At 39.8% G+C, this 72,089-nt stretch overlaps 1 protein-coding gene and 3 long non-coding RNA genes across 7 annotated transcripts; all 4 read right to left on the bottom strand.

Annotated features, from left to right (window-relative positions):
* Positions 1-964: 964 nt before the first annotated feature.
* On the bottom strand, positions 965-2,311 carry LOC120562779. Its single transcript, XR_005639838.1, has 3 exons — positions 1,761-2,311; positions 1,398-1,508; positions 965-1,066 (listed from the first exon to the last, which is right to left on the bottom strand). It is a non-coding gene; the product is annotated as an uncharacterized LOC120562779 (long non-coding RNA).
* Positions 2,312-26,303: 23,992 nt separating this feature from the next.
* LOC120562773 lies at positions 26,304-32,969 on the bottom strand. Its single transcript, XR_005639832.1, has 4 exons — positions 32,847-32,969; positions 32,493-32,542; positions 32,107-32,141; positions 26,304-27,051 (listed from the first exon to the last, which is right to left on the bottom strand). It is a non-coding gene; the product is annotated as an uncharacterized LOC120562773 (long non-coding RNA).
* A 10,502-nt stretch (positions 32,970-43,471) lies between these two features.
* On the bottom strand, positions 43,472-46,831 carry LOC120562781. The gene is made up of 3 exons (XR_005639840.1): positions 46,747-46,831; positions 46,225-46,274; positions 43,472-43,488 (listed from the first exon to the last, which is right to left on the bottom strand). It is a non-coding gene; the product is annotated as an uncharacterized LOC120562781 (long non-coding RNA).
* A 10,915-nt stretch (positions 46,832-57,746) lies between these two features.
* LOC120562763 lies at positions 57,747-63,808 on the bottom strand. 4 transcript variants are annotated; one of them, XM_039806652.1, is made up of 9 exons: positions 63,678-63,808; positions 63,524-63,535; positions 63,367-63,431; positions 62,588-62,870; positions 61,133-61,296; positions 60,671-60,953; positions 59,215-59,378; positions 58,750-59,032; positions 57,747-58,363 (listed from the first exon to the last, which is right to left on the bottom strand). In XM_039806652.1, the coding sequence occupies exons 3-9, from the start codon at positions 63,428-63,430 to the stop codon at positions 58,219-58,221; spliced, it is 1,386 nt and encodes a 461-aa protein (XP_039662586.1). In that variant the 5' UTR covers position 63,431; positions 63,524-63,535; positions 63,678-63,808; the 3' UTR covers positions 57,747-58,218. The 4 variants fall into 4 exon arrangements, with proteins under 4 accessions (XP_039662586.1, XP_039662589.1, XP_039662588.1 ...); XM_039806655.1 differs by having other exon boundaries at positions 59,233-59,378; XM_039806654.1 differs by having other exon boundaries at positions 61,151-61,296.
* Positions 63,809-72,089: the final 8,281 nt, after the last annotated feature.

The raw sequence follows: 72,089 nt of genomic DNA, 5'->3' as shown, positions 1-72,089 counted from the left end.
CTCTTATTGTGAAGATAGTTACACTGCCACAGCCTGCTTCTAACACAGCCAGTCCATTACTGTAGTCTGAGGTGAACTGATGAATTTGAGGCAGTGAGACTACAAACGTGGATCTCTCAATGATTAAATTGGCCATATTATGCTCATTTTCAGGTTCATAATTGTATATATATTTTGAGGTTGTATCACAATGGGTTTACATGGTTTAATTTTCATATGAGAAGTACATACTTAATCAATGCTTGGGAACAGACAGTGACATGAGAGTCTAGACTAACTTGACAGCCTGGTCTCACAGAAATATGTGAAATGATCACAAACTGTTATCAGCACATTACTTGGTGATGTCACAGAACGTGTAAAAATTCTGTGTCCACCACAGAAAACAATGCCAATGTAAAGTCAATGAGAAGATGACCTAGCATTAGGGTAGCGAGTAGTACATAAAGCAGAAACTCCACATAAGCAGGTTGGTTGGGGGGGTGGATGGGTCAAACAGGACTTTCCCAGAATTCTTCCATGGGCCCATCATGGAATTTTTTGCTTTTCTGTGAAACTGCCACAGATTTTGATTTAAGTGGCCGTGTTCATTTCACGAAGTTCTGTGAGATCAGGTTGAACGTGACTAGATAGAACTGTGTGTTAAAGTTACGACATGGCGGCAGTAATTCAACCACCCACGCTGGAACCAGAATCAGATCCTGCAGAAGGAGGGGAGTGTCCTGTAGAACCTGAGACTGAGAATTCAGCAGGACGCTTATTTGTTTGGGCCGATGACGTAGAAAGCCGGGCAGATTTTGACCAGCTCACCCGAAGACGGAAGGAAGGAATCCTTCAGAAACCGTATCTCACTCAAAACAGCATTGATGGATTTTTCAAAGTCCGTATGCGTGTGGAAGCACCAGAGACACAGAACACCCCAAATCAGCGACAGTGTTTTTCATAATATGAGTACTTTATTCAACTATGATGGGCTCAAAGTCATTTTCTCTTTCAGAAAGTTATTGAGTGCTGGCATCTCCACAAACCCCAGAATAGTTAGTTTGGAATCTGAGGTAAGACTATTCTGTAGAAAAATCAAAAAGATGATATTAGGGTAACATCATACATATTCTTACTGAATATACTGGTTAAAAGGTACAATATGTAACATTTCTGTATTTAAACCACGGATGTCATTAGGCCTATTTTAGGGGGGCTGACGCTACTCCAAAATGTTCCTAACACCCCCCTGCCAAATAAGGAAAATATCTGTATTTCTACAATGAACTCTATCACTCACTACTTTGAATCAATCTTCCTTCACCATTCATCTGTTGGTGTCATCGTGCAGAGCAGTTGGTTGTATTTGTACTAGTACACAGCCCATTCAAAATGTGCATGTGCGTGCTTGCTACCTGTCTTCCTGCTGCAGCAGATTGACACCATCACACCTGCAGTACAGTACAGACACAAGACCAGCAGGGGGCGCAAGACTCTGAAAACAGAAAGAGGGGGAAGGGGAGGATCTGTGGACAAAAAGACTGAGTTCATCATGTGTTTATATTTCAGGACTTCCAGAATTTGTGATGTCTGACAGGCAATTTCCACCGGCTCCGGAAAGGCTGCGTTCCGACCCCGTCCCAGCCCTCAAAAATATAATCCAGTGTGCTCACGGCGGATCATATCTCCCTGCACTACACCTTGAAAACACAGCACAGAGCTGTTCCCCCTCTACTCCTCTGGATGGAAACACTGGTGGTGGGTTTGTGGTTCTATACCTGAATTTGCGAGATCTCGTTGGGTCCTCGTGACTTCAGCGGTCAGTCATGGCCACAGCCGCAACAAATCTGGTCCTGGTGGGTGTTGACTGACGGCGGAGCATGGAGCTGTTCCGCAACCGGTCGGCAACCGGTGGAAATTAGCAGTGAGGCTACATTTACATTGCTACGTTTTGGTTTAAAAAAGGAATATCCTTTACTATGCATGCAGGCAGAGAGGCAGGCAGATACATTTCATGGATCCATCTTGGTTAGTTTGTAATGTCAAAGACAGGTTCAGAGTCTGACCCAAAAGCAGAACAGGTGAGGACAAGGCAGCAGTTGGTATGAAGGAGTTCAATAAAGAACACAAAGAGAACTAACATACATGTAAGCTGATGACCGTCCAATCACAGGGAAGATGCCAGGACCACAGGGACAGCTGGCACAGGGACAGACTTCATGACAAAAGTATGACGACAAACCAACACCAGAAGCAGAAAGCAGAGACTAAATCCATGAGGTAACGAGGGGAGAAACGAGGGACAGGTGACATGAGGGCTGATGAACAGGTGAGACACATCAGGGCAGAGCAGCCAATCACAGAGGAGGGAAAACACACAAGGCAGGAAGTAGAACAAGACATGACACAAGAACAACAGACACTACAAAGTAAAACAGGAAACTGAAGCATGAAACATACACAAGGATAGAACTAAAACTAGACAGAGAACACAGAGAACTGGTAACACACAACCATGAACAAGGAGGAGACATTAAAAACATCATAACATCAAACATTTAGAGATCAGAGCTGAAGATGAACAGATTATTTTAGTTAGTGCTCCACTTGTGTTCAGTGTGTTCTTGTTTCTAACTGTGGAAGAGAGTCAGGGCGCCATCTGGTGGCTCAATCCTCAACTCATCCTCAAACACACATTTATCACTCTTCATTGGTCCCTTTTTCAACAAGAAGAACTCTGGACATTTGTTAGGAAATGTTCAGTCACATAAAGTCTCATAAAATCCCATAACAATGAGAGTGGAAAGTGTCTCTCATGTTGAGATAAACACAACACTTTAATTTGGTGAAGTAATCCTCAGCAGGAGGAAATGTTTCAGCTGTGTGTGTGTGTGTGTGTGTGTGTGTGTGTGTGTGTGTGTGTATGTTTCTGTGTATGTGTGTGTGTGTGTGTGTGTGTGTGTGTGTGTCTGTGTCTGTGTGTATGAATATGACCCAAATCAAGAAAAACAATTATGTTGGGGAAACTGCAGCTATTTTATTAGAATAACTAACTAAACGTTACTAAACATAAGGTGAATAAACTTGAATGGGTAAACTCGTCCTTGAACAGATTCTAATCAGCGTCGGTGTTTAACAATAAAAACCACAACTCCCATAATTCCACGCTACTTCCCAACATCATCAGAAGTCTGAGTTACCATCCAGTGTTTACGTTGAGAGACCTCTAGTGGCAGAAAGTTACATATTGTATATTTAATGTCAGCAGTTTTCAGGCTTCTTGTCTTCAGAGAATCAGATGGTTTCTTACAGTTAAAAGTAAAACAGTTGTTGTTATTGTTATTATATTGATCTGTAGTTAGATCTTCTTTATGAATGAGTGAACATGACAACATTAAAAACAGACCCAGAGTTAAACTGTCACATGTGTTTTATTCAACAGGAGACAGAAGTTGCTCTGATTCATCAGGTAGTAACAGATTACTGACTTCCATGAAAGTGAACAGGTTCATTGTTTTCACATCTGACTATAATTCTTTTGGTAGAAGGTACACCATTACCATACCGACAGTTGTAGGGAACGGCAGGTGGATTCTGATTCACCAGGTTACAGTCAACAATTGGGAAACGAGCATTGCTGATTGTCATACCGTTGTTGCCATATGGCCTTCCTCCTCCAGCACAGACGGCTGGGACGGCGTTCACATTCCCTGTGATGAAGGTATTGAAACCCTTGCAGCTGATTCTTGGGTTCACTTGTGTGGGTGGGGTCACGATTCTTTTTTTTGCTATCACCTGGGTACATTCGCCAACAGCCATCCCCTGGTGGATATGCTGTCTGTTAAACTTTTCAGCTGGAGTTTCTCGTCTGTACTGACAGAGCACGGCAGCAGAGAGCAGCAGAACACAGGCAAAGATAGAGATCTTCATGTTGATCTGGAGAACACAGAGTTATAAAAGCTGTTAGAGACTTTACTCTGACATATCTAACATCTCTTTATATTATCATATAAAAGCTGTTAAAGACTTTGATTTGCAAAGAAACAGGAGAAACAGGATATAAATGCCTGAAGATGTTCTACAACTAAAACTATTACATTCATTATTTTTGTAAGTTAGACAATGTGCAGGAGTTACTTTGCAACCTTTGTCCTGCATGTTCCCCTTCAACGCAGCTGTCTCAACTTCTTAGGGGGGTGGTGCTTTATCCTTATTTTTTCAAATGTTTTTGTTGCTTATTTCAGGTTTTTTTTTTACAATTTATTTCCATGTTTCTGTCATTTTTTTTTTTAAGTTGTTGCTTTTTCCGAAATTTCTTCACCTGTTGTTACCCTAACCACAAGGTTTTTTTTTGTTTTCCCAAACACAACAACAAAAAAATTGAAAAAAGTGCCTGAAATGTTGAAAGAAAGAAAAGCATTGTCGAAAAATGACTTTACATTTTATTTTTGAATGTTTGTAACATTCAAAAATAAACATAGACATAAATTTTCAACAAAAAAGTGCCCAAAAAATGTATTTAAAAAAGTGACAAAAATCTTGGAGAAAACGTAAAACAATTGTCTAAAACCCGACAACAAACAGATAAAACATTTAACATACCACAATGTTAAATAAGTGTAAAAAATGTTGGAAAAAAAAATAGTTGATAAAATAATAAGTTTGTCTTACCGAAAAAAAACGACAAAAAACTAGAAAAAAGTGCCCAAAAGGTTAAAAAAGTGACTAAATGTTTTGATAAAAAGAACAAAATGTCTAAAAAAAACGTTGAAGAAGGTGATAAAATACTAAAAGTTGGAGAAGAGTCAGAGTTTGTCTTACCGAAGAGTTGGCGGTGAAAGTTTCAGGTACGAAGGTCCAAAAATGTAGAAATGTAAAATCTAAACAGCACAAAGTCTGAAGATGAAGAAGAAGAGCAGAACTCTGACACGATGCGAATCTGAAGAATGTTCAGACACAGAAACGAAATAATTTTCTGTCTTATATCCTCCGAAAGAGAGGGGGTTGTCTCTGAAACAAACAGCTCAATATCATCTCCATATACGGTAAACATTTGGCTACAGGTTCAGGCCTTACACCCCCACAGATCAAATACCAACATTAGAATAAACAGTTCACTGGTTACAGGTCAAAGTTTCAGACGAGTACACATTTAATCAGACGAGAAGTTAGGATCATATCAGACTCATGCTGTGTTGTTGTGAGTAAGGATCTACACTGAGTTTACATGTACTTTATATTCCACTATTACTCTGAATGTGATACATGTTAACAGCATATTCTGGTTGGATATTCAGAATAAAACCTTTCTCTTAAAGTAACACTAGAGAACTTTTCCCACTTCGGTCCCCCTACAGGTTGGAAGTGGAACTTTCCCATTATGTCTCATTGGAACTACAGATCTGCTACCCGATCTGGCAAACTTGCATCACTATGCAAGTTTGTAGCTGGTAGAGAGCCGCAAAGCGAATGCAGAAGTGCTGTTATGAGTTGATGAACCACTGAAATATTAATTTCAGTTACAAAAAGTTCTTTAGTGTTGTTTTAACCTACTTGAAGGTGTGGTGGCAAATTTTATTTTAACCATTTGTTTATTGTTTTAAACCTCCACAAAATCCTGTTTCTTCCTGTAGACTTAAAGGCACCAGTGAGAGAGCTGGCCTTGTAGACTGTGAGCAATAGCAGAAGTTATTTTCGCTAAAGAAATTGCAGCTCCTCATTTGTTTATTTCTCGCAGATAAAGTGAAGAAGGCTATAACACTGTCTGAACCGTATCTCTTTCTGTCTCCTGAGATAAGCAGGTGTTTAGTCTAATGTAGGAGACACAGGAGCAGAATGGAAGGTTGTAAAATTATCTGACTGTCTATGGTATTTTTTAGAAAAGTGGCAGCATGCTAAAAATATTTGGAGAGGGGTGGCTTAACGGAGTTTCTTCACTATAAGATGTTTTGATTTTTAGGTTCCTAGTTAGGAAAAACATTTTTAGTTGTGCTGCGTGTACCTTTGAAACTGTGTTTTCTGCATTTGCAAATGTAAATAAATACTCAAAGACCAAACTTTGGTTTAATTCTCAAACAGTCGTTATTCGTTTTGATTTTATCATGAATATCACTAACTCTGCTGCTTCATGGAAAACTTCCACGACATTTTGGCGTTGTCCGGCAGGACGGATGAGTTATCAGAGAAAAGAGCTCCGTTGGGTCGCTGATGACTGGCTATCCAGGGATCAAAAATCACCTGCCTCATACCTCTAAACCTTTAAAAAGGTTTTTCAGAGAGGAGAGTTAGGACCGGGCCTCTTGACTGTTTTCCACTCCGTCAAAAACGAACAGGGAGAGATTTCAAGCAGCACGGTAAGATAAAATTGATTAATTACAATTGGATTGTGATTTCAAGGTTTTGAACAAACCTTCTAAACAAGCAACTGTTGCTAAACGAATTAAGTAATGAATAATTGCCGAAATCATTTTCTTAACTAAAGAGAATAAATTAAACTAATTCTGACTTTTGGGAAGTGAGTATTGGGTATTGTTTTTTGGGTCATTTTGGGTAACAAAGATATAACTGAGGTTATGAATGACATCTTTTGGCAGACACGGACATATTTATGATTGAATTCTCATATGGTGATAAGACAATTGATTGACGGACAAGACCAGTAAGAGAACTGGCAGAGTAGACAAGGCCTAAAAATGAATCTATCATTAAAACCACATCGCATCATTAAAAATAAATAACATGCACTAAAATTGTTAAAAATAGCAATGCAGAAAAGTCCTCAGTTTTGGGCCCAGTGACCTCATCTCCCACACCCAAAACAAAAATCCTGGTCTGAGCTGCTCACTTCTACCCCTCCCTTTTCTTCTGGCTCTAAACTTTCCCCTGATCATGTCTACAGGGATAGAGAAAAAGCATTCTGATATTAAACACAGATAAATACTTTTTTCAAGTTGTAAATCACTGTAGTGAACTCAATTGTTCCTCTTGTGGCAGTTCATCTTTACAAATTTTAATCACTTGTACATTTCTGATTTTTACTTTCATAATTTTCATCAGTTTTTGGCATTTTGGGAAGACATGTTTTCCTCCATTAATAGGAAAACTATCAATTGAGTATCGCTCAGATAAAGGCAAGAAGTAGATCAATGGTCAATGTGACTTCTGAGTGAAAGTAACTGTTGTTAAATTTAAGTCTATACTGCACTTCAGATTGGGAGGATTTAACATTTCTCTTACTGTCACCAGAGGAAGCTGGCCTGGAAGGAAACCTCTTTTGTTTTCTAAACTTTTTGCTCCGAGGCATTTGAATCAATTCAAGTTTTTATGTTTGTGTGCTGAACAGCTCAAGTCTGCGGCAGACTCCTCCCCGCTGGAAACGCCTCTTTGTAACCTGATCCAGTCACGCTCTGACTGCCACTCCTCTCTTAGCTGTCTGCTCTGTCTTTCCCTTTTACAACAATCATTTACCCCCTTTAATGGACCAAGTATATTATATTATTATCTTTTCTAGATCTACCACATAGCGTTTTGCCCCACTAAGTATGTAGATTATTATATTATCTTTATATAATTTATAAGCTTTCTCTTTAGTTATATTATCAACGTGTCTCCTAGGAGTAGCGAGCTCCTTCTATCTTAATTCCTTAATCTGTGCAATGGCCACAATCTAGAATTCAGCACTAGTACAAAAACAAAGACAAACCAAACTCCTTAATCCTCCCAAAAAAACAAAACACTATCACGCATGAAACAACATAAAGCCAAACACAAACCAACACTGCCAACACATAAATCTTTTTCCACCTGGGTTTCGAGACAGGATTGCTATGGGCAGAGCCCCGTGTGTGATTAGTTTTATGTAGTACAATCAGATCTCCAAAAGATGTCCCCCTTACACCATGTTTCGAATCCCAGTTTTTCAGTGTAAGCACAAGCATTCAGCAGTACAGTCATGTCACAGTCCATTATAATATACAATTTCCCTACTAATTAAAAATTTTCGGTATCGGTCGAATCAGACTTATAATGTACACAAAAGTAGGGCTGGGCGATATGGACCAAAAGTCATATCCCGATATATTTTGGCTGAATATCGATATACGATATATATCGCGATATTTTTTCCGCGAAATGAGAGCAAATGTTCAGTCAAAGCCCAAATCAAATATGACATGTCACAAGTAGTTTCATAGAAACAGTTGCAAAATCAAATAAATAATAAACCGGTTTCTTCACCTGGTTCATGATTAAATGCTCAGCTGTTCAAATAACAATAAAATGTAAACCTAAATACTGTATAACAGGAGTAACTTTTTGAAATCAAAGCTCCATAGGCTATTTGTGATTCGTTCCAAAGGTCAATTAAGCTTTTGATATTAATATAATCTACTTTGTTCAAAATGTAATGCCTCATGCCTGTAAGCCTAGGTTATAGTCCCATTCTTCCACATTGATACTGCTTCCACTTAAGTAAACTAAAAGATGAACTATCGACTACAAAACAAAGAAATTTATTATGATCGGTTCACAGATCTGAGTCAAACGGAAACTTCACCCTTCTGAACTAAGAGTTTCTGCTTCAAGGTGAAGTTTAATACAGACGGAAATGTCCAGGCTCATTCCTCCACTATTTATTTCTGTATGTATTTATGCGTTACATGTAATTTTAACGGGCACTGAGCTCCAGATCCTGCAGCCGAGACGGTCGCTGCTGCCCGCTGTAGCCTCTCTCCGTCCGCCTGCCGCCGACGCCGGCGCTAGTGGAACTTTTTCTCGCCGATATCGACATACAGTTCGTTCCTGGACTACGTGTAAGATCCTACCGGTCACCACTCTGTCTTTGGCTGGTCCGATCTGGATCAGCGGGGACCGGCGCAGCAAGCGGCGAAGCTGTGTTTTTGCGGGGGAAAAGGGGCCGTGCCGTCCAGGGCTCTCCGCCTCCCGCGCCGGGCTCAGATTGCTGTTGGCGGCGGCATATATAATCATAAAACACATTGTCACCTGTTAAATGTTATCCATGCTGTTTGTTCTTTTCATTTCCTCTATCGAACATAATTAAGCAGTACAAAGTAGTCCGCATCTTTAGCGTTGATCTGAATGCTTCGGACCCCTGTTCCAAGATGGCGGCGGGTTTTGACGTATGTTTAGAACCTCACGGCGACATATCTATGGGAGCAAGGATCACATTTGAACTATATCGATATATGCGATATGGTCTAATTCCATATCTCATTTAAAAATATATCGATATATTTGTGTATATCAATATATCGCCCAGCCCTAGTTTTTAGTAGATTCTTTTTAAAGTGTCCAGACAGGGAGCATTTCAGATCTCTGGGGGGATGGAGTACGCTGCACGTTTACTACCAGACAAAAACTTACTGCTAATATTAGAAGTAACCTTCATCACGGTTGAGATGTCGACAATTTCCTTGGAGGTCTTCTTGATCAAATTCTACCTCACTGTGACCACTATCATCTAGTTCAAGACACAAATTAACAAAAAATTAATTCTGCTACAGAAAGAAATAAAAAAAGTGCAATTTTCAGTGATTGCGCTCAGCTGGTGCAGTGCATGAAAGGAAGGCAGTTGTGATAGAAGAGACGTAGGTATGTACAATTATGCATGCATCCTTTCCCATCCTCTTCTACCAGGAAGTACGTTGGAGGAAGCAGGGAAAGGAGGCAATTCTAAACCTTCATCCTTCAAGATACCAAGCAATTCATCAATTTGGCTTCTTCCACATTTACTTCGTGTAGCCCAGGAAGCAAGCTTTTCTTGCAAGGTTACCTCGTCTTCTTTTGCAGATTCTATGACTTCTTCAGAATCAGTTGACACATATTCTCTGTATCCAAAATCTGAATCTGCATCACCAATTTCATCTGCTTCATTTAAACAACTACTTCCCTCTTCTGCTAGATCTTCACCTTCATCTTCTACATTACACTGATTAGGATTTAAATTTCCACGGCAACCATCTTCACTGCTGCTACATTCCAGTGCGATTGCTGCAGCTTCTGAGTGGATTTTTCTCCAGCAACTCAGATATGACATACCATGTTCTAAAAATAACAACAACCCAGCAGTTAAGTCTACATCAAGGAAATAAAAAATACAATGTTTTACCACAAGAAAAATCAGAGGGTTAGACATGCATACTAACATAGGCTAAGCCTCATCACTACAATGTTGCCAACAATTATTTAAAAGAAGTTTATCACTTAAGCCAGTGTTTCCCCTATCATATGCAGTGCCCACCAGCTACAGCTGTACATTGTGTAAAGAGTACTCTATACTTTCCATAAAATCTTCACCTATGGAAAGTTATAACTGATTAATGGTTAACAAGATTTTCAGCAATATCAAAAGTATAATAAGTAAATATCACACATAGATTGTAAGGACAAAATACAAGGTTATTGTCTACAATGTGGCATTCAGTTTAATTTACATTTCGAGTCAAGTAGATGGAATTGAGTAAAGTGTTAAACGTATTACAATGATCTTGATTTTACAGTATCGACGACGTATAGTAGGGCTGCACGATTATGGCCAAAATGATAATCACGATTATTTTGATCAATATTGAGATCACGATTAATTATCACGATTATTTGTTGATTTTAGCCAAAACAAATTTTATTATATAATTATAACTGCTTTTACATCCATATTGTGTACATTGCTGCTATAATTCCATATACTAATAACAATTCATATTGTGCTACATTCCCCTTTTTTAAACGAGTATGCCATTTCAGCTTTTTGTGCGGCCCGGTTTCCACACATGCATGTTTGCCGTGAAGATACAGGCAACGCAATTTTCTGTTCACGTTACGGCGCATGTGGTGCCCGGTATCTACCGGATGAAATAGCTACGCAGATTTCTGTGGCTCATTACACTGCCACTTACATGTCTGCGTTGCGCTCTGATGCTCCGAAACCCACGTTAGAGGCAACATAAACATCGCTGAATGTCACGCTAGTAAACACTAATAACACGTTACACAGCAGGTAGCGTTAGCCTACCGTTAGCCACAGTAGTAACTGGATTAAGCACGGCTAAAATGCTGACTGCTAAACAGTGTAGTGTGTCTGTATTTCACTGTAGGATTCCAACAGTGGGACATCCAACAGTCTGCTGCTAAAGCTATGAGCTAAAAGACACAAACTAGCACTGGTCACTGCTGTTGTCTGAAAAACAACACAGACGGGACAAAACGTTGCGTTTACTGGTAAACTGGTAAACATCGTGAGCGGCTTATGATGACCGACTGCTACCTGTTGTGGAATTATCCTCCCGTTACTCTGTCCTCTGTGACTGTCTACATCTAGAAACTAAGCGCGTTGGGTGCGCGGGGGCCGGCGGGGAACAGCTCTGATTGGCTCATGGAGACATGTGATCAGACAGTGGTTTATGGAGCGCTAGATTGGCTTTGCAAAAACTGTTCTATGAAGGGAATGACGCATTTTAAATATCGCTCGATCACACAAATTTGATCGTGGGAAGCCAAAATCGTGATCATGATTAAAATTCGATCAATTGTGCAGCCCTAACGTATATTAGTAGACGCAGCTTCCTTACAAAAAGTTACAGCGGGTCTGGATCCAGCTTTCAAAACGTAATTTAACACGAATGACCAAGTAGTCAACTCCGTGGTCAGTTATAACATCATTAGACTATCGCAAAATAACTGTTTGCTTTACGAGGGAAAATATATATAACTAGCTAGTCGTCTTGTTTAGACATTCGATGCAATGAATAATACGAAGTTCATAACACGTAACATTAGCCTACAGGAGAAGCCTTTATTTTGACAGATAAGTGCTAGCTTGCAGTGCAAAAAAACTCGTTCATAAAACAACAATACTAAAACGTTCGATTAAACAATCCACATGTTATATTTTTCATTTACTTTGGTTAAGTCGAAGGTCCGCTTCACCGCTGAATGCACACGCGCTCACGCAACCGGGGGAACACTTTCTGTCAGGGGAAATTCAAGTACACCGGGCTTTGGCTGTCTGCTTCAGAGTCGAAAAACTCAGTGCCCGGTGTTATGTGCCTTCTGGTTTTTCCACCTACTGGTTTCCGAGCCTGTCCAGATGCCGTGTAAACCTATCAACCTACCCACGTCAACAGATTCGCTACATATTCATAAACATTTTACTGGCCTTTGCATGTCGCAACTCAAATCAAAACTATACTGAACTGAACTGAACTGAAAATATGAGTCCTACATTACTATAACATTGTACAGCGTGAAAAATGTGTTTTAAAAGTATTTAGGATGATCCGTGTCGCGCTGGATTCGTACCTCCCTCAGCAAAAATAAAAACTTAAGAGTCCACTTCACCATCCACTACACTATCACATTTATCACACCAGCTACCAGGACATGACTTTGTTTTTTCTTTTCCGTCAGTAGGCCATGAATCACTGTTTATCTGAGTACTCCGAAACAACAGGTTACCTTGATTTAGGCTTAAAAACATAACTATATCATGCACTCCAACCTTCTGCTACACCTCTGCGCTGCCCATGTGCAAGGATTCATCATAAATTATAGCAGGCAGCACACGGATTCTGAAACAATGGGTCTAAAACAACTGTTACCCTGGGCTGGAAACGTGATCTCGAAGCTCTCAAACAGCTACAATAACATGTTCCTTGGATTTATGAAAAGAAGTGATATTTCTATTGACATGGCTCACATGCCTACAGCTACGTTTCCAATAGCATACAACGTTATGTTTACGACCCTAGCCTACAATAACATTGTACAGCGGGAAAATGTTTAAAAGTAATTAGGATGATCCATATCGCGCTGGATTCGAAACTTTCTCAGCTAAATTAACAGCATACCAAACCATTGCACTGTCCACTACCTACCACATCAATCACAAAAAGTTTTAGAACATGACTTTGTTTTCTCTCAGTAGGCCATGAATCACTGTTTATCTGAATAATCCGAAATAACTGGTTACCTTGATTTAGGCTTAACAACGTAACGATACCGTGCACTCTAACCATCTGCGCTATCTGTGTGCAAGGATTTGTTATAAATTCTACCAGGCGACACACGGATTGTGAAACAATGGGTCTAAAACAACTGGTTACCCTGGGCTGGAAACGCATGATCTCGAGGTTCTCACAGCTACAATAGGCTACCTTGGATATGAAAAGAAGCAATATTTCTATTGACCTTGTTCTACGTTTCCAATAGCCTACAACGTTATGTTTACGACGGAAGATAACGTATTTGAAACCCCTACAATACAAAGTTCTGTTTAAGAAATTTGAAATATAGTTTGCGCCCAACCTTTGAATTGTTTTCGTTGTAGCCTATAGGCTCTATGTCACCACCCGGATATCAGAAGATCAGTTTTGAAATTGGTGTAAGATGAAAGGTGAACCTTGTTTTCAACACTCGTCTTAAGAGTGCATCGTTGCAAGTTGTTTCGAACCAATTCAGAACAAGCTCCGTGTGTTACGTGATTGCAAGATAAATGAGGTTGGAATACGGTGTGTGGGAATATAGGCGAACATGGTAAGGTTTAAGGTCATAAAATGAAAAGCAGCAAATCCTTTATTGGGTTAAATATTTTGTCTTCTGTCATATGGCGCTGTATAACTTTGGAAACGTAGCTGTAGGCATGTGAGCCATGTCAATAGAAATATCGCTTCTTTTCATAAATCCAAGGAACATGTTATTGTAGCTGTTTGAGAGCTTCGAGATCACGTTTCCAGCCCAGGGTAACAGTTGTTTTAGACCCATTGTTTCAGAATCCGTGTGCTGCCTGCTATAATTTATGATGAATCCTTGCACATGGGCAGCGCAGAGGTGTAGCAGAAGGTTGGAGTGCATGATATAGTTATGTTTTTAAGCCTAAATCAAGGTAACCTGTTGTTTCGGAGTACTCAGATAAACAGTGATTCATGGCCTACTGACGGAAAAGAAAAAACAAAGTCATGTCCTGGTAGCTGGTGTGATAAATGTGATAGTGTAGTGGATGGTGAAGTGGACTCTTAAGTTTTTATTTTTGCTGAGGGAGGTACGAATCCAGCGCGACACGGATCATCCTAAATACTTTTAAAACACATTTTCCCCGCTGTACAATGTTATAGTAATGTAGGACTCATATTTTCAGTTCAGTATAGTTTTGATTTGAGTTGCGACATGCAAAGGCCAGTAAAATGTTTATGAATATGTAGCGAATCTGTTGACGTGGGTAGGTTGATAGGTTTACACGGCATCTGGACAGGCTCGGAAACCAGTAGGTGGAAAAACCAGAAGGCACATAACACCGGCGGCGATTTTATTCATGTCACTATTTTTACTAGCTATATTCCACTGATTTTAATCTCTGTAAACTAACTCTTACATCATTGTTATATTAGTATTGCAATGCAGTCAAACTTAAAGTAACGTAATTTTAAGCTAGGTGGGAAAAGGCGCCAGTTCACAAAATCAATTCTGACAAGATACTTGACAATACAAACTCTGTGTGACTGAAAAAAATAAAACTTATAAAGCTTATTAACTAACCAACTTAACGTTCTTATGGCCAAAATTGATATATATTTTCCGTACCTGTACTCGCAGTGACCGTCCAACAAACAATTGTAACCGTCGACGTTCAGATGAAAGGTGTCCGACAGGCAATTTACTCCGGTATCTTTCCGCTGCAAGACCATAGAGCGTAGGTAGGACTGCGTAGGAGTCGGATTGGCTTCTTCTTCTTCTTCTTCTTCTTCTTCTTCTTCTTCTTCTTCTTCTTCTTCTTCTTGCTTTCCGGCGGAAGCCTTGCGGCACATTCACAGTGATTGGCTAGAAATGTGTTTAAATTGTTTTTGAAGATATACCTGGAACTATGTATTTAAAACACGCGAGCAAGTCAAGTTATTTCAAAAATCTACAACTTTATGAAAATGTATATAATTTGTGCAAGTAGATTTTCTGTTATTATTGTTATTAAATTAATTAATATTATTATTATTATTATTATTATTATTATTATTATTATTATTATGTTAGAGATAGACAGATTAAAAGAAAATTATTGGTGATTAAGGGATGGGATGTTCTGGATGCATACGTATGATAAACATGGGCTAATGCCACTCAACCCCTTATGGCCAGGAACACTGAATGCACAATAGATATTTTAATTGACCTTTATTATATTGTTTCTTAGCAAATTAAAGAGGGGTCCCTTCAAGGATTACAGTGCTACTATCCCCAAATGAACTCATTGAAATTAAACATAATAAGTGTAATATCCCAACCATTGATAGATTTCAACATAGATAAAATCTATTTGAGGTTTCAATGTGATTCACCAGTTATAAAAGTTTATCATCAGTGCTTGATTACCAAGCCACAAAAACAGCTTATCATAGGAGGTCCCTCTCAACAACCAAGCCATCAGTGGCCCAGAATAGGTAGGTAGGTCATTGCCTGTCATGTATAGATCAAGTTTGACCCCAAAACACCAAAAGACAAAACACATATTTATAACTGCTTTACTTTAACCAAGCAGTCTAGGAAATCAAAACAGGACTTGCCTTGGTGGCTACCTCAACCACTGCAAGCCAAGGCATATCCCTCTTGGAGGTAGCTGGCTGATCACCGACAACCAACATCTGCCAAAAATATAGCTGATATTTACTGTTCAAGTCTAGATGACATCCTGGCAAAGCAACTCTGTATCCGTCTCATATGCAACAGCCCCAGGTTCACCATCAGGTAAGTTGGTGGCGTGTGCCCCAGTACCAACTATGACTGTACTCTCTCAAGGGCTGCACTGCCAATGATGGCTGCCAGATAGGCTGACACCTCTTGTTGTGTGTTTTAGCATTTGTCTGACAGCTATACTGTCATGGCGCAAAGTCCATCATCCATCGTCCATCCATCGTTAACCGCTTATCCTGCGTACGGGGTCCCGGGGGGCTGGAGCCAATCCCAGCTTACATTGGGTGGAAGGGTACACCCTGGACAGGTCGCCAGTCCATCGCAGGGTCACACATAGACAAACAACCACTCACACTCACATTCACACCTAAGGACAATTTAGAGACACCAATTAACCTAGCCTGCATGTCTTTGGACGGTGGGAGGAAGCCGCAGCACCCGGAGAGAACCCATGCAGACACGGGGAGAAAATGCAAACTCCACATAGAAAGGCCACCGCGCCACGGTGATACAGTGGTTGGATTATACATTTTTGCTATAACAAACATGTCAGGGCTATTAGGTGGCCTAGTAGCTCAATTGGTACAACAGATTGTAGCCCTGAAACCACTTCAAATTTGGTCATGGAGCTCTTGAGCGTTTGCGTGTTAGATGTTGAATTACTGACAACCTGCATTTATCTAAGATCAACGTTGTAGTAGCATTGTGACATTTGAGAGATTTTTACAACCGTTGATACGATCTTGAGGTTAATAATGAACCCTAAACCAATGTGTATTGTTGTGCTGTCTTCAAAAGTTTTGGGTTGCTGCTTATAATCACATTGCTTCCAGGTCTATATCCACTTTATTAATTTTGGATCACCACACTCCTGGTGAAGCACTTGTACAACAACTGTTGTTACTTAACCCTAACACCAAAACCTAAAACCAACAAAATATCAATTAACGTTGTTTAGACATTACCATTATGACATTTAGCAGACGTTAAGTTTTGGTTTCCTTACCTCATGACTAAAGGTTGGTATTCTACTTCAATAGGACGTTGATACGAGACACTTGGAAGACGTTGGATTTTAGTAACTTAACACCATGACTTAAAACCAACAAAATGTCAACATCTAATGATGTAACTTAACGTTGTGTGGACGTTACCATTATGATGTTAAGTAGATGTTGGGTTTTGGTTCCCATACCTCATGACCAAATGTTGGTATTCTACATCAATGTGACGTTTGCATGAGACGTTTGGAAGACGTTGGATTGTGGTTACTTAACACCATGACTTAAAACCAACAAAATATCAACATCTAATGACGTTGTAACGTAACGTTGTGTAGACGTTATCATTATGACGTTTAGCAGACGTTGGGTTTTGGTCCCTGTATCTCATAACTAAATGTTGGTATTCCACGTCAATATGACGTTGGCATGAGACATTTGAAAGACGTTAAATTGTGGTTGCTTAACACCACGACTTAAAACCAACAAGATATCAACATCTGATGACGTAACGTAACGATGTGTAGACGTTTCCAATATGACGTTTAGCAAACGTTGGGTTTTGGTTCCCATATCATGACTAAATGTTGGTATTCTACGTCAATATGACATTGGCACAAGACGTTTGGAAGATGTTGGATTGTGGTTACTTAACACCACGACCTAAAACCAACAAAATATCAACATCTAATGACGTTGTAATTTAACGTTGTGTAGATGTTATCATTATGACGTTTAGCAGACGTTGGGTTTTGGTTCCCGTATCATGACTAAATGTTGGTATTCTACGTCAATATGACTTTGGCACAAGACGTTTGGAAGACGTTGGATTGTGGTTACTTAACACCACGACCTAAAACCAACAAAAAATCTATGTCAGTTGACGTCAATACTCTACATCAAGTTGACGTTGGCATTAGACGTTGAATTGATGATGGAATTTGGTTATCCGACGTCACAACCTATATCCAACCAAAGATCAATGTCTATTGACGTCGGTGGCCAGCTGGGTATGATGACGTGGAACGCAGCGGCCGCAGCAGACCTGCAGTAAACGAGACTGGCTACGGCTAGTAACTTAACGGCATGAATCCCTCTGCACGGAAATTAAGTATGACTATAAGGGTTATACATCTGACCATGCAAAGAAGAAACGACAACACTTTGCAAGGTCTGCAGTACAAAAGATTCTGACACAACCACCACCACGTTGAATTTCATCAGACACTTTAAATCAGAGAGATTTGGGTTCCAGTCCCCATATTCAGGTGAACTGTGTAGATGCTCTTGGTACTTTAAGCTCCCAAATTTGTCCTTTTACCAGGAATCTGGGTGTGATTTTTGACAGTGCTTTTAAATTTGACAAACAGATTAGTTCTGTTGTTAAAACCAGCTTCTTCCAGCTGAGACTCTTGGCTAAGGTCAAGCCTTACCTGCTACGCAAAGACTTTGAAAGAGTCATACATGCATTAATTACGTCACGTTTAGACTACTGTAACTCACTGTACAGTGGTACACTGGTTGTGAATATATCAGCACACAGCAGCTTTTAGACATGTTTCTGTAGCTAGTAACTAGTGTATTGAGTGAGGAAACCTTCACTCAATACAAGTCAACAGAGAGTTGTTTTAGCCTCTGGTGGACTTAAATGCCCTCTGTCTCTATACAACAGGTTCTCTCTCCCATCTCCTAAAATACAGAGGCTTGGTCAGGTGCCTTTGTCGTTGTTATTGATGCTAAAAGTCTCCTTTAGCGTCATTGAACGCATTTTAACTAAACGTGTTGTGTCGGGACTATTGGCGACCCTTTTGATGCTGCTGGAAAAGGTCCTGGGTGGGTTTACGTTTCCGTGACACGCGGGAAGAACGGGACGGTTAAAGAAGAAAGCAAATCCAAGAAAGGTGACAAGCGGGTCCAGATCCCAGGTCTCCTGGGTGAAAGCCCTGTGTGTCCCCCCCCCCAACCAACCTCCCTACGAGGTATTTCCCCCTTCCATACTACTCTCTAAACCCCGTGGAGCTGCTGCTCTCCCCACTACGTTCTACAAACACGCTGAAGGACGCCTTTTGCATCGCTTCAGACGCTGACAGCCACTGTCCAAACGTCCGTATTTTACCGGGGAGTGGTCCAGGAACTTGACAACATTAAATTATATTATTAGCTCAAATATATAGCTAAAATTCAAACGTATGAATACAAACAAGTCATCCGAGTCATCAGGCCTCAAGTAGAGTCAAGTCTCAAGTCTCAAAGTCCCCAAAAAATGTAGGAGAGCTCAGGGGAAGAGAGGTTTCAACAGATTTGGGTAAACAGAGACGATCCTGTTTGGAACTAAGAAGAAACTGTCGAGAACAAAATTGAAACATGGAAAGTCTGTTAAGTGTTTTTCAGGAAAGTGCATTAATAAATATTGAGTAACTGTTACTTTCAGTTCCTGTTTCTCAGAACAAGATGTTTGACTTTTGTGTTTTTCTGTCGTGTCAGCACCACTGATAGCGTTTAATTTAGACTCTGCATGTTCAGCTCGGAGACTTTAATCTATCAGCTTTATCTTTACGTTAGACTTTTAGATTTCATTTCACTTTACTTTGAGTCAGTTTTCAGTGTTTGTTAGTTTAGTTTCAGTTTCCTTCAGCGTGCGACTTACTGAAGCACGCATGCAACATATGTGTGTGTGTGTGTGTGTGTCTGTGTGTGTGTGTGTGTGTGTCTGTGTGTGTGTGTGTGTGGGTGTGTGTGTCTGTGTGTGTGTGTGTGTCTGTGTGTGTGTGTCTGTGTGTGTGTGTGTGTGTCTGTGTGTGTGTGTGTGTGTGTGTGTGTGTCTGTGTGTGTGTGTGTGTCTGGGTGTGTGTGTGTGTGTGTGTGTGTGTGTGTCTGGGTGTGTGTGTGTCTGTGTGTGTGTGTGTGTGTGTGTGTCTGTGTGTGTATGTGTGTGTGTGTGTGTCTGGGTGTGTGTGTGTGTCTGTGTGTGTGTGTGTGTGTCTGGTGTGTGTCTGGGTGTGTGTGTCTGTGTGTGTGTGTGTGTGTGTGTGTGTGTGTCTGTGTGTGTGTGTGTGTGTCTGGGTGTGTGTGTGTCTGTGTGTGTGTGTGTGTGTGTGTGTGTCTGTGTGTGTGTGTGTGTGTGTGTGTGTCTGGGTGTGTGTGTGTCTGGGTGTGTGTGTGTCTGTGTGTGTGTGTGTGTGTGTGTCTGTGTGTGTGTGTGTGTGTGTGTGTGTGTGTGTGTGTGTCTGTGTGTGTGTGTGTCTGTGTGTGTGTGTCTGTGTGTGTGTGTGTGTGTGTCTGTGTGTGTGTGTGTGTGTGTGTGTCTGGGTGTCTGTGTGTGTGTGTCTGTGTGTGTTTGTGTGTGTGTGTGTCTGGTGTGTGTGTGTCTTGTGTGTGTGTCTGTGTGTGTGTGTGTGTGTGTGTGTGTCTGTGTGTTTGTTGTGTGTGTGTGTGTGTGTGTTTGTGTGTGTGTGTGTGTGTGTGTGTGTGTCTGTTGTGTGTGTGTCTGTGTGTTTGTGTGTGTGTCTCGTGTGTTTGTGTGTGTGTGTCTGTGTGTGTGTGTTTGTGTGTTTGTGTGTGTGTGTGTGTGTGTGTGTGTGTCTGTGTGTGTGTGTGTGTGTGTTTGTGTGTGTGTGTGTTTGTGTGTCTGTGTGTCTGTGTGTGTGTGTGTGTGTGTGTGTGTGTGTGTGTGTGTGTGTGTGTGTGTGTGTGTGTCTGTGTGTGTGTTTTCAGCCAATTTTCATTTCGAGATGGATGAATCACGTCAAACTGAGACCATTCGGTAAAATAAATCTAAATATTGCCTCTCCTTGATGATTTGAAGAAATCACAAAGCCATTCTTACAATTAATATCCTACACAAACAGCTGTTTAATCGATCAACATTAGACAAGATACTATCGTAAATTCTAATGAAGATATATCTGAAAAAAATGTTGTGTAATCATGGAATAACATCATGGAATATCTCAGAGACATTTCATCACACAATGGTGACATCATAGAACCCTATGAACCCTATGATGTCACTGTTGATTGAACCAAGGTCTTGGTTGCAAAGGATTTGTGACATCATCAGTGACATCACAGACCATTGTCTTGAGAGTTTATGAATAGGACCCGTTACTCCCATCAGGTTGTTTTTTAACAATGCCACGCAGACGCGCAGCTCGCCCCGTTCAGACGTAGGAGGACTCGCAGGTCCTCCCATGTCCACAGACAGAGGAGAGTTGTCCCACGCAGACGCTAGGCAGCGCTAATAAACATGTATTCTTAGGGCCCTATCAAGCGTAATGGTCTCATTCTTTTTAAAGGTGTTTGAGACTAAAACCACTCTGTGTACAATTATATAACACTTACTAATCATCATCATTATGAGTCATCATAAGAAGTGGTGACATGGATAGTGTGTAATGGTGTGTGTGTGTGTCTGTGTGTGTGTGTCTGTGTGTGTGTGTGTGTGTGTTTTCAGGGTGCCATCTGGTGGCAGAATCCTCAACTGATTCTCAAAGAAACACATTTCTGACTCATTGTGAGAGAAAACACAAGACTTTCACCCAGGAAACAGGTGTTCATGTCCTGGAAGAAGTTAAGGAGAAAACACAAGACTTTCACCCAGGAAACAGGTGTTCAGGTCCTGGAAGAAGTTAAGGAGAAAACACAAGACTTTCACCCAGGAAACAGGTGTTCAGGTCCTGGAAGAAGTTAAGGAGAAAACACAAGACTTTCACCCAGGAAACAGATGTTCATGTCCTGAAGAAGTTAAGGAGAAAACAAGACTTTCACCCAGGAAACAGGTGTTCATGTCCTGGAAGAAGTTAAGGAGAAAACACAAGACTTGCACCCAGGAAACAGGTGTTCATGTCCTGGAAGAAGTTAAGGAGAAAACACAAGACTTTCACCCAGGAAACAAGTGTTCATGTCCTGGAAGAAGTTAAGGAGAAAACACGAGAATTTCACCCAGGAAACAGGTGTTCATGTCCTGGAAGAAGTTAAGGAGAAAACACAAGACTTTCACCCAGGAAACAGGTGTTCATGTCCTGGAAGAAGTTAAGGAGAAAACACAAGACTTGCACCCAGGAAACAGGTGTTCATGTCCTGGAAGAAGTTAAGGAGAAAACACAAGACTTTCACCCAGGAAACAAGTGTTCATGTCCTGAAGAAGTTAAGGAGAAAACACAAGACTTTCACCCAGGAAACAGGTGTTCATGTCCTGGAAGAAGTTAAGGAGAAAACACAAGACTTTCACCCAGGAAACAGGTGTTCATGTCCTGGAAGAAGTTAAGGAGAAAACACAAGACTTGCACCCAGGAAACAGGTGTTCATGTCCTGGAAGAAGTTAAGGAGAAAACACAAGACTTGCACCCAGGAAACAAGTGTTCATGTCCTGGAAGAAGTTAAGGAGAAAACACAAGACTTTCACCCAGGAAACAGGTGTTCATGTCCTGGAAGAAGTTAAGGAGAAAACACAAGACTTTCACCCAGGAAACAGGTGTTCATGTCCTGGAGAAGTTAAGGAGAAAACACAAGACTTTCACCCAGGAAACAGGTGTTCATGTCCTCCGAATAAGGTAAGGAGAAAACACAAGACTTTCACCCAGGAAACAGGTGTTCATGTCCTGGAAGAAGTTAAGGAGAAAACACAAGACTTTCACCCAGGAAACAGCTGTTCATGTCCTGGAAGAAGTTAAGGAGAAAACACAAGACTTTCACCCAGGAAACAGCTGTTCATGTCCTGGAAGAAGTTAAGGAGAAAACACAAGACTTTCACCCAGGAAACAAGTGTTCATGTCCTGAAGAAGTTAAGGAGAAAACACAAGACTTTCACCCAGGAAACAGGTGTTCATGTCCTGGAAGAAGTTAAGGAGAAAACACGAGAATTTCACCCAGGAAACAGGTGTTCATGTCCTGGAAGAAGTTAAGGAGAAAACACAAGACTTTCACCCAGGAAACAGGTGTTCATGTCCTGGAAGAAGTTAAGGAGAAAACACAAGACTTTCACCCAGGAAACAGGTGTTCATGTCCTGAAGAAGTTAAGGAGAAAACACAAGACTTTCACCCAGGAAACAGGTGTTCATGTCCTGGAAGAAGTTAAGGAGAAAACACAAGACTTTCACCCAGGAAACAGGTGTTCATGTCCTGGAATAAGGTAAGGAGAAAACACAAGACTTTCACCCAGGAAACAGGTGTTCATGTCCTGGAAGAAGTTAAGGAGAAAACACAAGACTTTCACCCAGGAAACAGGTGTTCATGTCCTGAAGAAGTTAAGGAGAAAACACAAGACTTTCACCCAGGAAACAGCTGTTCATGTCCTGGAAGAAGTTAAGGAGAAAACACAAGACTTTCACCCAGGAAACAAGTGTTCATGTCCTGAAGAAGTTTAAGGAGAAAACACACGACTTTCACCCAGGAAACAGGTGTTCATGTCCTGGAAGAAGTTAAGGAGAAAACACAAGACTTTCACCCAGGAAACAGGTGTTCATGTCCTGGAAGAAGTTAAGGAGAAAACACAAGACTTTCACCCAGGAAACAGGTGTTCATGTCCTGAAGAAGTTAAGGAGAAAACACAAGACTTTCACCCAGGAAACAGGTGTTCATGTCCTGAAGAAGTTAGGGGGAGAAAACACAAGACTTTCACCCAGGAAACAGGTTTCCATGTCCTGAAGAAGTTAAGTTAACATCTCTCTTTAATCACTGATTTTCTGCTCCATCAGCGAGCTCATTCCCTTCTATCCACACATGGGAAAGGTTGGAGCAGGTGGGAGAGTTAATGGGGTTCCTGTGGGGGACAGAAACCCCACTAACTCTCCTACCTGCTCCAACCTTTCCCTCCCCCAGTGCAGAGGTGGGTAGTAACGAGTTACATTTACTCCGTTACATTTACTTGAGTAAGTTTTTGAAAAAATGATACTTCTAGGAGTAGTTTTAAATCACTATACTTTTTACTTTTACTTGAGTAGATTTGTGAAGAAGAAACTGTACTCTTACTCCGCTACATTAGGCTACAATGAGCTCGTTACTTTTCTTTCTACCTCTTTGGTATTCTACGCGTCATTGTTTTTATCCCCCCGCGTTTTAATCTTTTATTTTGACAGAGAGAGAGACTTCCGCTAAAGCCTCTACCACGTGACTGTGTTTCACCCAATCAAACGTAGTTGTGCAGTCTCGTCACCCTGCTCAAACCTAGCAGCGGGATGGATTAGCTTTTACAGTCGCAGCAAAACAAAAATGGTAATGTCAGAAACGTCACATACGAGGAGGAACCGAGCCCTGTACTACGAAGCAAGATCAACATGCCCTGGATTTCTTTCAGTTACCCGGCTTCACCTAACCTAACCACCGCGGTCCGCAAGCTGTGTCATGACGGTGGTTATCAACTAGTTCAACCAACCCAGGGTTTCCCAATCCAGCGGCGCGTGTTCACATAAAAGAGGTGATGTTTGCACAACATGACCAACAATAGCCACATATTTAAAAAGAAATTGCCGACGCTGTAGATGCGCACAACTCGTATCAATATCACTTCCCCACCAGTCAGGCACAAGATCTGACCATAATTACACTGGTACTTTCCATAAACTGTCGTTGCTTTAGCCTTTTATTTAAGTTGCAACCCTGGCAGTGAGAGCGATCGTGAGAGCAAATAAAAAATATAGAAAACATAAAACCGCTGTGCGCATTACACACGGCAAATATACCCATCAGGGAATGTTAACAGGGCTGTCGGGCTCTAAATATTTTTTGTATGAGCACACCCCTCTCTTTTTCTCTCTCCCCCTCTCTCTCTCTCCGCGCACCGAGCTCCACCTGATCTTCTGAGAACGGTGAAGCCGTTATCAGTGGAGTATTGATTGGTCAGTAGGCGGTGTTTAACACCGGTTGATCTCTGATCTCCAACATAACCTGCTCCCGACCAGGTTAGGCGTCCAGCATGAGTTACCACGGCGATTGAACCCGATAACAAGTGATCCACCTTTGTGATTGAAAGCATGTTGACCTTAGTAAAAGTGCCAAAGAGCAGCTCCATTACCTTGTTCTAGTTCTGCCTGCAGAGTCTGGTAAAAAAAAAGTGTAAAGGTTTGGAAATGTGTGTTACTTGTGCTTATTTATTTTTTATGTATTATTATTTTATTGATATTATTTTTTAAGTACTTGAATTTACCTGGATTATTTTAATTTAAGCTATTTTATAATTAATTAATTAATTTAAATTAATTTAATTGATTGGATGAACTATAATTTGTCTAAATATGATTATTTATTATATATTGAATGCTTGTGTTAAAAAATAAATCAGACGTTACTCAACAGTTACTCAGTACTTGAGTAGTTTTTTCACCAAGTACTTTTTTACTCTTACTCAAGTAATTATTTGGATGACTACTTTTTACTTTTACTTGAGTCATATTATTCTGAAGTAACAGTACTTTTACTTGAGTACAATTTTTGGCTACCCACCTCTGCCCCAGTGTCATCAGACCCCATGCAGAGTCTGAGCACATCTCTGCTCTCTCTACCCTCTGCAGAGCCCATATTACAGCCTGCAACTCTGTTGTATGTACTGAACCCTCCTCAGACATCTCTTACATGTTATTATCCTCAAATCTGGGGTGGAAAATGCAAACCCTGACTACAGTTTTCAGGCCAAAACTGATTCTGAACCTAAGTTGATATTTGGGCCCGTGGTCTAAACTAGGGTTCTTCAACAACCTGCAGTGACTCTGAGGACCCTCTAGGGGCCCCGGGCCCTGTATTAATAAATAAGTAAAATTAGTGTAAATAAACAACTTGTTTCTTCTTTAAAGTACATGCTTCATTGTTTGAAGCACGTGGAGTTTAACTAAACTAGTACAACTAGTTAAATTTGAGGTACTTGTACTCAGAGGAAAATATTGGACTTTTACTCCACTACATTAATCTGACAACTGGAGACAGATGTGTTTTCTTTAAATAAGCAGAATATTGTACAGAGTTTGGTTGGTGGAGGAATTAGGAGGTTTTGGTAAGATTAAATTTGACATAAAAGATTTCCCAAAAACCAGAGGTAAGTAACTAAGTACATTTACCGAAGTACTGTATTTAAGAACAATATTTAAGGGTACTTGTACTTTACTTGAGTATTTCCAGGGCTTTTAGTCTACTGCACCACATTTATCAGTCACCAAACAAACTCTATGCAATTTTCAGAGAATTTAAGTAGCTCCACAAAATGTCTCATTTTCTTCATTCATTCATGGTTTTTACATTTCATCGCCCAATATTGGTACATAACTGTATCACTGTCATATTTAATGTTTTTGTTTATATATAATATTTAGTCTAACAAATATGAAAAGCAGCCTTGAAATAAAGCTAGGATGGGTATCACTTAATGTTGAGGTAATTGTACTTTACATGAGTTCTGCTCCTTACTACTTGTACTCCTCTACATCTCAGAGGGAAATATTGTACTTTTTACTCCACTATATTAATCTGACAGCTGGATAAATGTGTGTGGTTTCTTTCATTAAATATGTAGAAAATTGAACAGAGTTTGGTTGGTGAATCGGGAGGTTTTGGTAAGATTAGACTTGATGTGAAAGAAATCCCCAAAACCAGAGGTTTATGAATGAGTGAACATGACGGCATTAAAAACAGACCCAGAGATAAACTGTCAACATGTCTTTTATTGATCAAGTAGTAACAGATTACTATTATACATCAGGTTGTAACAGATTACTGGTTCATCAGGTAGTAATAGATTACTCTGATACATCAGGTTGTAACAGATTACTGGTTCATCAGGTAGTAATAGATTACTCTGATACATCAGGTACTGACAGATTACTCTGATACATCAGGTAGTAATAGGTTACTCTGGTTCATCAGGTAGTAACAGATTACTCTAATTCATTAATCCATTGGGAATTACCTCACCTTTTTCATAGTGAACAGGAACACCATTTTCACAACCGATTACAATTCTCCTGATGTCACTAGAGCCACGGCAGTCACAGTGGTTCTTCTGGTTGATATTGCAATCGCAATTAACAATTTTGAACCCACGAAGGCTGATTCTCAGATTTTGATTTTGATTTTGATTTTTATTTTGGTTTTGGTTTTGGTTTTGATTTTGATTTTGATTTCTTGGATACGACTCTCCTCTTTTAATATCCCAACAGACCCTTTGGACAACGCCATAAGTCGCACTGATGAAGGTGTTTCTCCCCTTACACCAATTGTCGGTTTTTCTGATGTGTTTCCTATTCAGCACGGCGTCACAGCGGTTACGATTCATTTTCTTCTTGATATGTTGTCTGTTAAACTTTTGAGCTGGAGTTTCTTGTCCATCCACAGAGAGCACGGCAGCACTGAGCAGCAGAACACCAGCAAATATAGAGATCTTCATGTTGATCTGGAAAAACAGAGTTATAAAAGCTGTTAAAGACTTTACTCTGACATATCTAACATCTCTTTATATTATCATATAAAAGCTGTTAGAGACTTTACTCTGACATATCTACCATCTCTTTATATTATCATATAAAAGCTGTTAGAGACTTTACTCTGACATATCTACCATCTCTTTATATTATCATATAAAAGCTGTTAAAGACTTTACTCTGACATATCTAACATCTCTTTATATTATCATATAAAAGCTGTTAGAGACTTTACTCAGAGATATCTACCATATTTTTATATTATCATATAAAAGCTGTTAGAGAATTTAGTCTAAGATGCTTATGTTTAACAGGAATTCCCTATCCCCAAACCCACCAGACTCCATGTAAATAATCAGGACTTTTAGCGTGTATAGAGCCAGCATATCTCCACCAGACTCCATGTAAATAATCAGGACTTTTAGCGTGTATAGAGCCAGCATATCTCCACCAGACTCCATGTAAATAATCAGGACTTTTAGTAAAGGTACTTTATTTGTCACATACACGTACATGTAGCGAAATTCATTATCTGCATTTAACCCATCCCTCAAGGGAGCAGTGGGCAGCCAATGATAGCGCCCGGGGACCAACTCCAGATCTTAGCCAGTGCCTTGATCAAGGGCACTGCCTGGAGAACCTAGTACATGTTTTTGATGGTGGGGGAAACCGGAGCACCCGGAGGAAACCCACCCAAACATGGGGAGAACATGCCAACTCCACACAGAAAGGCCCGGAACCACCTGGATTCGAACACAGAGTCTTCTTGCTGTGAGGCCACAGTGCTAACCATTGGGCCACCATGCTACCTATAGCGTGTATAGAGCCAGTACATTTCCACCAGACTCCATGTAAATAATCAGGACTTTTATCGTGTATAGAGCCAGCGTATCTCCACCAGACTCCATGTAAATAATCAGGGGTCTCATTTATAAACGTGGCGTACGCACAAAACGGGGCTGAAACGTGCGTACGCCACATCCCACGCAAAGGTTGTGATTTATAAAAAACAAACTTGACGGGAGAATGTGCGGTCCTCCACGCAAACTCTGAACCATGCGTACGCACATTATGGAGACAAAATAGGAATTGGCGACGCAGATGGTGAGGTGGTGAACTGAAGTCAGACTGCAAAAAGTAAATGGGAATAACTATAAGAGTAGAAAAAATTAAAATATTGATGCCTCGCACATTTTTTCACTCCATATCATCCACGTTACCATGAAGATTAAATCCAGCAGTGTTATTTGCGCTTGTACTCAGTGAAAACTGTTCCATGAACTGAAATCTTAAATAAAACTTTGTTCTTAATATTTAATCGGCGCTGTCTCGCCGTCACATTGTCCGCTACGGAGAACAGGAGGAGGAGATGGCCCGACTGCATGGAATACAGGATATCATCAAATACCCTAGTGTTAGATAAATGCACAACACAGTGTAAATAACTAAATATCTATCTTTAAAACTGTGCATATACTGTATCATCAAATGTCAAAGTCTGGAAATACAGCCGTTAAGCTCTCGCGCAATCGTTACGCTCTATGTCCTCGTTATCGGTCTAAAATGTAACACTGTTTATAACAAACCCTGCATGAAGAAAAGTGTGTTTGCCTATTACATTTTGATTTCAAATTGTATCTCGGGGTGGGGGATACCACTAGTTGTTGCTGTGATTTTAGCAAGGTGTTAACAATCACAAATTGTTGTAGACTAAACATATAAATACTGCGGTGAACCCGTGCGTAATGCTGCATGGCACTGCTGGCCCGGCAGGAGGACTGGAATGGAAGAATTAGGAGAAAAAGAGACTTCAGGGACCATGACGATGACTGGCTCATATGCCGATTTAAATTCCCTAATGTAGCTGTAATAGTAATATAGCTGTAATAGTAATATAGCTGCGCTCTTGGATCTATGTACTGAATTGGGTCCAGTAGAGAGGGCAACGCGCCGGAACCGTGCCATCCCGGTCCAAATACAGGTCCTCGCCACTCTGGGTGAAACCGGCTGTTTCAAGAGGGAAATGGCAGCCTTAGTTCTGTTAAATCTTATACTTCTGGTATATCGAAGCTGTCCCCGAGTGCCGTAATGCCTGCTGATTTGGAAGATTTTATTAATAAAGGTAGTCTATAGATCCGGTTTCCATACGCTGTGCGACAACAGGCCGAAATTATAATTCAATTGGCAGCAATTCCCGAGAGTCTGAGAGGATTTTTAAAGGTTTGTTTGTTTTCTCCGCCAGTCGTCATGATTCGGCATGTTTCGGTGTAACGAAGAACAACTGCCAGGGTCATTAACATACTGATCAGCATTCACCAGGTGCTTTACATTGACTATTTATGGTTAAAAATGGGCGTGTACAGGCGGGATAAGAGGCTGATCCACGTACGCACACTTGTAGTCAATCTGTGATTTATAAAGGGATCATTGCTTACAGGTGTGCGTACACACGGTTTTATAAATCTGACTTTTTTTCGGCGTACGCCAATTTGGGCTTTTGGGCGCACGTACACTTATAGTAAGGATCCTACGCACAGTTTTATAAATGAGACCCCTGGACTTTTAGCGTGTATAGAGCCAGCATATCTCCACCAGACTCCATGTAAATAATCAGAACTTTTAGCGTGTATAGAGCCAGCATATCTCCACCAGACTCCATGTAAATAATCAGAACTTTTAGCGTGTATAGAGCCAGCATATCTCCACCAGACTCCATGTAAATAATCAGGACTTTTAGCGTGTATAGAGCCAGCATATCTCCACCAGACTCCATGTAAATAATCAGAACTTTTAGCGTGTATAGAGCCAGCATATCTCCACCAGACTCCATGTAAATAATCAGGACTTTTAGCGTGTATAGAGCCAGCATATCTCCACATGTAAATGGGTGAATTAAGGGTTTATTTAAACCAAACCAGAGTGGTGATTGTTGGAACAGTGGAAAGACAAACCAAAACGGCTTTTGGTAGTTTTATTTATTTTCTGTCCACTTTGAATGAAGTGTGTTTTACGGAGTCTGCACTGTTGAGAGTACATAATGATATTGCCTTGTCTGTAGATGTCGGGAATCCTTCTGTTTTAGTGCTTTTAGATCTCACAGCAGCTTTTGACACAGTGGACCATGCAGTCCTCCTCTCTCGCCTTGAACATTGTGTAGGCATCAGAGGCTCTGCACTTAAATGGTTTAGCTCCTATTTGGCAAATAGGAGCTTTTCTGTCATGATTGGGGACCTCTCCTCGTCAGCTGCTCCTCTCTCTTGTGGGGTACCCCAGGGTTCCATTCTTGGCCCCATTCTGTTTTCTTTATACATGTTGCCTTTAGGGGCTATTATAGGAAAGCATAACCTGTCATTTCATTGTTACGCAGATGATTTGCAAATCTATTTGCCTATGAAAGCTAATGACAGTGTTGCACTACATTCCCTGCTTAGCTGTATCGCTGATATTAAGTTGTGGCTTTCAGAAAACTTTCTTAAATTGAATGAAGATAAAACAGAGTGTATTATTTTCAGTGCTTCAGCCCCGCAAGATGGTCCAGCTTTGAATCTGGGAGCTCTGGCATCCTACACTAGGTCATCTGTCAAAAACTTGGGGGTCACTTTTGATTGCAGCATGAAATTTGATAAACAGATCAGTAATGTTGTTAGAATGAGCTTTTTCCAGCTTCGTCTACTGGCTAAAGTTAAGCCTTTCCTGAACAGGCATGATCTAGAAAAGGCAATCCATGCTCTTATCAGTTCTAGATTGGATTACTGTAATGCTCTTTATGTTGGTTTGAATCAAACCTCCATCTCACGTCTTCAACTTGTACAAAATGCTGCTGCTCGCTTTTTAACAAATACACCTAGACGTGCACATATTACTCCCGTTCTCCACACTCTACATTGGCTCCCTGTGCGTTTTAGAATAGATTTTAAGATTTTGTTGTTTGCTTTTAAGGCCTTAAATGGTCTGGCCCCGGAGTATTTGTCTGAAATTTTAACTTTGCGGGAGCACAACCGGTCATTGCGTTCCTCAAATCAGCGAGTTTTAGAAGTGCCTAGGTCAAGGTATAAACGTTGGGGTGATCAGGCTTTTGCAGTTGCTGCCCCGAGACTCTGGAACAGGTTACCCCCTGATATTCGCACTATCACAGATGGAGCTCTTTTTAGGTCCAAACTCAAAACGTATCTGTTCTGTCTGGCCTTTAATACGTAGCAGTGGTATGACAATTTCATTCTTTTGTTTCTGTATAACCTTTTCTGATTTTACTGTTTTTTATGTTCATTCTTTCTATTGTATGACATGTGTTTCTGATGTGAAGCACTTTGGATACCTGCTGGTTTTGTAAAGTGCTATATAAATAAATTTTGATTGACGCTAAAAGTCCTGATTATTTACATGGAGTCTGGTGGAAATATGCTGGCTCTATACACGCTAAAAGTCCTGATTATTTACATGGAGTCTGGTGGAGATATGCTGGCTCTATACATGCTAAAAGTCCTGATTATTTACATGTAGTCTGGTGGAGATATGCTGGCTCTATACATGCTAAAAGTCCTGATTATTTATATGGAGTCTGGTGGAGATATGCTGACTCTATACACGCTAAAAGTCCTGATTATTTACATGGAGTCTGGTGGAGATATGCTGGCTCTATACACGTTAAAAGTCCTTATTATTTACATGGAGTCTGGTGGAGATATGCTGGCTCTATACACGCTAAAAGTCCTGATTATTTACATGGAGTCTGGTGGAGTTTGGTGATGGTGATTTCGGGGCTGTTTCATGTTAAACTAAAAGGATCTTACTCTTTAACTAAAAGGTCTATCTCTGTAGGGATCCATCCCATAATGTTGTCACACACTTAGAATAATAATCTGAGTCTGTCAGCAGCAACAACAGAACTTTTAGTTGACAGGGAACCAGATTTGGCTGTTTTCTATGAACTCTTTACCTAACATATGTTTTTAGTCATAAATAAACATTCTGATGTAGATAGAATACGGCAGAAAGAGAAATGTTTGAGACCATCAGTTAAAACTAACCTTCTGTGTTTTCGTCTTTGAAGCTGAAACAGAATCTAAATCAACCAGAGAAGTTAAATGTGTTAAAGACAGAATAATAATATAAATATATATAAATAAAAATAAAAAATTAAACTCCCAAAAAAGATTATAGTTATTACAATATAGTGTGTACACCATTCGATACCTGGAGACAGGATTAAATACATTTCATATACAGGTTCAGCAGATTTCTTTCTGTAGAAGAAATCCATAAAGTCCTGATGCAGCGAGATGAAGTTAGAAAGACAAACCAAAAAATGAAGTGAAAATATAAACAAACTTTTGAGTTTTCATCCTCGCGGCTGAACAGAATCAGAGAAGATTAAATGTGTTAAAGACAGAATAATAACATAAAGTATATTTACCTGAATGACAGGAGAGAGATGAGTTCTAGAGTCAGCAGCAGGAGAGATACCTGGAATATCACATGATAACAAACATACTATGTTACATCACAGTTAACTACGTTATTTCACATTTAACTTCAAGGTTCTTTAGAAAACAATCTAAAAAAGGTCAAACAAATGACTGTAATCATGTTAAAAAAAAGTCTAAAAAATTGTCAAAAAAAAAACAAAAGTTGAAAGAAAATTTAAAATGCAACCAAAATCTTAAATAAGTGACAAAAATGTTGGAAAAAAATAACAAAAAATCATCAAAAAAACGTTAGATGAGTAATTAAAAATTTTAAGTTGGAGAAGAGTCAGAGTTCATCTTACCAAAGTGTTGTTGGAGAAAGTTTCAGGTACGAAAGTCCAAAAATGTAGAAATGTAAAATCTAAACTGCTAAAAGTCTGAAGGTGAAGAAGAAGAAGAAGAGCAGAACTCTGACACGATGCAAATCTGAAGAATGTTCAGACAGAGAAATTTAATAATCAGCAGTCTTATATCCTCCCTCAGAGAGGGGTTGTCTCTGAAACAAACAGCTGAATATCATCTCCATATATGGTAAACAGACAACTCAACCTCCTGTTTCTCACAACTCGAGACGATCTTCTGATAAGAATCTTGCATCACACTTTATTTTACAGAACATTAATATGATGTAATAAGACCATTAGAAATGATGTGATCTTAACTAGACAGTAAATGAACAGTTATACTCTAATTAAACACCCAACACCTAAATTATGCTGTAACTAGTAGAATAATAAAACATAGTGTTGGATTCCCTTAGGGTACAGATTTGATCATTGGCAAATTATCAAAGATGTTTTATCAATATTAATAAAGTTATGAATATGGTTATTAATAACTCTATCAAATCGACAAAACGATCAAAACGGGGCACCACCCTGCAAGTCAGGGACCAATAATCAAACTGTGGATCAGTCTCATTTCTGTGTAAATCCTTTCAAAAGGAAATAAAGGAAGGGGTGAATCCGAGCAACGGACCTGATCTACCAGCAATTGTTACAACCAGTACACAAATAATCACAAGCAACTGCTAATTAAGTATAATAAGATTTATTAACGTCACAATTATCAGTAGCTAAACAATAATCCTTCAATAATAAACTCATATACCTTTTTATATCACAACCAAAAACAAAGCAAAAACAAAAGCAGCATGGACACGTTTGTGTCCGTGTGTGTGTGTGTGTGTGTGTGGGTGAGCAAAGGAGGATGGGCGGTGTCAAAATGTATTCCTAACACAAAAACCAAACTGGCTGCTCCTGTGAGCTGCACGAAACTATTTAGCCTCAAGAGGGCGGTAGTGGTGCTGCGTGCACGGGGAGGAGCTGAAGAAGCCAAGGGGGTTGCTAGGCAACACGCACGCTTAGCCTAGTATGCTAAGTCATGTGTTAGCTCTGTACAAGGTGATACCGACTCCACGTGTGAAGCTAGCCTACCGCGTTAGCTCGGGAGCTAATGCGGCTAGTCTGTGTCGTGTGTGTGTGTGTTAGTAAAAGAAGAAAGAGGAGAAGAGTAAAGAAAAGAGGCACTATGATCTCAGTTATTGATAATGACCCAGTTCCCCTCAGCTACTCAGGTCTGGGCTAACGTTTAGTTAGGACAGCCTGAGACTTCTGGGTGAATCCGAGCAACGGACCTGATCTACCAGCAATTGTTACAACCAGTACACAAATAATCACAAGCAACTGCTAATTAAGTATAATAAGATTTATTAACGTCATAATTATCAGTAGCTAAACAATAATCCTTCAATAACTCTCTTTTAAAATAAACTCATATACCTTTTTAAAAAAAAAAAAAAAAAAAAAAAAAAAAAAAACCCCCCCTTTTTTGTCTCGTGTGTGTGTGTGTGTGTGTGTGTGTGTGTGTGTGAGCGAAGGAGGATGGGCGGTGTCAAAATGTATTCCTAACACAAAACCAAACTGGCTGCTCCTGTGAGCTGCACAAACTATTTAGCCTCAAGAGGGCGGTAGTGGTGCTGCGCCCGGGGAGGAGCTGAAGAAGCCAAGGGGGTTGCTAGGCAACACGCACGCTTAGCCTAGTATGCTAAGTCATGTGTTAGCTCTGTACAAGGTGATACCGAACCCATCGCGTGAAGCTAGCCTACGCGCTCGCTGCGGAGCTCGGAGCCACGGGCTAGTCTGTGTCGTGTGTGTGTTAGTAAAAGAAGAAAGAGGAGAAGAGTAAAGAAAAGAGGCACTATGATCTCAGTTATTGATAATGACCCAGTTCCCCTCAGCTACTCAGGTCTGGGCTAACGTTTAGTTAGGACAGCCTGAGACTTCTGGTTTTGCTGAGGAAAACGTCACTATAACCACTCCAGTGGCTCACAGCTGATTTTAGCGATTCTATCGCAGACAGTAATTAAAACTCCTGAAAGGAGTTATTTACAGCAGGTAGCAATTACGGTTTTAACCCAGCTACTTAACACAACATGAATCAAACAGTATAATGATTGGTTATACATTCACAGCAACAGATTAATAATCACATATGGATCAGTTCATGATTAAATCAGATCACCTTAATGGCAACAAGTGGTAGCGAACCCTTTGCTCATTAATAAACACACTACTTATCTCTGCCCAGACGTAAGCCTCCTTACGGGTGTGTTCAGTCCATTTATTCCTGTCCATAGATTCCACAGAAATGAAACAGCGCGGGTCTCGGGCTCTCGTCAGAGCACTGAGAAACTTCCCTCCAAAAAGGCAGCGAGGGGGGGAAAGTTTGGTCGACTTTGAGAAGAAAAACGTTGTTTCCTTCTCACTGCAGTTATGAAAAACACTGGTGCGTTTTTCAAGGATCCACCGAAATAAAATTCCCTTTTCTCCAGAAATTGGAAGTTGAGCACAAAGCGCTTGCGTGCTCCCCTAGGGTCAGGTTATTTATAAGATTCCTTTGTCTTGGCCACATGTTCCTTTGTCTCTGAGCACATCTGTGTCCTGTATACAGAGATCAGTTTAATTTGAGGCCTTTTGGTTAAAATCAGATTTAACCAGCTTCTTGGTCCCCAACAATAGTAAACATTACTTTGTATCTAATGAAAAAAAACTAGACAAACAGCTTTGTACTCTAATTAGATACCAAACACATACATTATGCTCTAACTAGAAACTGCACATATTGCCGTATTTAACCCAAAATATACTATACTTTTTTACTGTTATGTAAACAAATAAACTTTATTGTTAGGAGCAGCAGACAGCTGACAGCACCTGGGGACAGCACCAGGGTCCTTCTCAGGGACCCTCTGACATGTGGCGGAGTCTGGGACTGAACCAGCCAAAACATGATGGTAGCTGAAGGAAAACTGCATGTGATCTTCATAAAGTGTGCTGGTCTCTTTAGAGGAAACTTCTTGGTACCCAGACAACCATTGTCATTCAGATATCTTGGGTTCAGAGGTCAACAAACCTCTAAACCTAAACTTAACCCTTTTTAATACCAAGTTTTTCCCTCTACAAGATTTAGCCCAAATTTAGAGTGTTATTTGACCTCCCTCCAAACCAGCTATAGCATGACATGGTTGGAACTAAATGGAATCCTTAATATCATATGATTCCTATCTCCACTTTATTCCCTTCTTTCTGGCTTTAAAGCAGAGCTCGCTACAGCTTCTGAAAGACAGTAAAGTCGAGCTAAAAGATTCAGGGAGCCCCAGGAGCTCCGCCCCCTGTCAGGTACCAAAGCTGGAGCTTGGGGAGGGATTTCCATCTTACCAACTCATGCTACGTAATTGAGTAGTAGTACCCAGGTCGCAACTTGTGGTGATGGGGTGACCACTCTACCTGTGAGTCAGATGCAGAACATACGTGGTTTATAGTTAAGATACGCTAAATTTGGGTTTGTCTATATCGACCACGTTTCATTTCTGGGATTGCTCCGGTGCTGCCAGATGTCCCTCATTTCCCCCGGATGTCCGTCCCCTTCCTCTGTCTCTGTGTTGGGGTTCTAACCTCTGGTGGATCTGTGAGGACTATGGTTAACTGCTCCTCAGATCTCTGCAGGGTAAATCCAGACAGCTAGCTAGACTATCTGTCCAATCTGAGTTTTCTGTTGCACGACTAAAACTCCGTCCGGAGCTCAGCACCACCCCAAGAAACCAGAGCACGTTTTTCTCCCATCCCAGAATGCTGTGTGGACTAGTCAGACCTTCCTCCGCAGCACTGTGGAGGAATGCCAGACTACATTCGGGTGAACCGAGGCGACCCTGTTTTGACTAAGAAGAAACTGTTGTGATGAAATATGTCGAAAGTGTGTTGTAATGCAGCTGAAAGTTGTGTCTCATGTTTAGGAACAATATTGGCACAGTTAGTCTGCTGTGAATCGGATATAATCTTATCTAGACGTGTCAGACAACTCAAGTTCCTATTTCTCAGAACTAGACTGTCTTGTTTTTCTGATTAGAATCTTCTTGTGTCATTGCTCCCCATGTTTCCATCCACACGTATTCATGCATATTAAGTAATATTGAATGAAAATGACTTATGGAAACAGTCACATTCAATTGAAATTGATGAATATCTACACAAGGGATGTGTCTGCATCATAGCGATGTTTTGATAGTGTTGTTGTATTATAGCTTATTATTGATATATGGACTGTTTTGTAAATGGACTGTTTTTTTATATAGCGCTTTTCTAGTCTTAACGACTACTCAAAGCGCTTTAACATAGTACAGGAACCACTCACCATTCACACACATTCAGACACTGTGGCCGAGGCTGCCATACACAGCCGCACCGGTATATATGATTATACATCATTGATATCTTGCTTTCAGCTGGCACATAAGCACTATTACAACTTGGCCAATATTAAGCAATATGCAATACTGACAGATAGTGTTTAAAATAGTTTTGGCAGTAAACATCTTAAAATACTGGAGAGAGTCGTCTCCCCAGACTCCAAGTTCACATTGGCTACCAGGTTGAGACCGTAGCATCCAACAATGTTGCTAGATGCTAGTCTCACATAGCCAGACATTACTCCACAGCTCAGCGGAGTAGCTAACGTTAGATGCTAGTCTCACATAGCCAGACATACTTCACAGCTCAGCGGAGTAGCTAACGTTAGATGCTAGTCTCACATAGCCAGACATTACTTCACAGCTCAGCGGAGAAGCTAACGTTAGATGCTAGTCTCACATAGCCAGACATTACTTCACAGCTCAGCGGAGTAGCTAACATTAGATGCTAGTCTCACATAGTCAGTCATTACTCCACAGCTCAGCGGAGTAGCTAACGTTAGATGCCGACTATATTGACAGCGATAGAAGCCCCTGCTCACACGGAGCTCTGTACCCGACGGACAGGCACACTTCCTCGGCTTAGAATTGTGGTGAGAACTGCTAAAAACACAACAACCTCGCAGTCCTCTCCACCAGACTGAACACACTTTATTGGATTAGAATTACGGCAACAATCGGTAAACACACTGCAAACTCACGGCCCTCTCTTCCTGACTTACAGCCAACCTCTCTTGGCTTAAAATAATTCACCGTTGTCGGCTATGGACGCTGAACAGGCTACACGTTGTAAACAGCCATGGCCTGCTTGCCTGGTCCACCCGGTAATGTTAGCAGTTAGCAGGGTTAGCATGGCGGCGTTAGCCAGGACCAGTCGGTATCACTTTCAAGGCCATGTCTCAATTGTTTTTGCGAGTAACCAACTCGGGTACTCTAGCTACAGTATATAATTCAACGAAGAACTAGCATAAAGCTAATCCTTAGCTACCTGTACAGGAGGAAATTAGCCAACTTGTTGTCCTTTTGGGCTCTAAGCTGTCTCCATCTTTGAAATACATCTCCAATATTTACCCAGGGTTTGTTACGTCTCACTCAACTGTTAGAAACATGCCGTTTTTTTTTAGGTCGGGTAGAATCTATCTCCGTTGATCCTGTTTGTTTGTTTCATGGCTGTACTACCGTTACAGCTGTAGCGTGCTGGGATTACGTGTTTACAGGTTAGGGCTGGCTGTCGAACTGGGCCATTGATAAAAACACACAGATCAAAACATGAACACACACATTACGTCATGGAACGGAGCTTTCAAAAGGAGAAGATACTCGCATTGTTGTATGTGTGTGTGTGTGTGTGTCTGTGTGTGTGTGTATTTGTGTTTATGTAAGTGTATGTGTGTGTGTGTATGCATAATGTGTGTGTGTGTGTGTGTGTGTGTATGTGTGTGTGTGTATGTGTGTGTGTGTGTGTGTGTGTGTGTGTGTGTATGCATACGTGTGTGTGTATGTGTGTGTGTGTGTGTGTGTGTGTGTGTGTGTGTGTGTACTGGCTTAAGCATAGCTGTCAGAAAAGATAGTATTTCAACTTAGCATGTTTCCTTAATATCTGATGATGCATTGGGGTCATTTTTTCATTCATTACAGTAAATATATTACATATTGGACTTTTAATCATTTGTAGGTAGATGGCACAATACATTTTGGCTAGCAAACTGTGTTCACAAATATCAGCTTGAATGTTGTGCGATTCAGTGTGAAAATGAATGGACACACTTTAAAGGGGTGATAGAATGCAAAACTGATTTTACCTTGTCATAGTTGAATAATGACAGTTTAGTGGGTAACTAGGACATGCATAGAACCTCTAAATCCCATTGACACCTCTTTCCTCTGCAAATCTCACTATTTGAAACTGCCTCTGAAAACGGGCGAATCTCAACGAGCCGCAATAGTTGACGTCAACTATTGCGGCTCCTCCTCATTTGTTACTAGTCTCTCTCTTTGTCACGCCCCAACATTTACATAGGCTACACAACTGACCTAAGATCAGTCTTCTGAATCTAGGTCGTGCAGATCTCAGAAATTGTTCAGAATTGTACATTGTTCATCTGCTATTTTACCATTAAATTCACTTCTGAGACTTTTTTATGCGACAAATCAACAATGTAGAGGTCAAATATGGGCCGTTTTATGAAAATTGATGGCTAATTGCAAATTTTGTCTAACTGTGTGTCTGAGTTCAGTGCCGGTGCTGCCTGTGTAGCTGCCTCGCCGCCTGGCCTGCCTCCCTTCACAGACCCCAGGCTGCTGTGGGCTCGATTGAGCTCCGTTACGTCTGGCAACCCACAGCACTCCATACCCGCGCAAAGTCACCGTTTTGGGCTAATGGACTACGAAACGCCGCTGCTCTGACAGAGCTCCTCTTCCTGCTAGCTAAATGCCCGGTATGTGTGAGTGAGAGCGCGGTCAGCGAGCTTGTTACACCAGCAATCTGTTACCACAGGTTCCAGTTAATCTTTTAATGTGTGTAATTATAATGTGTTGAGTTATTTAAAAAAACAATTGGGGAAATAAATGCTGCTTGTCCGTGAGTCTCATTGATAGAGCCTGCGGCTGGATGGAGCTCTATCAATGAGAGCTAGCTAGCCTCCTCTTAGAATTCCTCTGGAATTCACAAATATTCATTAACTTGAAATCTGACACAGTTGTTAGCTTTAACATTTAGTTAGATGTTGTATACGTGGCGTGACGAAATTAAAACTGTAAATATACTCGAATTACGCCGAAAAGGAAGCTAGCTATACGTGATTTGTAGCTAGGATTGAAGGGACAGTCACAGTTAACGAAACACATAGCTAGTCTTCACAAATATTAAATTGAAATCGGACACCGTTGTTAGGTTTATAATACATATAGTTAGATTTTGTGTAAGTGGCGTGATGAAATTCAAACTGTAAATATACTCGAATTAAGGCGAAAAGGAAGCTAACTATCCGTGGTTTGTAGCTACACATAGCTAGGATTGAAGGGACAGTCATAGCTAACGAAACACTTTGTCTTCACAAATATTAACTTGAAATCGGACACTGTTGTTAGCTTAATAAGACATTTAGTTAGATTTTGTATAAGTGGCGTGACATGTGTGTAACATGTGGTAACAGATTGCTGGTGTAACAAGCTCGCTGACCGCGCTTTCACTCTCACACAACAGGCCATTTAGCTAGCAGGAAGAGGGGAGTTGAAGGCACTGGAGCTCAGTCAGAGCAGCGGTGTTGGTAGTCCCTGCTGTGGGCTGCAGCCGTGACGGAGCTCCAAGTACCTCATAGCAGGCCGGGGTCTGTGAAGGAAGGCAGGCCGGGCGGCGAGACAGCACCGGCGGCTGAACTCCGACACACAGTCTTACCAAATTTGCAATTAGCCATCAATTTCCGTAGAACGGCCCATATTTGAGCTTTATATAGTTGATTTCTCGCTTTAAAAAGTCCCAGAAGTGAATTTAATAACGAAATAGCCCGACAAACAATGTATAACTTTGCAGTGTCTGAAATATGAGCGTCTCCTATGTGTTTCTATGTAGTTTGCTCAAACCAATCAGCACGTAGCTCATTCTGAATATTCATTAGCATACCATATTTGGAAGAAAAGCTCTTGTTCCAAATAGAGCCATATTCACAGGGTAGTTAAGGGCTTAATAAAATATCATTCGGGCAATTTTCAGCCCAACCAATGTTACATACCCCATTAGGAGACCTTAAGGAACAGTGTAAAATACCCTATATAATCATTCTATCACCCCTTTAAAATATCTCCAATCTATTCCACATACAATTTTTATTCGTAATAGTTTCTGGTATTCTAGATAAACTTACATTCATTGATTACTATTATTAGATTTATTTAAATAGTTTCAGTACTATTGTACATGTATTTTATCACACGGAGTCTTGAGCTGTCACAAAGTAATCTTGTTGTGCTACACAATGACAATAAAGTACTTGAACTTTTAGCCGGGGCTTCAGAGCAGAGCACTGTCGCGTCTAGGGACGCAGGCTTGGACCCAAAAGTGCTGAAGATTAGTGGAAGATTAGAAGATGTATTAAAGAAGAGGGCTTACAACAAAGAAGCCCAAGATTACTGTTAAGTTTAGGCGAGAAAAGTGAGCATTAACAAAGTTAAGTTTAGGCACCAAAACGACTAGTTAAGTTTAGGAAAAAGGTGGGGGTTGGGATTTAAACACTCCTAGGGAACACGCATCTCCTGGTTAAAAGTCAAATCTTTAGTTTTCCCCGACATCCTTCCCCTCTCCTTTTTCTTACTACATACAGGTAGCTCAATGTGGTGCAAACAGCAGAAAGAACCTTGTAAATCATACAACTTACAGTGCTTAACTTTTCGTAGCTTTTCGAAACATATGGTTGATGAGAAAAGGCTGATTTTTATTGTATAAATTCTCACCTACAACGTGTGAGAAGAAAAACGTTGACAGTGTGATGTAATGCAGCTGAAAGTTTGTCTAAAAAAACTCATATTGAGGAACAGTATTGACACAGTCACTCTCCTGTGAATCTGATAAATCTTACCAGAATGTGCCAAACAACTGAAGTTCCTGTTTGCTAAAACCAGGCAGGAACAGAACCACCTGACTGCTGCTTTCTCCTACTGACTGCTTCTCTCTCCTACTGACTGCTGCTCTCTCCTACTGACTGCTACTCTCTCCTACTGACTGCTACTCTCTCCTACTGACTGCTGTTCTCTCCTACTGACTGCTGTTCTTTCCTACTTACTGCTACTCTCTCCTACTGACTGCTACTCTCCCCTACTGACTGCTACTCTCTCCTACTGACTGAGAATCACATCCAGAGACGGACATGTAGACTTTATTAACATGCTTTTATTTAAAAAAAGTCAAATATCTTTGTCTGTATTACTGCACGTCTAATATAGTCATCTCACTTACAGTCTGGTCGACATAAAGCCCTAAAATAGTTCCATATCATCAGAGAGTTGAGCAAATGAAGCAAAACAAAGATAACATCTGAAGAGCCCTGTTTTAGACCATATGTGTTAAACTCGAGGCCTGCGGTCCGAACCCGGGCCCTCGCAGGTTTTGATCCGTTTTGATTTAGTCAAAACATACTCATTTAGGCTGAATATAAGCAATATATATTTCCCTCTGAGATGTAGTGGAGTAGAAGTAGAAAGGAGCAGAACATCAAAATACTCAAGGAAAGTACAAGTACCCCTAAATGTATCGGCTACTTAACTCACAGGAACTCTTTGTTGTTACATAGCCGGACTACTTTATGAATGAGTGAATGTGACGACATTAAAAACAGACCCAGAGTTAAACTGTCAACATGTGTTTTATTCAACAGGTAGTAATAGATTACTCTAATTCATCAGGTAGTAATAGATTACTCTAATTCATCAGGTAGTAATAGATTACTCTGATTCATCAGGTAGTAATAGATTACTCTGATTCATCAGGTAGTAACAGACTACTCTGGTTCATCAGGTAGTAATAGATTACTCTGGTTCATCAGGTAGTAACAGATTACTCTGATTCATCAGGTAGTAATAGATTACTCTGATTCATCAGGTAGTAATAGATTACTCTGATTCATCAGGTAGTAACAGATTACTCTGATTCATCAGGTAGTAATAGATTACTCTGATTCATCAGGTAGTAACAGATTACTCTGATTCATCAGGTAGTAATAGATTACTCTGGTTCATCAGGTAGTAACAGATTACTCTGATTGATCAGGTGATAATTACTGAGGAATAACCCTTTTAAGGTGAATAGGATTGAGCCCTTTACAAATAACTACAATTCTCCCGTAGCCAGTCGCACCAGTATAATCACACGGAAACGGCTTTCTGTCTGTAGTGGTGCAATCAACAACAGGGAAAGAGTATAAGGTTGTTCTTTCTGTTTCTCTGCCTTCATTATTCCTACAGGCAGCTTTGACCCTCTTATTATTCCTTACGATGAAGGTATTGAAGTGCTTACAGTTCATGCTGTTAGTTTCTTTCATCTTTTTGGCATTCATTGTACCGTTACATTCATCAGGATTCATCTCCGAGACGATATGCTTAAATTCAAATAATGAATAGTGAGCATCTGCAGTTTCTGGTCCCAGGAAAAGCAGAGCAGCAGAGAGCAGCAGAACACTGGCAAATATAGAGATCTTCATGTTGATCTGGAGAACACAGAGTTATGAAAGCTGTTAGAGACTTTACTCTGACATATATACCATCTCTTTATACTATCATATTAAAGCTGTTAGAGACTTTACTCTGACATATCTAACATCTCTTTATATTATCATATAAAAGCTGTTAGAGACTTTACTCTGACATATCTAACATCTCTTTATATTATCATATAAAAGCTGTTAGAGACTTTACTCTGTCATATCTACCGTCTCTTTATATTATCATATAAAAGCTGTTAGAGACTTTACTCTGACATATCTAACATCTCTTTATATTATCATATAAAAGCTGTTAGAGACTTTACTCTGACATATCTAACATCTCTTTATATTATCATATAAAAGCTGTTAGAGACTTTACTCTGACATATCTAACATCTCTTTATATTATCAATAAAAAAGCTGTTAGAGACTTTACTCTGTCATCACGCTCTACCGTTTCTTTATATTATCATATAAAAGCTGTTAGAGACTTTACTCTGACATATCTACCGTCTCTTTATATTATCATATAAAACCTGTTAGAGACCCTTAATAACTGCCACACAGTCAACAGCCAATACAGGGATCAGAGAACACTCCGACTATTACGCCATGTTCAGCCCTGTAAAATACGTAGCAACACGTTTATTTAAAGTTTACAGGCACGCCTTCTGCTGATTGGCTGTCACCTGGGACACGCCCACTAAACCAGAGACAACAAAATTCAAAGCTGTTTCACACCGTTCAGAGGAAACATGTCCATGAGCCAAAAATATATTAGTTGTGCAATATCTCATTGTGCAAGGGCTGTGCTACACTTATTGCAGCCGACAGAGTTGTTCAATTAAAAAATGCCCCTGAAAGGAGATAATCTGCTTATTATATAGGGACCTGTCTAATGTATATGAGAGTATTACTATATAGGGACCTGTCTAATGTATATGAGAGTATTACTATATAGGGACCTGTCTAATGTATATGAGAGTATTACTATATAGGGACCTGTCTAATGTATATGAGAGTATTACTATATAGGGACCTGTCTAATGTATATGAGAGTATTACTATATAGGTACCTGTCTAATGTATATGAGAGTATTACTATATAGGGGCCTGTCTAATGTATATGGTAGTATTACTATATAGGGGCCTGTCTAATGTATATGAGAGTATTACTATATAGGGACCTGTCTAATGTATATGAGAGTATTACTATATAGGTACCTGTCTAATGTATATGAGGTATTACTACTATAGGGGCCTGTCTAATGTATATGAGAGTATTACTATATAGGGACCTGTCTAATGTATATGAGAGTATTACTATATAGGGACCTGTCTAATGTATGTGAGAGTATTACTATATAGGTACCTGTCTAATGTATATGAGAGTATTACTATATAGGGACCTGTCTAATGTATATGAGAGTATTACTATATAGGAACCTGTCTAATGTATATGAGAGTATTGCTATATAGGTACCTGTCTAATGTATATGAGAGTATTACATATATAGGGGCCTGTCTAATGTATATGAGAGTATTACTATATAGGGGGCCTGTCTAATGTATATGAGAGTATTACTATATAGGTACCTGTCTAATGTATATAAGAGTATTACTATATAGGGACCTGTCTAATGTATATGAGAGTATTACTATATAGGAACCTGTCTAATGTATATGAGAGTATTACTATATAGGTACCTGTCTAATGTATATGAGAGTATTACTATATAGGGGCCTGTCTAATGTATATGAGAGTATTACTATATAGGGACCTGTCTAATGTATATGAGAGTATTACTATATAGGGACCTGTCTAATGTATATGAGAGTATTACTATATAGGGACCTGTCTAATGTATATGAGAGTATTACTATATAGGAACCTGTCTAATGTATATGAGAGTATTACTATATAGGAACCTGTCTAATGTATATGAGAGTATTACTATATAGGTGTGTTGTGTTGCATGAGAGTATGTGTTTATTATTATATGTTTATTTTCTGTATTTTGTGTTGTCTTTGAAAAGCTGCGGAACGAGTCCAAAACTTTGGGGACAGTGAAGTATGTCTTATCTTATCTTATCTTATCAGCAGAGCAGCAGAAAGCAGCAGCACACCCAGCAAAAGATAGATTACTGTTTTTATTTATAAGTGAGTGACAATTTTTAAAGCATCAAAATGTTGAAAAATGCATCAAAAGTTGCACAAAACAAAATGAAAAAAACAATGAAAAAGGGTAAAACAAGTTGCAAAAAAAAGTGTCAAAAAGTTCAGAGAAAAGCATCTAAAACTTCTAAAAATGCAAATGCTTTTTAAACTTCTTTCTGAATGTTCAATGTGCAGAATGATCAGATTTGGCTTTTCACCTAAAATTAAAGAAATCTATAAACTTCTTACGTAAAATTTGTTTTTAGTTTGATAAATGTCTCATTTCTTTGGACTTCTGCAGAGCTCATAAACTCCCCATAAAGATTATATTAATTAACAATATAGTGTGCACACAACACAATACCTGCACACAGGATTAAATACATTTCATATACAAGTTCAGCAGATTTTATTCTGTAGAAGAAATCCATGAAGTCCTGATGCAGCGAGATTAAGTTAGACAAACAAAATAATTAAGTGAAAATATAAACAAACTTTTGAGTTTTCGTCCTCGCGGCTGAAACAGAATCAAAGAAGTTTAAATGTCTTAAAGACAGAATAATAATCTAAAGTATATTCACCTAAATGACAGGAGAGAGATGAGTTCTAGAGTCAGCAGCAGGAGGGATACCTGGAATATCACATGATAACAAACATACTACATTGCATCACATTTAACTACATTACATCACATTTAACTACATTATATCACAGTTAACTAAAAACAAGATGACAAAACTGTCTAAAAGCAGTGATAAAAAGTGTCAAAAAGGTCAAAAAAGTGCATAAAGGGTAAAAAATAGCCCCGAAAAAGTGTCAAAAGGTTTAAAAAATTGCCAAGAAAGGGTAAAACAGCCCCAAAAAAGTGGCAAAAAAACCCCAGTAGAAGTAGCCCTGAAAAAAGTATCAAAAGGGTCAAGAATAGAACATAAGTATATGTGATATTAATTATATTTACATCACATTTAATTTAAAAGTGTCAAAAATTTAGAATTTTCTTTTTCAAAAAAGTGACTGAAAAGTAACCAAACAAGTTGACACAAACATCGAAAACAAAAAGTAACAAAAACTAATGAGGAGCCAGAGTCAGCATTTTCTCTTACCGTAGAGTTGGTGGAGAAAGCTCAGGTGTGAAGGTGCTGTTGTCCTTTGGTCGACTTGTTTTCAGTAGAAAGGATTGAAATTGTTAAAATCTAAACTGCACAAATTCTGAAGATGAAGAAGAAGAGCAGAACTCTGACACGATGCAAATCAGAAGAATGTTCAGACAGAGAAATTAAATAATCCCCAGTTTTATATCCTCTGAAGGAGAGGGGTTGTCTCTGAAACAAACAGCTGAATATCATCTCCATACACGGTAAACATTTGGCTGCAGGTTCCGGCGTTACACCCCCACAGATCAAATACCAACATTAGAATAAACAGTTCACTGGTTACAGGTCAAAGTTTCAGACACATACACATTTAATCAGACGAGAAGTCATCAGACTCATGCTGTGTTGTTGTGACTCAGGAGCTACACTGAGTTTACATGTACTTTATATTCCACTATTACTCTAAATGTGATATATGTTAACAGCATATTCTGGTTGGATATTCAAAATAAAACCTTTCTCTTAAAGCAACACTAGAAAACTTTTCATACTTTGGCCCCCCTACAGGTTGGAAGTGGAATTGTCCCATTATGTCTCATTAGAACTACAGATCAGCTACCCGATCTGGCAAACTTGCATAGTGCGGTTATAGCCGGTAGAAAGCCGCAAAGCGAATGCAGAAGTGCTGTTACGAGTTGATGAACCACTGAAACGATTTTGGAAACATTGTTTTAAGATACAAAAAGTTCTCTAGTGTTGCTTTAACCCACTTGTAGGTCACAGTAGCAGTTACATACCTTTTCTGTCTGTTTTAATCTGACAAACACTTCTGGTTCTTTGTCATACACATACTGTAGTGCACCAGTTTTGGTGCCAAGACATTTTTTCCAAATTAAGAAGTGCGTATTATTCAGGTTTTAGAACCATTCTTTAAACATGTATACAGAACATTCAGAATCTGCGTCTCAATCTGGGTTTTTACTAGCCTGAAAATCAGGTCCCAAACCCGAAAGATTAAGGGTCTGGCATTGAGTAATGAAAATGGCCCAACTTGAGGGGTGGCACCAAGCATGCATTTGCAAATGTCACTGCACGCAATTGGATAAAACAAACTAAACTCTGACCAATCACAACAATACACAGGGTGACGTATCCAGAGCCCATATGCTTAGCTACCCGTGGAGCTAACTGGTAGCTTAAACTGTCGTCATCTGTTTAGCTCGCCTCTGGCCCACCTATATCAGATACAGCGATGTGATTGGTGCAGCTCGGCTACAAGGGCATAGTTAATGAGCAGCATTACTGAATGCCAGAGTAACTCGCTGAGCAAATTCAAATTGTACTCTTGCGAGAACTCTGGATTTCCTGGGTAGGTTTTTACTGCAGTTTGTGACAGTTCACGGCCTCTCACCAGTTTACGGTGTACGGTCAGCTGTGTGCATTGCTATGGTTACTAGACACAAACCAACCAGCTGACAGTTGGCAGGTCTGCAGACCCGATGAGAAGGAGAAACACAACTACTTTTAAACATTATCAAAGACTCAGATATCAACAGGTTTTTGGATATGAGCCGAGCTTTTCTAGAAGCTGGTTGAAGGAATGAAAGAGAGATGCTGTGTTCACACGCTGCAACAAGTCCTCCACCACTGGAACACGCTGGAAACATCCTGTTAAACACGGCTGCATGTAAACGGGAATATTCACTTTCATTAGTCAGCTTTGGACAGCTTTGAGGAATATTCTCTTTTTCAGAAACAGGGAAAAAAACAGAATATTATGTGCATGTAAACGTAGTCACTGTTATTGTTATATTCTGCCATGTCTATGCTGACATCGCTTCGTCAATGTTTTCTAGAAGCTGGATGAAGGAATGAAAAAAAGACGCTGTGTTCATACACTCCAATAAGTCCTCTGCCATGTCCAGAATTTGTCACGTAGCTAACATTCACTTAACAATATAAACTTACCAACTGTATTCCTTACTCATCACATACACAGAACAATGTAGTGTAAATTCTATTAATGTGCATGTAAGCCATCCTAAGTATTAGGAGCAGTGGACAGCTATACAGCATTCAAGAAGCAACTTGGGGTTCAGTGCCTTGCTCAGCAACACTTTGACATGTGGCCGGGGATTGATCCGCCACGGATTGATCCGCCAACTTTGTGGTTATAGGGTGACCACTCTACCTCTAAGCCACAAGCCACCCAACAAAGTGATATGTAGCCATACTGAAGCACATCACAGCCACAGTTTACATATATTTCACAATCAGTGATAAGAACTAGCCTACCTATTACCCAACGCTTTGGATCAGATGATGAAGCTGATAAAGATCTCCACGCTGCAGCTCTGACCATGTTCCAAGAAGAGACTGAGGTCAGAGCAGAGGTCAGCGTGGGAGAGGAAGCTCCATGGGACGCCAACCACAGGACCCTGAGGTGAGCTTCAGATATGACAAAAAAGGACACGGACACAGACCAGTGTCCATCAGGCTGACTGAAACGAGGAGGGGGGGAGGGGGAGACCGCAGCTTCTCTCAAAATTAGTGACGACTATTTTGTTTAGGTTCAGCAATGATTTTGATACACAGTTTTTAAATAAATTACATAATGGTACATGTTCCCATATCAGGTAACAAATTGGATGAATAGACTTCAAATTAGAAGTACTTAGGTTTGTTCAACCTGATCTCACAGAATTCCGTAAAATGGGCACGGACCCTTAACTCAAAATCCGTGGCAGTTTCACGGAATTGCAACAAAATCCGTTAAACTGTCATGGAATAATTCCGTTAAATGAACACGGATCGCCAACGGATCGCCAAATTCCGTGATGGGCCCATGGAAAAATTCCGTGTAATGAACACAGATCGCCGTAAACGAAATACGGGCTTACGTGACACGCGGGTCGCCGGAAAAAAACGGTGGGTGGGCTTACGGTTCCGTGATATGCGACAAGAACGGGACGGTTGGGTTCAGGAAAAGGTCGTAGGGTGGGCTTACGGTTCCGTGCCACACGCGGGACACGCTTAAAAAAAAATAAAAACACAACCGACTAACGCCACACGCGAACTCTGCTCTCCTGAGTGAAAGTCCTGTGTTTTACCCATTCACCACCACAACCAACCTCCTTAAGCAGAATTCCGGCCTTACATACTACTCACTACCGTGCCACGTCATCTTCTCATTGACTTTACATTGGCATGGTTTTCCGTGGTGGCCACATGGAATTTTCACACATTCCGTACCACCACCACGTAATGAGCTGATACCAGTCCGTGCCCATTTTACGGAATTCAGTGAGACCAGGCTGGTTTTTTTTTTACTAGGCCTAAAAACTTTAATTCATAATGATTTTTAGAACTACCGGACAACAATTAGTTTTACTTTGTGTTGCCTGTGTTGTTGGTGCACGAACATGTGTGTCTAAAAAAGTGACGTGTGTGTGTGTGCGCGTGTGTGTATTCTCCTCCAGCTGTCCTCTGAGTGCCTAAAAGAAAGGAGTTCTCCTTTTGCATTTAAACACATTGTTTTTTTTAAGAATTCAAAAATGTTGTTACATTAGGGTTAGTCAATTCAATAAGGTGTATACAGATAGTTATAGCGAAAACTAATTCCAAACTGTAAAAAACAATTTTCCATTAAAAACATTACCTAAGAAAGAAAAGTATCATAAAAAAATAAATAACATGCACTAAAAGTAAGCAATGCAGAAAAGTCCTCATGTTTTTTTGTTTTTATTTTAAAACTGGAAAAGATCAAAACAGTTTTGTCAACCAAATGTTTTAAATAATTAGGTTAATCCTTTCAGCTGGATTTCTAGGTCTCTCTCCGTGGGAGTTAAATAATAATACAACAACATATTTTAAAAACACAAGAAAAATCCTAATCCGTCTTTTGACTAAAATATGTTAAATCAAAATAATATCTGGAAGCATTTGACAAAATTCTAAAACTGACTCTCTTGTCTTTTGAAATCAAAATTAGTCAATCCTAAAAATGACATAATTTGTCTTTTTGTTCTGGGTTTTGGTGCTTGCAGTATAGCCAAAGACGTAATTCATTCTCACTGCCCTTATGTCTGTGCTCAGACAGGAATGTTAGAAGTGCCAGGGGGTCTGTCCTACAGTCACTTTCTGATGGGGAGGGTACCAAGGTGTCATTTGACATAAAGCAAAAGTTGACTTCCTGCTGCCTCAGTTTTTGGCATTTTGGGAAGGCATGTTTTCCTCCATTAATAGGAAAACTATCAATTGAATATCGCTAAAGGCAAGAAGTAGATCAATGGTCAATGTGACTTCTGAGTGAAAGTAACTGTTGTTAAATGTAAGTCTATACTGCACTTTAGATTGGGAGGATTTAACATTTTTCTCACCGTCACCAGAGGAACCTGGTCTGGAAGGCAACCGCTTTTTTTTCTAAACTTTTTCCTCCGAGGCATTTGAATCAATTCAAGTTTTTTATGTTTGTGTGCTGAACAGCTCACGGCCCGTATCCCTAAAGAATTTTTGTGCAAAAAGTGGCTCCTAGCGGCCAAATTCTAAGAAAATTCTCAGAGGCATGACGTTTGCTTAGAATTTCCCCTAAAAGTGACATGAAAATCCCAGTTAATATAAAAGCTATTCCTCAAGAGTCCTAGCGCTTAAAAGGGCTCCTAAGGCGAGATCTGCTAAGAGCAGGGAAGAGGACTTTTAGTGGCTTAGGACTTCCCCTAAGCAGCTGCACAAAATGGCCAACAGAGGAGGCAGGAGAGATGTCCTGCAAACACTGGATGACAGGGAATTATTGAGACGCTACAGATTGGATCGTGCAGGAATCATGTTTGTGGTGGATCTCCTTAGAGATGCAATTACTTCACCAACTCGACGCCACAACGCTATTACACCGGAGAAGAAAGTAATAGGATATTTGTTAACAAGCCTTCATAAATAGACCAGCCAGCAATCACAGACATTGATAAAAGCTGAGCCGTGTTACCCTCGTTAAGACCACACTGAGTTGAAACGTTGCAATTTCTACTTCATTAAGGACAGCCCCTTGAGATAGGCCATCTTGTTTTCAATGGGGTCCATATGGGAGTGAAAGTACAAAATATGCCAGCTAGGATATTAATATGAGCAAATAAGACACAAATCATTATTTGAACAGGGTGTAATGAGCTTAAGTTTTCACATATTTTAGATTCTAATGTTAGGCTATAACCCTACAGCTTACTATTCATTTTCCAGATATTTTCTTGAATGTGAAATATTATTTACAATTAAAGTCTGCATAAGATTAGAGTGTATAATTATGTTTATTGATTTGAGGGTACATCCTTTGATCATTATCACCAAAAGTTCATTTTCATCAAACTTGTAGGATCAACCAATCACGGCTTTTGAAATGATGACTCATACCTAGCAACTGGGTCAACCACACCTCCTCACTAAGATAGGATTTTCCATCCATTCCTTGCTCAGAGTTCACTGAAAATGTTCTGGAATCACTCTTAAGCTAAAACTCCTGGCAAGGAATTTTTAGGTTAAGTTAAGAGAGAGGATTCTCAGAATCTTTAGGGATACGGGCCCAGATCTGCAGCAGACTCCTCCCCGCTGGAAACGCCTCTTTGTAACCCGATCCAGTCACGCTCTGACTGCCACTCCTCTCTTAGCTGTCTGCTCTGTCTTTCCCTTTTACAACAATCATTTACCCCCTTTAATGTACCAAGTATATTATATTATTATCTTTTCTAGATCTACCACATAGCGTTTTGCCCCACTAAGTATGTCGATTATTATATTATCTTTATATAACTTATAAGGTTTCTCTTTAGTTATATTATCAACGTGTCTCCTAGGAGTAGCAAGTTCCTTTTATCTTTATCCCTTAATTTGCGCAATGACCACAATCTAGAATTCAGCACTAGTACAAAAACAAAGACAAACCAAACTCCTTAATCCTCCCGATTGCCACATATAGAACAAAACACTATCACGCATGAAACAACATACAGCCAAACACAAACCAACACTGCCAGCACATTAATCTTTTTCCACCTGGGCTTCGAGACAGGATTGCTATGGGCAGAGCCCCGTGTGTGATTAGTTTTATGTAGTACAATCAAATCTCCAAAAGATGTCCCCCTTACACCATGTTTCGAATCCCAGTTTTTCAGTGTAAGGGCCGTTACAGAGTCAACGCGAGCAACGCGAGCGACACGCTCCCTTTCATAGTCTAAACAGTGGACGCAAGTAGACGCAAGCGTCACGGACAATGCGTGAAATGCAATACACCGCCCACGCAACAGGGGGTAGCAGAGAGCTCCACGGTGTTCGGTCGGCAGAGCCAGACCCTCCCGGAGAGAGGTTCTCGTCAGGGAGCAGCTGGCTGGCTGACTTCTTTTTATCAGATGCTGGCGTGTTTCCCCACCAGTACAGTGTACTACGATTGGGTAGCACTGACCAATACATTTAGCAGGTTTAGCAGTTTAAAAAAAAATATAAATACATTTGTGTCTCTCTCTCTCTCCTGCTGTACGCTATTTCAGCCTCTTGAGGAGGGCACACAGCATAGACACACACACAGAACGTTGATACACACCAAAAAATGTGACTCAGTAGTTCTATGTTTGATGAATTTGCTCTGCTAAGTTGATTCAATATTTTTGGATAATGTAGAATATAGTATCCTATATTTAAATATAGGGCACTACTACAATACATGCAGTGTTGCCCCCACTGACAACGCATAGTATTGTGCGCACCGGCGCGTCGCGTATCAAAAACTAGGACGACACATTTGGCTACGCATCGACGCATAATGGCGGCCGAAGCGTAGAGATGCGTAGCCTTGCGGACGGGTATGCGCACCGATGCGTTGACTCTGTAACGGCCCTAAGCACAAGCATTCAGCAATACAGTCATGTCACAGTCCATTATAATATACAATATCCCTACTAATTTAAATTTTTCTGTCGAATCAGACTTATAATGTACACAAAAGGGCTTCTTGCATCTACACAAGGTGTCCGGCATCAGACCGCACGATCACGGCGTCTAGAATCCCCTCTTTGTAAACAACACAATCACAGTTGTAGAGGCATTTATCCTTGCAATATTAATAACATGAATTTCTTCCCAATTTAAATTAAACCAATATGTCTTACCCTCACAGATCCAAAAGAAATTTAATTTTGAGGTCCAAATGTGAGAGTCTTATTAAAGACAAGAGCAGGAATTCTCAAACCTTTAAGTTTGGTGCACCATTTGGATTGGGAGAGAAGAGTCCGGGTGAAGTCTGCCAAAAAACAATTCTGGTTCGGCTTCAGGTTCGACTTCCGGTCTTGACCAGATGTCGGGTGTCACCATGAAGAAAAAAATATGACCAATTCTGCTGTGGCTCAAAAGGCCAGAGTCTTTCTGACTCCACTTGGTCACTTTTCAAGTTCCCCTTTTATGTTTCGTGTCTGTTGACTTGTTGCCCAGGATATCCATACTCACTAAGTTTAAGTCAAAACAAATCTTTAGTAAAAATGATATTGCGGGGCACCCAGGTAGCTCTGTTGGTAGAGCGGGCGCCCATGTATAGAGGATTACTCCTCGACGCAGTGGGCCCGGGTTCGACTCCGACCTGCGGCCCTTTGCTGCATGTCATTCCCCCCTCTCTCTCCCCTTTCACATCTTCAGCTGTCCTGTCAATTAAAGGCCTAAAATGCCCAAAAAAATAAATGATATTGCGAGCAGTGTTGGGAAGGATACTTTCAAAACGTATTTCGTTACAGAATACATGCCCACAAATGTAATTTGTAACGTATTCCGTTATGTTACTCAATCTGAGTAACGTATTCTGAATACTTGGATTACTTCAGGATTACTTCAGGATTACTTCAGGATTACTTCAGGATTACTTCCACATTGAATTGCGTTTTATAAGTGTAGGAATGCGGCTATCACATCCAGCTTACTAAACAGGCCTATAATGGTGTGTTCTTTTTATTCCAACTAGCTGAATGTGTACCTGAACAAGCAGATGGTCTAAGCTACCACAAGCTAATTTTAGCTAACGTTAGTTAGCATGTCAAACGGGACTAGGGGCTAGGCTAGGCTCTGGAGCTAGTAAATCAGCACCTAGGAGAATGTAAAGTTGCACGTCAACGTTAAAATAGCAAGGTGACCAGTAAAACTACAGCAGACGACTACCCTTGGCTAATTTAAAAAATAGCTTACTTTAAGATGCTTCTTCAGGTTGGAGGTGGAGTAATTTGGACGCTGAAAGGAGGTTGGTTGCTGGCAAGCAGAGGCTGCACTGCACAGTTATATTTCATTCTCCCTGTTCGTTCTTTAATGTGAAATGCTGTTTGAATTTCCAAGATAGAAACTTATTCCTGTCCTGGCTCTGTCGTGCCGGTTCCGACTCCATTGTGACTGATCACGGAACTAATTTTTTCGATTTCATATCGGAGCTTCTGGGAAATGCATGGAGTTGCCTTAATTTATTCAGAGAGTGAATAAACTCGTGAAACAGAGAAGTATCGTCATGTAATCCATTGGTCTCAACAACGTAACTGTATTCTAAATACCAACTATTTAATTTGTAACTGTAACAGAAGACAGTTATTCATAACTGATTTGCTGTTTCAGCTGTTTTATGTTTTTAGTCTTTTTGTGTATTTTGTATTCGCATGTACTGTATGTGTGGTTGTACTGCCTTGGCCAGGACACTCTTGAAAAAGAGATTTTTAATCTCAACAAGTTTCTTCCTGGTTAAATAAAGGTTAAATAAATAAAAATAAATAAATAAATAATTTGTATTCTGAATATGTAACGCCGTTACATGTATTCTGTTACTCCCCAACACTGACTGCGAGTAGTACAATCATATGGATATGGTTCAGAATTCCTTTAAGACTATCTCACCCTACCACCAACAAAGTTGCTGCAAACCGCTCGGTTAAAGAGGAGGCCACCACTTCCCCTTTCGGGGGGTCCCCGCTCACACGGGTGAAGTGGCGATAAAGGAGAAAAAGGAGAAAAGGAAAAGAGTCTTCTAAAAGGGCGAAAAAAGATACAAGGTTTTTTGGGTCACCTTGCTCAAGACGAACACAGGTGGATTTATTTTTTTTTTTTTTAAAAAGCAAAAAGTTAACAAGAAAACAAAATAAATGAAAAAATGAACAAAGTTCAATCACTCGAAATTGCTCTTAGACACAGGAGGTCCCTACACATAGGGTATCGGTCAAGAGAGCAGAAATAAAGCCCAAGGGGGCCGCTTTTTGGCAAAGCGCCCATTTTTATATGTACATTTCTTGGGGTTCAACCCCCCATCACTGCGAGGTGTGTTTTTTCACATTTGTTTCACCTTACATGGTAATACAGTCTTAAAGCAAGCATCAGGTTGGATATACGTAGAAACCATCTCATATGACGATATTTCCTATATGCATATGCATTTTGCTATCTAACATAGAATCTAACGGCTTAGTTCATCAGTAGGTCAATGCAGTAACCTTTGTCTCCCCTATGTGCACACAGAGCCTAGCCCCCAAGTGCATGTATACAGGGCCCCAACAGCACTTCCTCTTCCTAGCTGTGCAGGTTCAGACAGACAGTTATACAAAGCAATTTATGCATCTGAAGCCTCTTGCAGACACTTCCTCTACACGACTGCGGGGTCAGACAGGCAGCTTCACACAGTAATTCACACTAAAATGTCTCTAAGCATGTTTATAGTAATATCAGTAACACAAAGACTTAGTATGGTTATATTTCTAAGCAATCATATAATTCTAAAAGCACATCAGCACTCACAAACCAAAATCAAACGAAGTATTATAGTTTCAAGAGCAGAAATATATTTTAGCTGTTTTTGGGTTAACTCATGTCAAAAACAGAAGCACAGTCTCAACTGTTCTTGAGCTGATACATTTCAAAAGCAGAATAGTTTTAGCTGTTTTTGGATTAATACAAATACATTTCAAAAAGCAAATATATTTCAAAAAGCAGGAGTATAGTTTTAGCTGTTTCTTTTGGATTTTCACATACTCTCGATCAACACTATACTATTACTTGTTTGTATGGTACTTTCACTCTCAATTGATTGTTTGAAAACTTTTTATGGGATGGTCTGAACTAAAATTGCACATTATACCTTTCTAAGGGTCTTAAAAGTAATGTGTGACATGTTTAATGTTGTTATTACATGTTTATACATTTGTATAGATTTTTCTTCAATTAAAAGCAAAATAGCTTTGCGTGTATGACCCCTTGTCCTTTTTTCACTATTTGACGTAACTTTTACTTAAAGTACATTTTAAATGAACTACTAATTATTTTTTCAGATAGGTATTTTTACTTGTATTTGAGTAATATTTCATCAAAGTATTGGTACTTTTACTTGAGTACAATATTTTAGTACTTTTCTCACCTCTGCTTTTTTTTGCCATACTATAATATGACTTTTATGACTTTTTAACACTTTTTTTTACATTTGAATTAAATTAAATTAAATGTTATTCATAGTATCAAATCATACAAAACAAGAGTTATCTTGTTTTTAGCTAGCCCTGATTTTACCCTCACATTTCACCTATGTCATTGTTCATCAACTGTTCAAGCTCTTTATTAAAGTTGGCATATGAAGGTAATTATGAGTAAAATATTAAAATCAAACTTCATGTGCTACACCATTCCATCAAAAGGAAATATTCTTGATGAGTTCGTCATTTTAGACACATGTCCCCAAAAAGTATGTTCGCCTCACCAAATTTCAAACAAGTATAAGATCATACCAGTAGAAAATGTAACTGATATGATGCGTGACTTATATCTAAGACAGCTATGTTGCTGCTTTCTCTCAAGATGTAGGAAAAAATGCTGTTGTTTCTGTATGCTGTGCTTGCATTACCCAAAAATGATACTCATTTGAAAAGACAGCCAAGCAAGTATGGACAAACAGACAATGAGGAAAAACACACACACACACACACACACACACACACACACACACACACACACACACACACAGATTAGCTTTAAAAGCAATGTTTATTTTGCAAGTATATAAGTACAGTAGATAGAAGCAAGCCCAAGAAAAATTACAACAAATACAATGCAGTCAGTGCACTGTATATCATTTCTCACCTTTATTTTTCCCACAGTTCTTTTTAATAATGCATCTCTCGCCGCTTTCATGGCATATAGTAGGTAGTAGGTATAATCAGTTACTAGAGCTGTATCTCTTTTGTTCTCTATTTAAATTTGAACAATAGCCTTTATTTTATGTTAGCTAATGTATAAAACAACCATATGTATCAGTTTTACATAAAGCTTCAGCATACGATTGTCCTGACCTGATGATATGTAATACAAAGTGTCTTACTTAAAATATCTGTGTGCGAAGCAAAAACACACTAAATAGGCAAAATTGCATAGACTAGCGTTAGAATAAGTGAAAATAAACTAAGAAATAAGGGTTTTAGGGTTAGAATCAGTTTCATATTATACTGTCCCAGTGACTTCCACCTCGCACAGTGTCAGGGTTTCTTGTCTTCCAGGAATCACAATGTTGATATAACGACCTTCCATTCCATTACACACAAAGGTTTGGGAGGTCCCAGCTGCGATAGATGAGATAACAGCACATCTGAAGAAAAAAACAAAAAAAAAGAAATATGAGTAAAACTGGTTTACCACACAGACTGTGAATAAATCTTACTACTAGTGGCACTTAAATTTTGATCATGCTATTGCTGTGAAAACTACGGCTTTCTATTAAGGAAGTATTTAGATATCCAGTGCACTAATCCCCAGTAATTTACACTAGAGCTGTAATCGGGCCCAAAACGTAACGTAATTGCCATAGGCCAGCCTCCGTTTCACACCCCAAGCCCGGCCCGAGCCTGTGTACAATGATAGAAATCAAGACCGAACCCTTCGTGTCCTGTTGGGTTTCGGCAAATATCTTCAGCTCTAAGTTACGCATCCAATCTTAACTGTTTAAATCTAATATAAGACAGAAAGTGCAGTTACCTGGGGTTATCGTTGCCATTGTCACTGAGGGAATTTCCAATGCGGATCTCAGCACCATTAATTCTTTCGTGGCAACAATCTCCTCTGTTGGTGATGGTGACTGTGTTGATCTGATATGTCTTTAGGAGGTCCAGTCTCCACCATGGATTTATAGCATTGTTAGTGTGGGTACAGGATCCCTGTGCCCAGTCGCTAGCACGATTTCCATCAATGGCCCTTTCAGGGACGGCATTCAAATACTGGGAGGACTGAGTCACGTTTCCACCTCTGGCAATATTAGTATCTAGAGAAGGTTACAAAATGTTTCATTAAAGACAGTTTATGGAATGCACAGACATATTACATGTGTTGATCTAACCAAACTTTCCACCAAAGAACAGGCAGTCAGTATATTTGATTGAACTTTGAATGTGACTGTCTGCTCAACGTCATCATCTATTGGTCACATTAAATGGTATAAATCACCAGTTGGAGCAGTGTTTCCTGAAGCCAGACCAGTGACTTCCACCTCGCACAGTGTCAGGGTTTCTTGTCTTCCAGGAATCACAATGTTGATATAACGACCTTCCATTCCATTACACACAAAGGTTTGGGAGGTCCCAGCTGCGATAGATGAGATAACAGCACATCTGAAGAAAAAAACAAAAAAAAAACAGAAATATGAGTAAAACTTGGTTACCACCCAGACTGTGAATAAATCTTACCACTAGTTTTACTTAAATTTTGATCATGCTATTGCTGTGAAAATTATTTAGATATCCAGTGCACTAATCTCCTGTAATTTACACTAGAGCTGTAATCGGGCCTTAAAAGTTAGGCCCGACAAGGCCCGAGCCCGACAAGTACATTTTGATTGACAGCTTTTTAAAAGCCCGAACCCGTTTAAAGCCCGATATTATTTAAATGTTTACACGCACACAGCTCATTTACCTTTTGTTAAGAATGAGCAATTTATATATTTTAATATTTTTTTTAACATTACTTTTTGGGTGCTTTTCCCTTTATTAAGTAGTGACAGTGGATAGACATGAAAGGGGGAGAGAGATGAGGGATGATACGCAGCAAAGGGCAGCAGGTCGCATTTGAACACGCGCCGCTGCAGGACTCAGCCAACATGGGGCAAACGCTTTTACTGGTTGAGATAGAGGCCGCCCCATTCATACATCTTTCAACATCATTTATTCATGACTCACGTAGGTCTTTAGGCAACTTAGAAGTTGGAACAAAGAAATATAATAAGTCCTCAGTAACATTGTAACTTCTCAGCACTCTAAATTGGCCGAGGCATACACTTTCTCACCTAAGGCCTTATGTCTTTACAGCAAAAGCTGCCACACTTCTCCATTACCGTTTGTTTCACCTTTGCAGGGATGGGTTTTGATGCTGTAACAAACGATGTGACTGTAGGTTGATCCAGGGCACTGGCAGGTGTTGAACATCAACATCCTTTATCAGCAATGAATTCCCTGTCGTTTTGCTATCGAAGGCATATGTTAACAAAATGTCGCATCTTTTGCATTTCATATAGGCTAACCCACTGGGTCATTATTCTCATTATGCACATGGTCAAAAGTTTTTCACGCCTCAGACTTTGCTTACTTTGCCTGTCCAACCAAAACGTAATGTAATTGCCAGAGGCCAGCCTCCCTTTCACACCCTCAGCATCCGTTTTTGAACTAATCAAAATTAATCACCTCCCCGCTCCTTTACAGCGCAACCCGGAGCGAAAGCCTCAGCGCGAGCCCAAGCCCGGCCCGAGCCCGTGTACAATGATAGAAATCAAGACCGAACCCGTCGGGTCCCGTTGGTTTCGGGCAAATATCTTCAACTCTTTACACATCGTATTATATCCTACTACACTTTCTTTTACACATCCAATGTTAAATGTTTAAATCTAATATAAGACAGAAAGTGCAGTTACCTGGGGTTACTGTTGCCATTGTCACTGAGGGAATTTCCAATGCGGATCTCAGCACCATTAATTCTTTCGTGGCAACAATCTCCTCTGTTGGTGATGGTGACTGTGTTGATCTGATATGTCTTTAGGAGGTCCAGTCTCCACCATGGATTTATAGCATTGTTAGTGTGGGTACAGGATCCCTGTGCCCAGTCGCTAGCACGATTTCCATCAATGGCCCTTTCAGGGATGGCATTCAAATACTGGGAGGACTGAATCACGTTTCCACCTCTGGCAATATTAGTATCTAGACAAGGTTACAAAATGTTTCATTAAAGACAGTTTATGGAATGCACAGACATATTACATGTGTTGAAATGACCAAACTTCCCGCCAAAGAACAGGCAGTCAGTATATTTGATTGAACTTTGAATGTGACTGTCTGCTCAACGTCATCTATTGGACAAGTTAAATGGTATACATCACCAGTTGGAGCAGTGTTACCTAAAGCCAGACCAGTGACTTCCACCTCACACAGTGTCAGGGTTTCTTGTCTTCCAGGAATCACAATGTTGATATAACGACCTTCCATTCCATTACACACAAAGGTTTGGGAGGTCCCAGCTGCGATAGATGAGATAACAGCACATCTGAAGAAAAAAACAAAACAAAACAGAAATATGAGTAAAACTTGGTTACCACACAGACTGTGAATAAATCTTACCACTAGTTTTACTTACATTTTGATCATGCTATTGCTGTGAAAATTATTTAGATATCCAGTGCACTAATCTCCTGTAATTTACACTAGAGCTGTAATCGGGCCTTAAAAGTTAGGCCCGACAAGGCCCGAGCCCGACAAGTACATTTTGATTGACAGCTTTTTAAAAGCCCGAACCCGTTTACATCCCGATATTATTTAAATGTTTACACGCACACAGCTCATTTACCTTTTGTTAAGAATGAGCAATTTATACATTTTAATATTTTTTTTAACATTACTTTTTGGGTGCTTTTCCCTTTATTAAGTAGTGACAGTGGATAGACATGAAAGGGGGAGAGAGATGAGGGATGATACGCAGCAAAGGGCAGCAGGTCGCATTTGAACACGCGCCGCTGCAGGACTCAGCCAACATGGGGCAAACGCGTTTACTGGTTGAGATAGAGGCCGCCCCATTCATACATCTTTCAACATCATTTATTCATGACTCACGTAGGTCTTTAGGCAACTTAGAAGTTGGAACAAAGAAATATAATAAGTCCTCAGTAACATTGTAACTTCTCAGCACTCTAAATTGGCCGAGGCATACACTTTCTCACCTAAGGCCTTATGTCTTTACAGCAAAAGCTGCCACACTTCTCCATTACCATTTGTTTCACCTTTGCAGGGATGGGTTTTGATGCTGTAACAAACGATGTGACTGTAGGTTGATCCAGGGCACTGGCAGGTGTTGAACATTAACATGCTTTATCAGCAACGAATTCCCTGTCGTTTTGCTATCGAAGGCATATGTTAACAAAATGTTGCATCTTTTGCATTTCATATAGGCTAACCCACTGGGTCATTATTCTCATTATGCACATGGTCAAAAGTTTTTCACGCCTCAGACTTTGCTTACTTTGCCTGTCCAACCAAAACGTAATGTAATTGCCAGAGGCCAGCCTCCCTTTCACACCCTCAGCATCCGTTTTTGAACTAATCAAAATGAATCACCTCCCCGCTCCTTTACAGCGCAACCCGGAGCGAAAGCCTCAGCGCGAGCCCAAGCCCGGCCCGAGCCCGTGTACAATGATAGAAATCAAGACCGAACCCGTCGGGTCCCGTTGGTTTCGGGCAAATATCTTCAGCTCTTTACACATCGTATTATATCCTACTACACTTTCTTTTACACATCCAATGTTAAATGTTTAAATCTAATATAAGACAGAAAGTGCAGTTACCTGGGGTTACTGTTGCCATTGTCACTGAGGGAATTTCCAATGCGGATCTCAGCACCATTAATTCTTTCGTGGCAACAATCTCCTCTGTTGGTGATGGTGACTGTGTTGATCTGATATGTCTTTAGGAGGTCCAGTCTCCACCATGGATTTATAGCATTGTTAGTGTGGGTACAGGATCCCTGTGCCCAGTCGCTAGCACGATTTCCATCAATGGCCCTTTCAGGGATGGCATTCAAATACTGGGAGGACTGAATCACGTTTCCACCTCTGGCAATATTAGGATCTAGAAAAGGTTACAAAATGTTTCATTAAAGACAGTTTATGGAAGGCACAGACATATTACATCTGACCAAACTTTCCACCAAAGAACAGGCAGTCAGTATATTTGATTGAACTTTCAATGTGACAGTCTGCTCAACGTCATCTATTGGTCACATTAAATGGTATAAATCCCCAGTCGGAGCAGTGACTAGTTATCAAATGTGATATATATATATATATATATATATATATATATATATATATATATATATATATATACATACAGTACAGGCCAAAAGTTTGGACACACCTTCTCATTCAAATGCGTTTCCTTATTTTCATGACTATTTACATTGTAGATTCTCAGTGAAGGCATCAAAACAATGAATGAACACATATGGAATTATGTACTATACATAGATTGATAGGCATGTTACATATGTCTATTAAATACTAAAATGTGAATAAATTGGGGAATATCAATAATTTGTTTCAATTAATCAAAAGAATAATCACACCAAATTTGGCACTGGTCTGTCCTAGAACAGCCAGCAAGACAAAGACCACAGATGGAGTCATCATTCTGTGGAGGAAGTTCACATTCATACATTTTTATTAAACATTAAATTAAATACTTATGCATTATTGTAAAGTAGAATGTATGTAATGACTTACCTTTTTTAAGTACTGGGAAATAAACAAGTTGTAAAAAGTAGTATTAGAAGTTTGCTGGAATTTAAATATCGTTTCCTACATGTTTATGGCTGTTGACAGGTAAGTATTGACTTTTTACTCATAAAGGTTTTATTGAAGGTATTATTGTACTTACAGTAAGAAGGGTAGCGTTAGTTGATCTGCACTAGGGGCTGTTGATGATCGTCAGGATCTTTCCCAGTTTAGTGCACGTGCTGCGTGTTGTAACACACTACACCTCTCAGCTCTTCCTTGTGAAGTGTGGACAGCAGCGTTTCCAAATGCTGTCAATCTTCCAAAATATATAGGCTCATCCTGAATCTGGATTACGTGGGCGTAGTCTAGTGTTATTCCATCCTCCCAATCCACGCAGGTTTCTGTAGGGCGGAGCCCGCTTAACATGTCAGGTACTCCAGGGCCAACCGGTGCTGCTCAGCTTTGATTGAACACAACATAATTTCAGACTCTGAACCCCAAACATAACTGAAGCATCATATACATCATCAATACATTCATATGATTATCTGTGTGTGTGTGTGTGTGTGTGTGTGTGTGTGTGTGTGTGTGTGTGTGTGTGTGTGTGTCTGTGTGTGTGTTTCCTCATACCTGAGGAGGTGAAAGATTAAGAGTGTCTTTGTTTGTACCCATTGTACAAACAAAGAAAAGAAATACAACCTCCATGAATATTCAGGTAAGTGTATCTCTTTACAAAGCCGGCGCAAAATGATGTGTAAGTCAATGGAGGGGAAAGTGATATGGTAATAACACAATATACATGAATAGGTCTATAGTCTAAAGGGTCAAAATACAGTAAGTGCAAATGGTGGTCTAGATAGTGAGGTAGATCAGTAGATGTATAAAAACTGTGACAACAACGGTAGGAGAATAACAGTTGAGCATGCCAGGGCAGATGGAAAAGATCAAAACAGCATAAACAGATATGATAGCAGTCCAGGTGAAGATTTATGCAACTATGCAACTTATGCAGTGGGGCATGACAGAGATAATGGAACAAGGGTGTGCAAAACAGTGCATGAATAATGTTAGCATGTACAGTGATCGGACAGGAGCTCAGACAAACATACTTTTAAGGCAGTTAGGGGGATAAGGGTTTTGAGTTTCAGGGTTTTTGTAGTTCATTCCAGTCACTTGCAAATGAGAACTGGAAGGAGTGGCAGCCAAAGGAGGTGTGGACTTTTGGGGTGACCAAGGAGATGTAACTGCTTTCCATCTGCCCTGGCATGCTCAAGTGTTATTCTCCCCTCCTCTGTTGTCACAGAATGTTTGCACATCTACTGACCTACATCACTAACTAGACCACAATTTGTATATTGACTCTTTACTACATTTCATAATTTATATAGACTGTAATCCAAAGACAGTCTGTTCATGTATATTGTGTTATTACCATATCACTTTCGCATAAGTTTTAACAGTCCGTCTCCACTGAGTAAACTTAAAGTCCTTGTGAAAACAAAAAACACTGCCTTGTAGACTTTTACTTTAAGCATATTTGCTCCATGAGCTTGAACTGTGATGTGCAGCCTCTGCTTGCCAACAACCAACCTCCTTTCAGCGTCCAAATTACTCCACTTCCAACCTGAAGAAGCATCTTATAGTAAGTTTTTTTTTTTTAATTAGCCAAGGGTAGTCGTCTGCTGTAGTTTTACTGGTCACCTTGCTATTTTAACGTTGACGTGCGACTTTACATTCTCCTAGGTGCTGATTTACTAGCTCCAGAGCCGTTTAAAGACTGACTAGCCCTGTTTGACATGCTAACTAACATTAGCTAAAATTAGCTTGTGGTAGCTTAATCTGTCTGCTTGTTCAGGTACACAATCAGCCAGTTGGAATAAAAAGAACACACCATTATAGGCCTGTTTAGTAAGCTGGATGTGATGGCCGCATTCCTACACTTATAAAATGCAATTCAATGTGGAAGTAATCCTGAAGTTATCCAAGTATTCAAAATATGTTACAAATTACATTTGTGGGCATGTATTCTGTATTCTGTAACGAAATACGTTTTGAAAGTATCCTTCCCAACACTGAATCTGTGTAAGAGAGTCATAGCGCCATCTGGTGGCTCAATCCTCAACTCATCCACCAACACACACATTTATTAGTAGTAATAGGATGGATGAGAAAGCGCGTGCATGTGTGTCGTCATCACACGCACGCGATTCACTGTACCACCTGATTGACACGCGCGTGTCTTTCTAGTGATGTGATTGGTCGAAAGTCCGTGCGCAACTCGCGTGTACGATTACGTCATCGCGTCCTCATGTTTGTCCACCGCATTAGCGCCATCTAGCAGCCAAATCTGGGAGTGCATCTTGCAGACATGATGATGTCAACGCGTCCGTACGTTCGCACCGCTGTAGCGTCTCGCGGGCGTGATGACGGTGTCATAGCGTCCTCACGATCGCCACCTCATTAGCATCTCTAGCGGCTGAATATGGGAGTGCATCTCATGAACATAACGACGTAGACCAACCCACCAGCGGTAACCTCTTATGGCCAAGCCTGGAGGTACTTCTCACAGAGTTTGATGACTTTGATGCAGGACTGCAATGAAAACGTTTGCGGATTGTGTCTCTAGCTGTTGAATCTGGGAGCTATCTGAGAGCTAAGCTCGCCTCCATAACGACGGAGGCCGCGCAAATGCTATCGCCTCTAGTGGCCCGACATGGAGGTGCTTCTCTCAAGGCCAAACGGAGCTACTTCTCGCGGGGGGAAACTGAGCGCACATCTCGCGGAGACGGATGGGTGTGACCCTCTGGTGTCCTGCGCCTCGTATGCATCGCACATACGTATCGACTGTGGCCACACTGTCGTACTGCCTGGGTGGTCTGCTCACTTTTTAGATGCTTCGTTAGCTAAGCTGATAGCTAGTTTGCTACCACGTTTTTCCACAAACAATACCAATGAGTTGTTCTTTTTTTTGTGAAAGAAAAAGAGGACCCGTTTTTCAGCAACATCTGTTTGTTTTAGCCTTTGTTTCATGCTATCTAGCTCTTTTTTAGATGCTTTTTTTAGCTAGGCTGATAGCTAGCTTGCTACCACGTTTTTCCACATCAAAAACCATCTGGATTTTGTCTTTTCTAATTCTTCTTTGTGAAAGCAACGCAGTTTCGTTTTTTCAGCAATACCTACAAGTGGTAAGTAAATTTAAAAAGCAAATCTTGTGTTTAAGGATGTTCAAAGATATTTAATTCATATAGTCATTCATGATTTAAAACTTTGACCTCGTGGTCGTAATGCAGGTGGGTTGTACCATATGACGATAGTAGAAAAAAGTGTTAAAAAACGTGTGTTAGACCAGTGGTTAGCTTGTAAATGTGAGGTCTATTGTTGTGAGTGTTAAATCGTCATAAAGGGTGTGGTTTGTGGTGTTTAAAACCCCTTGTTTCAAGGCTGAATGCTCACTTTTTTACCTGCCGTTTTTAGCTAAGCTGCTAGCTAAATATTTTACCTTGTTTTTCCCAGACTTCCTCAACAAAGATCTCTGAAGAAAAGAGGCTTCGTTTCTACAGAAATGCCCGCGTTTGGTGAGTAAATTTTAAAAAGCTTATTGTAAGGTACAATTCAGTCATTTGTGACTTAAAAACTTTTTTTTTGTTGTATAATATAGTTTGCGTCATTAGGTAATTCTACAATGAGCTGGGACAATGTTGCTGTGGTAGTTGATGAAACAATTATCCCACAAGGTAAAAAACCTATAAATATATTATACACTACAGCATTACTTGATTTTGTACTGTGTTTTCCTGCGTTCTGTTTTTGTTTTTAAAAAAGCGCGGTGTAGCCCAATCCTACAGGCCCCAAAACGACAGAACATAAAACAAAAGGCCCTTCTAATAAGGAATAAGAACGCTGCAAACAGGTATTTACGGTCTATTTATCTCTTTCAGGATGTAATATTTATTACTATTTAATTTATCCCTGTGTTTCTAGTCATCCAATATATATATATATATATATATATATATATATATATATATATATATATATATATATATATATATACAGTACAGGTCAAAAGTTTGGACACACCTTCTCATTCAATGTGTTTCTTTATTTTCATGACTATTTACATTGTAGATTCTCTCTGAAGGCATCAAAACTATGAATGAACACATATGGAATTATGTACTTAACAAAAAAGTGTGAAATAACTGAAAACATGTCTTATATTTTAGATTCTTCAAAGTAGCCACCCTTTGCTTTTTTTGATAACTCTGCAAACCCTTGGTGTTCTCTCAATGAGCTTCATGAGGTAGTCACCTGAAATGGTTTTACCTTCACAGGTGTGCTTTGTCAGGGTTCATTAGTGGAATGTTTTCCCATATTAATAAAAAAGCAAAGGGTGGCTTTGAAGAATCTAACATATAAGACATGTTTTCAGTTATTTCACAATTTTTTTGTTAAGTACATAATTCCATATGTGTTCATCCATAGTTTTGATGCCTTCACTGAGAATCTACAATGTGTGTCCAAACTTTTGGCCTGTACTGTATATATATATATATATATTCTGTGTCTAGACAATCAAAAACGTTCGCAACTGTAAGCCTAAGAAGCAATTTATTGAGGTGAGTTGAAAAGAAAAACAGTAAAATAGTGTGTTGTATTTAAAAAAAGTTTTTTTCTAATCTTATGTTGCGTTTCAGCCTGAGAAGCCATACCAGGAAGGTTTCCCTCCCAAAAGACTCCGCCCTTCCTTTGTTCCAGTCTCACCTTTCCCGGACACTGTATTTGATGATCCTAGCACAGCTGCAGAGGTGAGAAACCGAATACAGAATATATTTACATTGTGTTATAAAAGCTTTTTTTATATAATATATTTATTGTTAAAAGCAACTAAAGGCGACCAAAGACTTAGTGTCATTGTATTTGACACCTGAGGACGATTTCACACAGTCGCCCCCGTGGAGCAGAAACGGATGTCTACGCAAGCCTGAGAGGAGATCTAAGAAGAGATCTATTGAGGTGAGTTGAAAAGAAAAACAGTACAATACGGCTTTGTATTTAAAAAAAGTTTTTTTTTCTAATCTAATGCTGATTTCAGCCATACCAGGAAGGTTTCCCGCCCAAAAGACTCCGCCCTTCCTTTGTTCCAGTCTCACCTTCCCTGGACACTGTATCTGATGATCCTAACACAGCTGCAGAGGTGAGAAACCCTTTGTATCTAACATAATATATTTACATTGTGTTATAAAAGCTTCACACATAGTACAACCAACGCCCTACAACCCCCCGAGTGTCTCCATTGAGAGGGAACAAAAGGCTAGCCCTTTACAAAAGACATCTGATGAGGTGTGTGCGTGTGTCTGTGTGTGTGTGTCTTTATTTAACCAAAAATATGTTCTTATACCTCAGATGGCACCCATTTTGCGATCGCGCCCTATTGGTTTTTGATATACATCAAGATGCAAACAGCAAAGTAAAGGGAGTATAGTGAGTGTTCTTTTTTCCAGATGAACAAAACAATATTTCAGGACCATCCCACTACTAACCATTGCTGTTCTTTTCTAATACAGCAATCATATTGTAGAAAGGCTTTACCTTACACTCTCATTACTTCAAGCCAAAAGTGTTTAAAGGGAGATTTTTTATTGTTAATATGCAATTCAACACCAAGTCAAATCTAAAAAATCTATTCAAGGGCTACTAATAATGAAACAAATATAACTTTTAAGTGAAAGGTTTTTTATTATTTAAATTCAAACTAAAAAATGTTTTTACAATTACAATAAATAAACACTGTTTTATCTGTCTTCCGTTATGGATGCGTTGTAGCATAGTGGCCTTGCCAAATAGTGGTTACCATCCCAGATAGCAAACAGTTATGGAAACTTAAATCAACATTTCATCGAACTCAGATGTTGATTCTAGATCATTTTACACCCTGTTTTAATATTGAAACAACGTTGAAATCCTGTCCATAGATCAAAAGAATTTCAATGTTATTTCAAATATCAGGAATAGTAAAGAGCCTGTTGAAAATCTGCCTGTTTGGAACGGGTGATTATTTTGGCCTGTGGTATTGCTGCTTGTAGAATTCTTCAAAACCAAATTGTAGGCTACCCCAAAATTACTTACAGAAGGACCCCAAACCACTTACTACACTGTATAGCCTACTACTGACTTAGAGTGTAGGCTGTGTCTACATCAGAAGAAGGACCGGAGTCATGGCAGTGCGTTACCTACCCGGCCCGTTATGAGAGCTAATCAGAACATATCTGCGTCAATCAACCACCAGAACCCGACTGTTTGGCTTGACGGTTAACGGTGAAGTAGGGGATTTGATTCCCGGGGGTATTTTGGTGAAGGTAATGTTATTAGTGTTGGAAATTAGCAGTAGACTTAATAAACCTGACCCAGGGTGAGTCTGATGAAAACTGATGTGTTGATGTGCCCGGTTCAACTCTGAGATTTTCTCTCATCGCACAGCGCTGTGAAGGAACAATCTCAGAGATTACGTTATGTTCTGCCAGGTCACAGCAATTTAATACAATAGCAGGAAAAGAGTCAAAGGCTGTAACACCCCACATTTGTGTGGGTCTGATCCAAGGTTATAATCATTAACGAAAACAAACGAAATAACGAAAACTAGGTGGGAAAAAACATTGTTGTTAACTGAAATAAAAATAAAAACGAGGCATTACAAAAAAAACGATAACTAAACTAAAACTGTAATGTCTGTTTGCAAAACTAACTAAAATTAAATAAAATTATTAAGTAAATGTCCTTAGTTTTTGTCTTTGTCAATGTCTTTCACAGAGTAAATAACGTTATATCTTTCAGCGTTTACATTTCCAAACATAGACCTGTTTTATTCAGTCTATGCCGTAGACATATAGTTTCCGACTGGGAATCCAGAAATTCCGACATTCTACGTCAAATTGAACACAGTATAGTTCATGCCCCTTGCCTGGCATCATAGCGGTACCGAAAGTCGGGAGAAAGCGGCAGAGTCCTATTTGATTATGACTGTGTCAGATAAAAGCAAGTGCCTCGCAGTGGAAGGTGGTAAAATAAGTGGACAATTAAGGGAAAAATCCCACAAATTTGAAAGTACATTTGAGAAGCGCGCACAAGGAGGCTAACCTAGCTTACTTTAACACGCAGTGACAGGGCAAGGAGAACGCAAAGCCCCATTCCCCCGAAACAGAAGCTAATATAACCCTAATATAAATGGGGCCAGGGCCAGACAGCATGATGGAGACAACCGCAGGACAAAGAGAACACTACAGGAGGGTTTTCACCGGCGACCCGATAGCTGCTGGTTAGTAAATACGCAGGAACACTAAAAGCTTGAGGAAGCGTGGGTTAATATGTGTATTGATACTGGGATGTCTACACAACTTTGTGAGTCGACTGACTTCAAAAAGTTCATCACTTGACTCGAACCAAAGTTCAAAACACCTGTTCATGTATGTCTTCTTTAGTCTGTTGGCTATTTAGTTTTTTTTTCATCTTGTTTAGACTGTTTACATACAGTATCTCACAATAGTGAGTACAACCCTCACATTTTAGTAAATATTTCATTATATCTTTTAATGGGACAACACTGAAGAAATAACACTTTGCTACAATGTAAAGTATTAAGTGTCCAGCTTGTATAACAGTGTAAATGTGCTGTCCCCTCAAAATAACTCAATACACAGACATTAATGTCTAAACCACTGGCAACTAAAGTGAGTACACCACTATGTTAAATTCCCATAGAGGCAGATTTTTATTTTTAAAGGCCAGTTATTTCATGGATCCAGGATACTATGCATCCTGATAAAGTTCCCTTGGCCTTTGGAATTAAAATAGCCCCCCCCCCCACATCATCACATACCCTTCACCATACCCCCACATCATCACATACCCTTCACCATACCTAGAAACTGGCATGGGGTACTTTCCATAAAATCATCTCTCAATGCAAATCAAACCAGCTATTAGGCTAACCGACATAAAACCATGCCAATCTCTAGGTATGGTGAAGGGTATGTGATGATGTGGGGCTATTTTAATTTAACATTTAACATAGGGGTGTATTCACTTTAGTTGCCAGTGGTTTAGACATTAATGGCTGTATGTTGAGTTATTTTGAGGGGACAGCACATTTACACTGTTATACAAGCTGTACACTTAATACTTTACATTGTAGCAAAGTGTAATTTCTTCAGTGTTGTCCCATTAAAATATATAATGAAATATTTACTAAAATGTGAGGGATGTTCTCACTTTTGTGAGATACTATATTTGTGCTCATCATCATATGTAAATTTTATGTACTGGTGTTATTGTTGAATACATTGTGAATACATATTTCTACAATTGTATGATGTTTTTGTTGAGTTATTATTACACAATACCTTTTTCTGACCTTTTTGAATCTTGCCCGCAACAAATAACCCATATTACAAAAAAGACTAAAACTAAGACTAAAACTAATAAATACTAAGCTAAGCAACTAAAACTAAATATTTTCAAAAAATACACACAAAAGTTTGGGAAGTTCCAGCTGCCATAGATGGGATAACAGAAC

This window comes from Perca fluviatilis, chromosome 7 (genome assembly GCF_010015445.1).
Source record: "Perca fluviatilis chromosome 7, GENO_Pfluv_1.0, whole genome shotgun sequence".
Classification (NCBI taxonomy): Eukaryota; Metazoa; Chordata; class Actinopteri; order Perciformes; family Percidae; genus Perca; species Perca fluviatilis.
This window is presented reverse-complemented; position numbering and strand designations above follow the sequence as displayed.

Coding starts and splice junctions, on each gene's coding strand:
- LOC120562763 (XM_039806652.1), bottom strand. CDS start 63,430: ATGATGACTCCATCTGTGGTCTTTGTCTTGCTGGCTGTTCTAGGACAG. Junction 60,954..61,132: donor AGGTAACACTGCTCCAACTG/GTGATGTATACC, acceptor AACCTTGTCTAG/ATACTAATATTGCCAGAGGT. Junction 59,033..59,214: donor AGGAAACACTGCTCCAACTG/GTGATTTATACC, acceptor AACCTTCTCTAG/ATACTAATATTGCCAGAGGT.